At 31.0% G+C, this 72,089-nt stretch overlaps 4 protein-coding genes and 1 pseudogene across 4 annotated transcripts in view; 2 read left to right on the top strand and 3 right to left on the bottom strand.

The window, feature by feature from the left end:
• The window catches only part of LOC114175155 (uncharacterized), a 2,634-nt gene extending 242 nt beyond the window's left edge, over nucleotides 1-2,392 (bottom strand). Inside the window, exons 1-8 of the mRNA XM_085670296.1 lie at nucleotides 2,252-2,392; nucleotides 2,024-2,172; nucleotides 1,522-1,649; nucleotides 1,348-1,447; nucleotides 639-762; nucleotides 326-496; nucleotides 175-234; nucleotides 14-73 (exon numbers count right to left, since the gene is read on the bottom strand). Coding sequence (XP_085526422.1) covers nucleotides 14-73; nucleotides 175-234; nucleotides 326-496; nucleotides 639-762; nucleotides 1,348-1,447; nucleotides 1,522-1,649; nucleotides 2,024-2,172; nucleotides 2,252-2,392 — 933 coding nt within the window. The remainder of the gene's footprint in view (nucleotides 1-13; nucleotides 74-174; nucleotides 235-325; nucleotides 497-638; nucleotides 763-1,347; nucleotides 1,448-1,521; nucleotides 1,650-2,023; nucleotides 2,173-2,251) is intronic.
• Nucleotides 2,393-13,250: 10,858 nt separating this feature from the next.
• Nucleotides 13,251-15,968, top strand: J20 (DNAJ-like 20). The gene is made up of 2 exons (XM_028065056.2): nucleotides 13,251-13,749; nucleotides 15,621-15,968. Exons 1-2 carry the CDS (start codon nucleotides 13,336-13,338, stop codon nucleotides 15,768-15,770), a joined length of 564 nt encoding a protein of 187 aa, XP_027920857.2. The 5' UTR covers nucleotides 13,251-13,335; the 3' UTR covers nucleotides 15,771-15,968.
• An 8,842-nt stretch (nucleotides 15,969-24,810) lies between these two features.
• LOC114179070 (cytochrome P450 71D10-like) lies at nucleotides 24,811-28,866 on the top strand. The gene is made up of 2 exons (XM_085671064.1): nucleotides 24,811-25,719; nucleotides 28,022-28,866. Exons 1-2 carry the CDS (start codon nucleotides 24,829-24,831, stop codon nucleotides 28,649-28,651), a joined length of 1,521 nt encoding a protein of 506 aa, XP_085527190.1. The 5' UTR covers nucleotides 24,811-24,828; the 3' UTR covers nucleotides 28,652-28,866.
• Nucleotides 28,867-34,391: 5,525 nt separating this feature from the next.
• Nucleotides 34,392-35,290, bottom strand: LOC146887596 (secreted RxLR effector protein 161 pseudogene; annotated as a pseudogene).
• A 9,703-nt stretch (nucleotides 35,291-44,993) lies between these two features.
• On the bottom strand, nucleotides 44,994-48,487 carry LOC114176538 (HXXXD-type acyl-transferase family protein). Its single transcript, XM_028061609.2, has 2 exons — nucleotides 47,939-48,487; nucleotides 44,994-46,069 (listed from the first exon to the last, which is right to left on the bottom strand). Exons 1-2 carry the CDS (start codon nucleotides 48,359-48,361, stop codon nucleotides 45,209-45,211), a joined length of 1,284 nt encoding a protein of 427 aa, XP_027917410.1. The 5' UTR covers nucleotides 48,362-48,487; the 3' UTR covers nucleotides 44,994-45,208.
• Nucleotides 48,488-72,089: the final 23,602 nt, after the last annotated feature.

Raw genomic sequence — 72,089 nt, forward strand, 5'->3', positions numbered from 1 at the left:
AATACGAATATACTATATCAGTATCAGTGTCTGCAGCCAAATTACAAATAGCTTTCCCATGTAATTCTGAAATCTACAAAACGAACAAAATCACAGATAAATTTCGGTAATATCTACTTAAAAACTATGATTCGGATTAAGAAAAAATTGAAAACTGCACCTTAATATACTTACCGTAACACTGGAACTCTCAGATACCAAATCCATACTGCATTTATCAGTACTATCACCAATCTACATATACAAATACACATCAAAATATTTTACATTTACATGTAATTCATACAGGAAGAAATATATAAATCATTTCAAAATTAATATTTACTTGAAGTGGAGGGATAAGACTTTTAACATGTGTCACTATTTCTGAAACATTTGAAACTTTAATGACAAATGCACACTTAGTTCTTGGTTGGGTTCGAACTTTAAATGCAAAGGTACAGCCTAGCATTATATCCAATGCATCAGGAAAGCAAAGGGGGTCATCTTCACCAACCTATTGTAATTAACAATAATATAATATAAAACAAATTTCATTTCATAGCAGTAATTGACAACAATATAATATAAAAACCATTTTTTTTCACACCACTAATAGCATATACAAAATAAACAATGCAAAATATAAAAAAGTTGACCTCAATCATTCTTTTCTGCAAATCAGCTGTAGACAACCCAATGATGTTGCTACATTCTTGGTCCCATACAACAAAAATAGCATAATTGTTTGAATCATCACAGACCTGGACTTGGAGCCTATACCTAGAAAGTAAACAAAAATTACAATTAACAACTAAGATAGATCACATAATGTAAAATACAATATAACAATATACCAACTTGAAAACAAGCAGTGCATTATCCTTATCACAATAAGTGCACTTGAAAGAAACTGCTTCATAAGTCCTTTTGTTGCAATTGTTGCAAACCAAATAATACCAGCCCTCATTATCTAAGTTAAACTTAATAGTCGTTGCAACAGTCACGCATACAACTTCCTATATCAAAAGAAAAAATTTAAGTTAAAATCCTTTAAACAACAGAAATGAAATAAAGTTATTCCTCAAAACTTGCTTTCATACCTTCTTCATTGATGGGATTTTAAACAAACTTTTTACTAAACATTTATATACAAAACGTTCAGCATCAGTATATTGGGAAGACTGAGTCAATTGACTTACACATTGACTCAATATCACTTCATCAGGATCAATTTTGCAAATCAAATAAAAAATACAAAATCAACTACACTATTTTTACTATATGAAAAATCATTCGAATACAAGTTCAAATAATTAACATGGTTTAATATTTTCAAGTTTTTGTTTGGGTATTTGAATATCTTACTCTTTCATTCGTTTCTTAAAATCAACTATTTGAGGAAAATCATTTTCCATGATCAACTTTGTACCATTCCATGTATTAGAAACATTAACTGGCCATTCACCTACATATGAAAACCAATGTTACAAAAAAGAAAAATCATAGTGAAGGAAAAAGATGTTTCATAAAGAAATGTACCTGCAGCTGGTTTGATTTTAGCTTGAGTAATGATAACCACAAGCTTCTCCGAATTAGGTAGCTCATTGAACCTCTGTACAAACTTCTTGCAATAATCATCCCACAATGTACAACAAATTGCAGCACCACTGCAACAAAAAAAAATTTTCAGTTCAAATAAATCAAAATATACACAGAATATTATAGTACAATTATATTAGTTTACCTCAGATCCACCAAAGTAAACACCACATTTTTTGAGTGTACATTTTTGAACTAAGGCTTGATTCTCACATTCTTAACGACACCAATCAAATCTCAATGACACAATATATAAAATAGGGTTAGTATGACTATCATACACAAATTTGTTTAAAATAAAACAGTCATCATATTTCTCATACCTATCAGCAAATCAGGAATAAAATTGCCACTAACAATCTCTTTTATACTTTTAAAGGTGTAAGCCTTCATTGGAAGTTTAGCAAGAGCTTGCGACTTCATGGATGTAGCACCAATAAACAGTAACTTGTAAGGATGCTCACATACCCTGTACTGCCCTTCATTTTTCAGTATCTTGAAATTGTGCATGATATATGTTTCTCCCTCAATCAACTTGCTATCCCATAAATGAAACTCCTTAATGCGAACAATGCAATGTATTTTGTCCACCTACAATAAATAATCAACATAACAAATTAAAATATATAAGACATCAAAAAATTAAAAGGTTTACTGATGAAATACTTACATTTTCATCCATCATAATCATCTCCAACTGAAGAGTAGAATCACGGGATTGAACATACCAATGATCAACAACTCTAACTGCTAGCTTTAGAGTTTCCCTCTTACCATCAATATCTTTAATCATATCCAGCTTCTTCGCCATTGCACTTCCTAAAATACACCAAAAAATTGGAAAAAAATAAAACATCAAAATATTTGTTGTAAGAAAAACAAACAACAGAAAATATTCAAATAAACACAACAAAATAAAAACAACAAAGAACTATAGCAACCATTAACTACAGAATAAAAATATCAAACTACTTAAAAGCAAAACGGAAACAATGAACAGTAAAAAAAAATGGATATGCAAGAACAGAAATATAAACTGGAGTACGTATCATGAACAAAAAAAAATCAACAAAAAAAACCTCTGAAACCTTTATAAACAATGCTAAAAAAAACTTTTCATATCATTCTACCATTACCCATAAACATTGCAACAAAGAACATATACAAAAATACCTGGAGTAAGGTTAAAAAACGAAAGGAAGAAACAACTACAGAAAAAAACAACAAAAGCTAATAACAAAACTTCTTCCATATTTATCACGTAAACTTCCTTCCAAATATTCTATCATTACCCATAAACATTGCAACACAGAAAATATACAGAAATACCTGGAGTAAGGTTAAAAAACGAAAGGAAGAAAGAACTGCAAAACAAACAACAAAACTTCTTCCATATTTATCACGTAAACTTCCTTCCAAATATCATTCTATCATTACCCATAAACATTGCAACACAGAAAATATACAGAAATACCTGGAGTAAGGATAAAAAATGGAAGGAAAAAAGAACTGGAAAACAACAAACAAAAACTAATAACACAACTTCTTCCATATTTATCACGTAAACTTCCTTCCAAAGCAAGCTTCTGCATTCAAACCAAGCCTCTGCTTCGAAATGAAAGGTGGTCAAATCAGTTTCAGATGCATTTAAAAGTTGGAGAAATTACCAAATACCCAAACACAAATTCACTACGGAGTAGAAAACAGGGACAAAACAGTAATAACGTTTTCAGTTGGTTAAAGGGTACCAAAATGACGAAAAAACCTAATTATTGGACATGTGTCAGATAATTAGATAGGGGTGTTACGGTAATATCCCTAGTAGTTTGTTTTCTTAGTTTCTAAGTAGATTCTAGTTTTTTTTTTTTGTACTTTGATATTTTAAGTTTGTTTAGATAGTTGCTTAGATTTTCATTTGTTGTTTTAAGTTTCGCTTAGCATTTTTTTTTTCAACATTTTGCTTCAAGTTTTGACAATGAATTTCTCATTCCTTTGTTGTTTTTAGATGTTGACTCATTTCTTGTCTTTCTTTAATGGTTTTAAACTTTCTTAGATAAATGTTTTGAAGTTTTTGGATAAGTTTTTAGGATTTGTATACTTACTTGTTTGTTGTTTTGGTCCATAACTGTTACTGATTTGTGGATTTTTTAGTTTAAGTTAATAAGTTCTTAGTAGGTTGTTTGTATGATTCCTTCACTAGAGTTGAGTAGTTTTTGTATGAAAAGTAAAGCTAAATCCAGTTTGACAGATTCTACCTTTGTGAGACTTGTGCCTGATTTCTTTTATTATCATTCACACATGTAAGTTGGTACTACAAAACTTGTGATGACTCTTTTTTCAGTAATCGTTTGGATTTACACTCTTGAAAGGACATATGCCATGTTTATTGATTAGCCATTAGCCAAATAAAGCTTACCCTGTACAAAAATGCCATTGAACCTGACTTTTGAGCTTGATTTACCTTTTTCTTTGTTGATTTGAGCTCACTACAAGCCTTGAAATAGTAAAAAAAGGAATATACCCTATCCTCGAGGTGTGTGATGTCTTAGGTTATGCTAAGGAGTTTGTGAAATTCAAGTGTGAGGGAGGTTTGAACTAGTATGGTGGCTGATAACAAATAATGAGCTAAAACAGTTTTAATAAAAAGATTGAGCAAAAGCTGAAAATTTTTAAAAAGATGAGTCTGTTCTATTTTGATAAGAAAAGAAAAGAGAATAGAAAAGAAAGAAAAATGGAAAAAGAAAAGAAAGAAAAAAGAAAGTGAGGTTAAATGTACAAAAAAATAATAATGTTATTCTATTTTTCTGAATCTGCATTTGAATTTCCCATTTTCCACCTAATTCCATCCCACCTCTCTTGATTTCAGCCTTTAATTCTCCTTCTTTTTACCTCACATATACCCCTAGCCACATTACAAGCTGAGTCTAAAGTTCTATGGATCTTGATTTTTCATCTAAGCCAATGGGTGTTAATTAGAGGCTTCATAAGCTTATGACAGTGCTAGTTTGCATGTTGTACTGAGAATTATATATTGAACCTAAAACACTTGAGAGCTTGAGTGCATACACTTCTCTTGGAGAGGTTAACCTTGGTTGTGAGCTTATTTTAGATTGCCTACTACTTAATGAAGGTGATTGTAATTATGTTTAGCTAGCTGGAACTTTGAAAACTCATATTGATGACTTTTTGTTGGTTTTAGTTTTGAACTAGAATAGTCACACAAGTCTTGTACAAATCCATGAGTTTAGTATTGCTTAGTTTTGTAGGTTACTTTTTCATTTAGTTTTTTTATTGCCTAGGAGTGCAATGGTTTAAGTGGGGGGTGTGATGACACTCATTTTCATGTGCTTTTTCTAGACCATTTGCATCTCTTTAGAAATGTTTTAGTGTTTAACTATTAGTTTTTAACTCAAATTTGGTTCAGAGTAGTAGGATAGTTCTAGTTTTTCCTAAGTTTCATTAGATTAGCCTTTGTTAGAACATTTTAGTTTAGTTCTTTAATTAGATATACTTTTGTAGTATAGTTTAAGTAGTAATATAGCTTACATTTACATTCAATTTAGTTTTTTTCTTAGTAGCATTAATTGTATATTACCTGTAGATATAGTATGTTAATAAATTTTTGATGTGCAAGATAATGGTATTAATTTGGTGTGATTTTTGAAGATGAGCAGTTCACTTGAGAGAGTAATTGGCCTGAACATGAGTTGGCTAAGATGATTAGTAAAATTGGAAGAAAATGTAGCTTCTGTGAAGACTTGTAAGTCTACTGCCACTCTGGATAAATGAACATGCTTCCACTTTGGTGCTTAGCTAAGCATGTTGCCACGCTGGAATAAATGAATAAGATGTTGTCCAACTAGACTTGGATATCGAACAACTAGCAATTTTACTTGGACAAGTGGTCAATGAAGAGTTGATTGACATGCAGTAGTTAGTGACACTTGGCATAGTTTACATGGGGACTTGCCACCAAGAGAAGTGGGAGCAAAAACACACTATCATGACTGAATGCACCTCAAGCTAACTTGTTTTTGGCACTAGGATGACCTATTATAGGCAATGTCTTAAATAGCTAGCTATATAAGTATGCAAATTTATAGTTTTCATAGAATTAGAGCATTCTCTCTATAGAGTTCTTCAATTTCATCACTACAAAGTGAGCTTGGAGTGGAGTTCTTGAAGAATAGTACATACTCTTTACTTTCCAATAATTACAATTTCGTTTGCCTCTTTTATTTTTAGTTGTTATTACATTACAATGAAATTGTATCGATTAAGCATCTCTTCTTCATTCTTTTTTACTAAACCAATGCAAGAACTTGAGTTTGTGTAATTAAAACCTTTTTTGTCTTTCAACACTAGTTTTTAGTGTTGAATCATACTAGAAAGTAGGGAATGCAAAGTCATCAACTTGAAAGCTAACATCGATTCAAAAATTACTCTTACCTTGCAAAGTCATGCAAAATCATACTAGAATAAATTACTCTTACATTGTGTTTGGATGTCATTTAAATATTTACAAAAGATTTATATATATATATATATATATATATACATATATATATATATATATATATATATATATATACACATATATATATATATATATATATATCATTTGAAATTCTTGCAATTGAATTCTTTTCATTTTCTAAATTTTCTAAATAATCTGTTTTGATAGACTAATTAGAATAGCTTACATTTCAATTTCTTGTTTGGATAAAATAATTGAATTTTTCTTATGAGTAAAAATTTATTTTAACAATACTTATTTTAATATATAAAATTTTGAAATTAAATTTAAAAAATATAAGAGTCAACTTAAAATATTTAAATTCAGTCAAATTTTGGCTGGCGTAAACTCAGTCCAATTTAACCAAATTTAGGTCGGGGTCGACTCAGTCGAATTCCACCAAGGTCGATTTGGTCAAATTTGGTCGAATTTTGGTTAGGCCAACTCCGCCGCATTATGCAAATTTGGACCGGGGACGACTCAGTGGGATTCGAATAGGGTCGACTCGGCTAAATTTACGTTTTTCAAGCTTTAATTTTCAATTTTACTCAATTTTTGTTCATATTTATTGGATTACACTGTTTTTTGTGTTTACAGTTTAATTCTTGTCTTAGATTGCATTTATAAGTGAAAATCCAATAAAACATAAGCTAGGTAGTTATGTTTAGTAATTTCAGTATTTTCGTTATTTTAGGTTGGCTTAATTTATAATTTCATGTTTTGGTTCTTTAGTTGAATTCAGTGTGTTTACTTTCAATTATAGCATTGCATTAATTTTTCATTCGTAACCTTAGATAATCATTCGAGACTAGAGAGTCTAACAGTGGTGTCTTCGACTAATCTCTCAAGTAATGTAGATACAATGTTCGCGTTTACTCCACCCACTCCATTGACAAAAGTTTCTCAAGAGGTATACTTTACATGAGTCTCATTCCTTTATTTGACCCTTTTGTATACTTTCACTTTCCTCACTGCCTATTTTTCTTCGATTCGATTCATTTTTTGATCTCCTAAAATATATATATATATATATATATATATATATATATATATATATATATATATTAAACATTCATTTTATTTAATTAAGATACGGATTTATGAAATTTTAAGAATCATATTACAATATAAAATATTATAAGTGTTAAAAAATTTTAAAAATTATGAAAATATGAGATATATAATATATATAACATATATAAAATATATGTTACAAAAATAAACTTGTTATTTTATTTTATTTATATTATATATATATATATATATATATATATATATATATAACAAAATATAAAATTAAATGATTAAAAAAATTATTGATCTGAAAATTTTTCATTTCCAAGAAAAACGGACTTAGACGAATGTTTAATATATATATATATATATATATATATATATATATATATATATATATATATATATATATAAATTATATTTGTATATTCATAAAATATAAAATAATTATTTAATATACGCAGTTATGTAAATATTTAGTAATATCTTTTAATAGATAAGTAAGTTGTTACGAACAGGACTTTTTAAGAAAAAAATATTCTAATATCATTAATTTATCGACAAAATATTACATAGTAAAATATGTGTGGATTTTCATTTTGAGATTTACGTTTAAGATGTTTTTTCCCTAATGACATTTTGAATTTGGAAGTACTTACGATTAAGATATATACTTGTTTTGGTAGCCAAAGTTTGAATTTGGAGGTAATTAACAGCTTCTGCTGGACCTGTTTTTTCATTTTTTAGCTTTTAGTAAAAATTCACGTGTAGATTATACACATTGTTCCTCATGATATCAATGGCTTGTCTTTTATGTTATTAACTATTTAGCGTACTTATTATTGTATTATGACTTATAAGTCAATGATAGATGTTTTTTCATTTAATAACAATCAAGTCTCCTCTTAACTAACACCTAAAGATTAATTTATTTTAAGACATATTTATTTTTAATCTGACTTTTATTTCCTCTATAAAATAAAATGCCTTCCTATGTGTTTAGAGATCTAATAATATATTTAATATGTGATAATATTTTAAATAGGTTTGGTTTTAAAAAATACATATGCCAAAAAACAAATATCAAAATGCAGTATTTGTGCATAAAAAATAAAAACTTTCTGTATTTATTGAAAAGGATAGAGCTTATGAATTAACAGCACGATGATCACCAAATAACACTGATTTCTTCCAAATGATTTAACTTCATTTTAATTCTCAAATCACAGGCGTGTCCAATAAAAAAAGAAACAAACAATTCATATTCGCGTGATTTCTAACGAGTATTTCTGTACCAAATAGTCACGCTGTTATTTATTTATTTATTCAAGTGATTAAGATAATAATAAAAAGTAGGTAAACTATCTAACAACCATCTAACTTTTTTTTTCTTTTAAAAAGAACAAGTCTGATATGAAATACCTACTTTTAAAATGACCAGTGACCACACATAGATTTATCATTCTTATCTTATACTTAGAGAAACTTTTCAGAAATTCTTTAAGGAAAACAAATTAAATCAATTCAAATTAGTTCGAAAAAAAAAGTTAAAAATCAATTATAGTTTTAATAAAATGTTTATGAAGAAGTTTGCTTTTGACTATTCTCGGCATATCTCGGCCAATCAATGCATCTAATCAATTTAAAGTATCAATCACTCATGATAAAAGAAAATCAGAACAAATACAACTAATATGTGATTAGAATTAAAACTCTATTTCAATAATTTGTATCAGTTAATGCAAGTCTTTTGTTGTTTTTATGTATATATTATTAATATATTCTCTTTTATAATCAATTAAAATAATTTTTAAAGTAATTGTCAGGTATAAGATTGAGTAAGTGCATGGTAGAGAATCGAGTAGTACTCGATCATATTGTATGGTATAAGATTGAGTAAGTGCATGGTAGAGAGTCGAGTAGTACTCGATCATATGATTTATTAAAAGTTTAGAAGACCAAGTGCATGTTAGAGAGTTGAGTAGTACTCGACCATGTTGGTGATTAGGAACCTTGAGAGCCTAAAAGGCTAAGTTATGATATAGTACTTGACCATATGGAAAGACATTAATTAGCAATTAACTCGCTTAACCATATAATGGTTACGAGGACATCTTGATCTCTATGTAATAACCAAAGAACTCATATACTTCGTGATTACTGACTTGAACATAGGAGTACTTGCAGATACCCGCTCCCCCTCTTTCTCTCTTTCTAGATTAGGCAAGGACGTTCATACGAAAGCCGAACACTCTTCAACCGTAATGACAGGGCAGGACCACACCTTGCAGGACAGATCAGTTCCACACACAAGAACAGTCATAAATTTCAATTATTATTGTAATCTCGGCGGTGTGAAAACAAATAATAATTGAATAAAACAAATAAAAAAGCAACAAATTATCCAATACATTGTAACATTCCATTTAATAACAAAATTATTAAAGAAATTTCGTAACTTGATAATCATAAAGCATATAATTACTGACATATAACTACTATCACACTCATCCATATAAGATATACTGAAACAATGATGTACAATAACAAAATTCATTTAATTAGTGTTTTCAAAAGCTTATTACAAAAGATTACATGAATGCAAGCTACTATTGCATCTTTCTCGTTCTTGACTGGTCCAACTGCTACATCCTCATTTACTCACACTAATTAAGTGATCATTATAAATAGAAAACACAAGAAGAATAACAACGCAGAGAAAAGGATAAAAAATTTTATTCATTAAAAAAATATAATTTTAAGATTCAATGCAATATAAAAACATTAGTTGTAAAACTCTTTTTTCTGCCCTAAAAAAAATTAAAGGGCCTAGCCCCAAATCAGTTGGGTCTAGGGCTGGCCCATAGGGAGCCAAAGACCCTAATTTGCCATAACCCCACTCATTCACCTCATTTTAGAAAAAAACAATTTTCCCTTACTCCCTCTTTGAGCAGTTGCGAACCTCTGCTAGGGTTTGATTCCTAACCCTCTCCAAGCAAGCTCAAGCTTTTCCGTTTCATGTAAGTTGCTTTTGAGCTCATAGTAGTTCTCCTCTAACTTTATTTTCATATTTCCTTAGGGGCTCACCTCAATGACCTTGTTCTGTTCCGTTCCGCTATTTTTTCTAGCTCACTAAGTTGTCCACGGAGTTGTGGTGCTCACTGTTGGGTATACGAGTCATTTGGGCTAGCTCTTTCCAGGTAAGGAAAGTTAGGGTTTTCATATCTTGGTTGTATGTTAGTTGTTTTACCTTTGTTTGTGATTAATATGACTGGATAATGCTTGAGTATGGATGAATATGAACTGAATAATATTTGATGTTGGTGTGTTGCCACTATTACGTGAAATAAGAGAGGCGAACTACTACTTTCGCCCAACCGGGCTCATCTTGCCTAGGTGAGAGTAGCAGAAACTCGCCCAGAAATTTTGCTTGAGTACTCGCCCAAGCGAGCAAATTGAGTTTTGAGCAAAAGACCATCTCGCTCAGGTAAGATGGTCTCGCCTAAGCGAGTGTTCACAAAACCTCCTAGGACCTCTATCGCGATCTTGCCTAAGCGAGAGTCTGCAGCTTAAGCGAGGGCACCCCTCTCGCCTGAGCGAGAGCTTCTGGCTTGAGCGATATCTGCTGCAGGCCACACTGTTTTCCTTACATGGTTGTTATTGATTGTTTGATTGATTGGTTGCTCTTTTTAAAGTATGAGGCATGTGAATATGCATGAAATATCTGAGGTAAAGAATTGGATTGATGTGTTACAACGATCTTGGCATGTAAAACAAATGGGATGGTTGGTAATGAAAGTGGTATGGTGTTGGTATGAGATATGATTTTATATTAATGGATGAAACATGATGTTGGTATGTTTAGGGCGTAATTCCACGATAGTTTCGTGGTGCCTCACTTGGTTAGGGCGTAATTCCATGAATCTCTAGGTGAGATCTCATGGTGGTGCCTCAGTTGATCGGGACGTAATTCCATGGCCCTGTTAGTGGGAGTTCATGGTGATGCCCCATCTATATAAATTAGTAAGGATTCAAGGTAAGGATTGCTCTAAAGAGTTAGTTAGTCTCACGTAGAGCGTACTAGCTTGAGTGGTGAGAGTAGCAGGAGGTCTGGAACCTATTAAGGGCTAACCTTGTGTGTGGAGGTTGAGACATTGGGACAATTAGCTCGGTAGAGCAGCTCAGTAGAGCAGTAAAAGCAACCACAAGTGCAAGCATTCACTGAATCCGACTAATTATATGTATCTGAATGAGTCGTGTCTTAAGTCTTAGTGTATTGTTTGCAAGTCATAACATGATTGATTGACATATGCATCTTGGACTGTGAAATGGCATGTAACTGTATGATAAACCATTTTCTGCTCTAGCTTACCCTTTGCTTGTTTGATCGTTGTGTGTGATCTTCTCTCTTGCGATGATCCTCGTGACCAACAAGAGAATCGTGACTTCGCTGCATAGCCCGCCTGGGCTGGATTCCGCTTATTTGGGCTTTTCTTCTAGGGCTACGACCCATGTATTGTCTCGTCTTTGGGCTTTATTATGAAATATTATTAATCTCTTATTATACTTTGTTAATGACATCGTGGTATGCCCTAGTTCACTCTGATTTCTTTTAGAATAACTGTAAGGAGTAGTAGTTATACTCCATGACTAGCTTCTTATATTATTTTGTGAGACGTTACATTTATTTTAGATTAATATTTAAATGGGACGTTACATTAGTAATATAAATAAATTAGTGATATATTTTAAAATATTTTATCCTTTGTTTCAGTCTTACTAGTTTTATAAACTTTTACAGTAGAAAATAGCAAAAAAGTAAATTAAAAAAATATAAAACAAAATTTATAACACTAAGAATTATGATTTTTTTACATACACATTATTAATGTTAATTGTTTATTAAGTAATATCAATTTAATTTTTACATAAAAAATACAATGAATATTCAATAATAAAAATATGTATATTAAAATTTAATATAACAATGATAAATATAATTTTTATTGATATTTGTTTTAAGATAAAACTATTACATCACAGTTTAAATAATTTGTATTATTAATAAAATATACAATTTTTTTTAAAATAAATTGAAATATATTTTTTATATTTAGTTTTATTAATTGATTAAATTATTAGGATTATAAAATAAAAAATAATATAAAAAAGAAATTAATATTTTAAATATAAATTAAGAATAAAAGAATAAGCTAGAACCATGTGAAAGCAAAATAAATAAAAATAAAAATTAATAATATTAAATGACTAAAAAACAAATATTTTGAAGACTTGTCAACACAATAAATGTTGATAAAAAAAGAAATTTTGTAATATCTATTATAATTTATAGTTGACAATGACGTTAATTTTATGTCAATATCACGTAAAATTCACATAAATTATAAATAATATATAAATGAATTAAAGGTTAATAGGATTACATTTTATAAAGTTGACCCAAATATGTGGTTATAAACCTAACACGTTTACTGTTTTTTTCAGTCCTGATTCCTCCGATACTAAAATTTGACAAAAAAAAAAATAAAAAGATAAATCTTGAAATATAGGTTTAATAGCCTTTTCACTTTTATTTTATTGTTAAGATTTTTTAACTTTTCATATTGTTTTTAGTATTTTCAATTTAATCAAATTTTTTATTATAATAAAACTTGACGTAATATTTATTATCCATATCATGTATCGCTTCTACTAAAATGTCAATTTCCATTAATAAAGTGTTATTTATTGTTTGTATTATATATTATTGTCGTAAAATGTGTAGGAACAACATTCAAAATTGTTATTCCTCATTATTATTATTATTGTTAGAGCATGCATTCTCCCATTAGTGATTTTAATCCAATCACGTGGTAGAAGAATTTTACAATTTATACACAGAATTAATAAGCATCGAATTTTTCTGGTTTTATCCCATATTTGTATTATCTTTTGTTGTCCTGTCGTATCAAATATGTGACTCTGTTTAAAAATCAGGATTTGCATAACTGCACACCATTACCTCCCACTAATTTCTCTATTGCTTAAAATGACAGCTAGCTAACCACAAACCAATCACAAAATCCAAAACCAAAAATAAAAGTAAATAAATAATCAGAACCATATAAAACCGATAACTCATGACGAGCAACAGCACCAAAACACAAGTAAGAAGAGCGAGAGAAAAGCAGATAGAAAGATAAATAATAATAATAATAATAATAATGCGGTGTCATGGCTTAACCGTACACGGAAGCAACCACCGTGGCTTCTGCGTCCCCACCGTGTCTCCGGTGTTCTTGAGACCCACCCGACCCGTCACCCGTATCGCGTTTCCCAAGGCTACCCTGAAGAACGAGGGACTAGTGATGGATTTGAGCTTCTACGAGCTTCTGGGTATACCCGAATCCGGTTCCTTGATGGAGATCAAGAACGCGTACAAACAACTCGCCCGAAAGTACCACCCGGACGTGTCTCCTCCGGGTCGGGTCGAGGAGTACACCAAACGGTTTATTCAGGTTCAGGAAGCCTACGAAACTCTCTCCGATCCTTCCCGAAGAGCCATGTACGATCACGACATGGCCAAAGGTATTAACTTCGCTTTCAACGCCCGCAGACGCCGCAATTACCACGATCAGGTACATCTCGTTGCATCTAGGGTTGCATAAACACTTCTCTCCATCGCTTGATTTCCGATTTCAATTCTGTGATTGCCCGGCTTCTGATTCGCATGATTCAATCATCTCTTCTGTTTTCTGTTTTTGGAATCGCTTTTTTCCCCGATCCTCATCAAAGTTGTTGAAAATAATTAAGATAAGTTTAATTAGTGCGCTACTTGTTTGATTGTTTCATTACTGTTATTTTTTATTTTCATTAACAATTTTTTTCATGTCCCAAAACTTTGCCTTGGCCGGTAGGTATGTAAAACCTTACCACAAGGATCTTGAACTGTGGCTAAATGATTTTACCTTCAACACACTAATCACTTGTGCCAAAGTCGTTGCTTTGCAACAAGTACTTAACATATTCATGTTTGCTTGTTCTTTTACTCTTTTTAAATTCTTAAGTTAAGAGGCTTTGCACTTACAGTCCGTGTGAACATGTTTGGTCATGTCGTTGTTTTGATTGTCTTCTTTTTCTGACTTGTGATATATTACATATGGCTTATAATGTTTCTTGTAGATAATTCTCTTGTCAGTTTCTAGTGTATAATTGTAGCATTGAGCACTATCCGTCGTTTATATCTAATTTATTTGGGCTATTTTCACTGTGTGTCTGAAGTTCTGATTTGATACATGTTAGGATTTCCAGATGATTTTTTTACTACCAATTTGTTTACCCTATCTCAGTCTTGAACAAAGAATTTGACACTTGGAGTACCATACAATTTTAACCTGGAATGAGAATATGTTTCATAAATCATCATGTACTTTTGAATTCTGATATTTGATATTTCTGGGTTCTTGTTATAACTTGATAATGGCAAATTCTTCCTCTGTTCTGTGCCTTTTTTTAAGTTGAAAAAATTCACAGTTCTAGGGGTCACTTTGCTTCTTTAAAATTTCTTTTTCATGGTGCTGTTACAGATTCCTCTTGCTAAGAACTCATATTAGTGTTTAATGTCTATTACAAATATGACTTCTGTTCTGCAGTTATCCATAATTTAGATTCTTACAATTTATGAGTACTATGACACACGGTCCTATGAAAGTTTCCTGGCATAAATAGATTATTATTATTATTATTATTTTCATTCTGGATTATTCCTTTTTCCATTTTGAGGATGTCGACTTCAATCCCAGCTCATCACTGCAGAATCTGCACTTGTGTGTTGTAGTGCCATTATGGTATATTAAATGTATAGTTGCCTCTTCAGCTCATGAAAGCTGCACTTGATTTGTCCTTGTTGCGAGTTGGTATTAATGTTTGCAATGTCTATTAACTTCTGCAATGTACCTACACCCAATCAGGCTATTTTCACAAATCATGTATGAGGACTTTTGGCAGAGGCTTTCTTATAACATTTTCCTGGTATTAAATATGAATTGGTTGTTCCTCTTTTCCATTTCTTTATTGTTTTTGAATATGTCAACTTCATTCCCTGCTCACCACCACAAAACCTGAATAATTATGATTTCCCTGTAGAACATCTAATAATTGGCTCTTCAGCACAGTAAAAGTCCATAGAGGTTAACAATGTCCAAGATATAATTAAAAATATCAACAATAATGAGATGGACTGTGATCTTAATTATTTCTTTATTCATGTTTGCCATTTCCTGATGGTGGTAATGAGTAGTAGGACCTACAAGGGGAATTCGTGAATCATGCATTCTAAAGAGATGGGGACCTTTAAATTCATTGTATTTGGGTGGTGGGGTGTCTAATTTTTCTGTGACTTGTTCTCATGAAACTTGTATATTTAAATTTGAGAAAAAGGGGGGCATGGTAGTTTGGGTAGAAGACTAATTTGATTTAGTCACTGATTAAAGTTGTTGGTTTTGAAAAGGTGGTGGAGCAAAAAACTGAATGGAAATCTCGGTGGCAATCTCAACTGTCAGAGCTGAAGAGAAGAAGTAGCAGCAAGGATGGTGGAGGGGACATGTCATGGGCAGCTAGAATGCGCCAGCAGAGGGATGAATCGTCTAATGAATCATGACTAGGATGTAACTAATTGTATATATACATATATATCATAGATATGTAAATCTCCAAACTCTAGATCAAATCAGATATATAATATGAATTATCAGAAAATGTGCCATTGCTGAAACGAAAGTTTGCAACTCTGGGCCATTTTAGTGAGTCTGGAGGAACATTTGCAAAAATAATTTTGAAGTAAGGTTGTTTGCATTTAGATTTTTTTTTATTCTCAAAGTAAATTAGAAGATGAATTCAGTATGATTTTTTTGTTTTTATTTAATGCAAACCAAAACTTTTTTGTAGTTAATTTTGGGCCGTGAGAAGATACTTGGGGTGCCTACCTACTTATGTTGAAGGTGGGAGGGAGATAAATATTGTTTCTTGAAGATGGTAATTATCTTAGTCTTCTTTGCCAGTAAGTGGGATAATAAACTTTGGTTTTCGTTAGTGCATGGTGGAATATCAGGGGTGAATTGATATTGAATTAAAACTTCACAAATTATACGATTTGAAAGGGATTTGGGATTTGGGGAGGTGTAGTAGTGTAACACGTGGTCCGGATAATAGATTCCGGAAGGGGTATGTGGCTCACAAAAAAATAGATTCTGGGAGTGGAAAAACACTTCCTAGAAAATGAACTCCAGAAGGAAGAAAATGTTGTCCGGAAAGGGCGTTACGGAAGAGATAAGTCACTATCCGGAAAATGGATTCCAGAAGTCATTTCCAGAAAATAAAATAAAATAAAATTCTGGAAACATATTTTTGTATCCGGAAACTGGAGCTCATCTACGAAAACAACCACCTGCACCTCACTGAGTCACCTTCTTACGTTACTTTAAAATAAAATTCTCAAGAACAAAAACGGAATTAAATAACATGAAAAGGTGCAGGAAACTACTACTTTTGAAAACCCCTTTAAGTATGATGTTATGTGGAGATGATGGGGATGTTGTTAGATCCATTGAAAAATGGAAAATGCATTAGTTTAATTAATTGTATAGTCGTTAGAAGTATGTTTCACGACCAATCTTTGCTTTGTAATCCGTGACAGATATGCGGAATTGAATTTGCAATAAATTGGATGTTGTAGAATTAATTACAAATTAGTCAGAAGATCAAAAAATTGAAATAAGAAAAAAAGAAAATGTAGTTAGGTAGGAAATGCCCAGAACAATGTCAGATCCCAGGTGAATTGAGAAATATTTGTCATGTTGTAAATTTTAAATATTATAATTAAAAATGATTAAGAGATTTAAAATAAGTTTCTCTATAACAACACACAATTCCTTTCATAAATTAATAAAAATTGCCAAATGAATAAATTATTATTTACTCGTACCATACAATATTAATTACTCAGCATGACTCAGCATGATTGTGTTAAGATAACTACTACTATTAATAAGTGTGATAATCAAGAAAATAATCTAAGAGTTGTGTGGATTTTAAAAGATGGTACTAGAATATTTTAATAATTAAAGGTTAAAAATCTAAATAGATTCTCTTATTAGAGAGAAATTACATACCATTTTTTTTCCTTTTAATTGTTTGGTTTATCATAAAATTCATTCACATCTTCACAATATTTTTCTTTGATTATGTGTTCAATTATGTTCAAATGATTTATGTTAATTAGTTTTTTTTAACATTTAAATTATGTCAATTAATAATTTCATTTATTGTGTTTTTTTTCTTCTCATTAGAACGTTTAAATCTCAATTTAAGTGTTCAATGGCATAAACCTTTCATTTTCTAGGTAATACAAAAAAAAAACTTATCTTCTTTATTATATTATTATTAAATTTTGTTTAATTTAAACAACTCATTATCTCTCAACAGTTCGACTAATTTGATATTTGAAGAGTTTTGTTAAATCTCCCACGTATCTTTCACCTTATATCATACACTTAATTATATATTTATTTTCTTTATTGCGGTTTCATTTAATGCTCTATCAAATTATTTCTAAAGACACACATGTGATGATTTTTATTTATTTTTTTATTTTTTTATTTTTTTATTTACTTTTATCATGTAGAAAATTAATTTTTGTATTTTATATAATTATCTTTTTTTTTTCTAATTCATTATCATAAGAATAGTTTTATCACGACAATTTTATAAAGAAATTTTTACTATAATATAATAATTTAATGTAATCGCGACGAATCTTTTTATCACTATCTAACATATATTGAAGTTCAAAAGATGATAAATATATGTTAAATTTAAATTATTATTAGTTTAATCTTTATTTTTTGTATGATTTTGTTCAAGTGATGTATTTTAATTTTTATTAATGTATAAAAAAAGAAATTTTATTAAAATTTAAATAATGAAAGTAAAAAGACATTTAAATATTTCTTTATAAATATTTAATAATGTATATATTTGATAATATTATGTTTCCTTCAGCATAATTTTTTATTATTTTATAAAAATTAATTAATTAATATGGAAATATCAATAAAGTGGATACGAACACAGGTACGAGTATATACTCGTTACTGGTGGGGATGAAGATGAGAAAAAACTTGATACCCGTTGAGTTTGAGTATGAGAATGTGGGATGAATTTTTCCTTTCGGGACGAGTATGGGATAACAAAACTTGTTCTCGTCCTACCTCTTTTCCATCCGTACTTTAGATCTCTGGCTCCATCATTCATCTGTTTAAAGATTAGAGTATGTCATAGGACTCCTAGCGGCAAGGTCTATCTTTATACACGATCAATTTGTCGAACATAGTAAGTTCATCTTTTGTTCTTTTAGAGTTTTTCGGTTTCATAAAACAAAAAGCTCATGTACCTTGTACCACCTTTGTATCACTTGGTCTCCTTTGTCTTCAACACCTTTTTGGCCTTTTTGAAGACATAAAAGACACATTTGTTGGCCTCCTTTAGAGCTTGGACGAAATTTCCTTTGCACACACCATAGTTAGCTCCTTTGTCTCATTTTGTAACCTAATTTGACCTAGTTTCTATAAGTTAGGGTTAGGATTTTGTAGAGACATCGTTATGCATATTTTATTTGCGTACATGCTCCTAAACTCTTCTATATAAGGGGTGCTCCTATACTTGTAAAAGGGTTTAGCATTTTGAAGGATAAACACTCTTGTGGTTCAACCTTGTGAGAGTTTCCTCCTTTGGGAGTGAAACTTCTAAGCCTTATCTTAAGCTAGACTCAAGTGGCGCCACCACACCACTCATCTCTAAGGATTGATGGCCTTTCGCCCTCCTTGTAGTGGCGTGCTTCAACTCACCATTTCCATCTTCTAGTCTTTTTGTTTTGTGCTTGTTTTCTCCACTTTTCAATTCAGCAATTGTGTTTGTGTTGTTATCTTGTTTTGTTTCTTTGATCAAACCATCATTCCAGTAGAGATCTTCTCTAGATTTTCTTAAGCTATCAAGTAGCATATTTCATAAAAAGATAAAACGAACCTACATCATAGGTGCAAGATGGCTTGAGGTAACTTTGACTTGGCTTGGATAGTAAGTAATCCTTAGTGATTCTATTCTTCTCCTTTTCTTGGAAGTGAACTTGAGATCCTTTTGTCTCCTTAAATCTCTTAAGGAATTTATTTTTGAAATACAAGTTTGTTTGTGGATTGCATATTTCAAAAACTTAAGAATGTCTAAAACACCTTCTTACCTAATTGGTAGTGATTCCAATGAAGAGGCCCAACCAAGTTTAAAATGTTTGACCAAAGAACTAAAGCCACTAAAAATTTAGGAAAAGCAAGAAAACCTTTTGAAAGAAAAATAAAGAGTTGAAAGAGAACAATATCTTACTTCTTTAGAAGAAAAGCTTAGACTTCTTAATGAAAATCAAGAAAAGGTCAAAGAAGAAATATGAAATAGCAACCATTCAGGGAGGAGTTCTAAAACTCCCACACAAATCACACACCTTGAGGAAGATAGTAGGATTGTCAACCAATTCTATCAACCTCCTCCATCTAGAAGGCATAAAAGGGAGTGTGAACAACAACCTACAAATATTAGGACACATTCCTCATTTCCATGGGAAAGATGTTGAGGCATACATAGATTGGTAGATGAAAGTTGATACGATCCTATCTAGAAAAGAGTATGATCGTTTCTAAATTTGAATCCTCCTAAGGAACAACCAAAATAAATCAAAGAAGAACGCAAAATAAGACAGAGATGGAGGACGCCACAATCTAACAAATTGATAAGTCAAGGGAAAATTCGTCATAAAGATGTTAATCTTTGATAAGAACCAGATGCCTAAGCCAAGAACAAAGAGAATCCTCTCTTTAATGAAATCAAATTTAATATATGACTAAAAGTGTCACTATTAGTTTTTGGTACCTCTATATATAGGCATATAAGTTTAAGAAAACCTAAGAACCCTACAAGAAGGCTCAAGCCCAAAAAACATAAAAACATAAACTAATTTATAAAAAAAAGCCCAAAGCCCAAAAACATAGAAACATAACTAATTTCTAAAAAAAAAAAACTCAAAGTCCAAAAACATAAACTAATTTTCCTAAAAAACTATCCTTCAAATGTGCTCCAAGTCATGATCTTCATATCTTTTGAATTTCCTTTTTATTCTTGTAGCATCAGGAGCCTTGAATAGATTTGATCTTCCAATCTCTTACTCCTTGCCCTTGTCATAGGTTCTTTAATTGTAAGGTTTATCTTCAAGTTCTTCTTGTATGGAATCTAGGGATAGTCCTCTATAAAAAGTAGAACAATTTTTTGAGTGCCATCAAATAATAGAAGATAGGAAAGTTTTCCTAGCCACCCTAAGCTTCCAAGGGAATGCTTCCCTAGTGAGAGAAAGAATACTCTCCAATACCCCTCAAGTTCAATATTGGAATGACTTGAAAAGTGCCTTAAGAAGAAGACACATACCTTCCTACTACCATAGAAAGCTTATAGACAAACTCTAAAGGATCTAACAAAGAAATATGAATGTGGAAGAGAATGGAAAAAGATGGAACTCTACATGATATGTGCGGGAATTAGGGATGAAGAAGGAACCACCTTAATCTTGACATTAGAGATAGAGTGGAGTTGTTGCCCTACCAAGATCTTAAAGATTTGGTACAAATTTGCATAAAACCATAGCAACAACATTTGATAAAAGGTTTGAAAATTAACCATTCAAGCTCATATGTTAGAAAGACTACAAGAGGGAGGGGAAATAAGTGAGAGAAGAAGAACCCTCTAGGAACCTAGGAAAGAAAAAAGAGAAACCAATGGAGGGAACATCATCACACACTAGTGAGGGCAAATCCTTTTGAAGAGGGAGGAGATGAGAAACTCCCTAGCCATGACCAAGTGCATTCATGAGGATAGGGCTTCATAGTGGAAGGAGATGGATGGAAAGGAGTGGAAATCAATGCATCAAGCATCAAGGGTTATCAACAGGCATCGTCCAATGCCATTAGATGGTTCCCAATTCCATATTTAACGAGTCAACTAGCACTCAACGGTAGGACTTGTGCTTAGCGCAATGCGAAACTCATTAGCACTAACCTTTGCTCAGTATTTTGGTCCTAAATTGTTCCACAGACCTCCAAATACGTTGATTCTTTTTTTGTTGGAAACTAAACCTAAAAGGGTTTTCATTTGCCTACAAGAATGTCCTTTTTAGACCTTTGAGCTAGGTGTAATTTAATTTGGAAAATCACAAGTTTCCATTTAGGTCATGTAGTGTAGGGTTTTGAGTGAAAGTGGGAGATATATGAGGTGACAATTTCTAAAAAATTTTGGGCCCTTGGTTAGAGTGGTCTCCAAGTTTTCTCTTTTGTGAGACACATGCTTTTGTCATGTGTCCTTCTCCTATTGGATAGGATTAGAGGCCATGTGTCATGCTCTTCTTCAATAAGATGAGATTTTTAGGGTTTAGCGCAAGATAGCATTTTAGGGTTTTGGTCCACTTTTGAGACACCTTCTTCTGTAAATAGAGGTGTTTCCCCTTATATATTTTCACTTTGAGATGTATAGTGTTATGCTACCAAAATTATTTTGTGTTATAAACTTGTTTCTTAGTCATTACTAGAGCATCCCATGAGGTCCCTCTAGCCTCCCTTCTCTAGAGTTGGCCCAACCTCTCTAAGAGCACCATCAACCACCTTCATTCGACCCCATTAACCACCAAACCAAGAGCATTATACCTCCATCACCTAGCTTATGTGAACTCATCACCACCCCTAGCCATCATCTTCTTGCTTTGGCCCAACCTAACTTAAGGAGGATTCTATCAGTTAGACTCATCTATCCATCATTCATTGCTTTAAAAGCTTGGTTATGTTGTCAAGGCTCATGCTCCTGGTCTTCCTTTCATCTTCTTGAAGTACTTGTTCATGTACAATGAGGATGGCCAAAAATTATATTAGGGACATTTTCTCAAGATCCTATGATGCTCTGAAAGCATACCCCTTTACGCCTTCACATATTGTAATGTAACAACTGAGCTTGTATAGTTTTCTACTTTGAAACCTAGATATAAAAAGTTATACTCGTTATAAAACATTTCCTTTGTGGTATGAATCTCCTTAGAACTCCTTGCTTGACATAAAGGAATATACTTGTAAGACTTGGTAGGAATATCCTTGATTGACCTTTAAGCTTGGTTATGTATTTGATCGTAACTTACTTTCAGATCCCTTTTTTTGTTGTGATAGTTTCCTGTTAAACTTCATTGTCATTTAATCTGATTATTAACTCTTTCTTTCTCTTATATGCTACTATGTTAAGAAGAAGATTGTATTAGCTGCTTTTGATGACGTCCAAGTGATATATGAGGTGTATTAAGTAGATCAACATTAATCGATTAAGTCATTAATATAATCGATTAATATTGATAGCTACTTGCTTTTCTTTTAAATCTTGCATCTTCTCTCATTTCATAACAACACTTTGATATCCTAAGATCAACAGAACGTGTGTGAGAGAGCTTTGAGCATTCTATCTTTTCAGAAAACTTTTTACTCAAAAAGATAAAAGATTGAAGGGCTTTTCTCTTGACTATAGGTGAAATTGTAATATGTTCATAAATCAAGTGAATTCTTTCCTTTGTAGTTTCTATATAATCATTCATTTGTATTGTTCTCACCTTGTTGGTCATAGGATAGGGCAACTGTGTATAGCAATTACCTTTGTTTATAAATCTTGGAGTATATTTCAAATTCTTGTACATCTAGAGTGTAAGCTTCATATAGGTGAATCTTGTAATTCTAACTCTTGACACTTTAGTGAAATTCTAGCTAAGGTTGCTAGAAATTGAATGTAGATTCTTAAAGAATATGTGTCTTGTGATTTTCTTTCATATCAAAGTCTATTTCTTGGTGATTGATTAAGTATTTTAATTATGCAACTATTTTAACATTATAATGCAGCAAAGCCATGCCTGTGAAAAAAATCTTTACTATAATTTCAAGCCTAGTTGGAAGAAGGGAACAAAGATCACCTTCCCTTGAAGAGATCTTAACTATGTTGTCACACAGGATTTCTCTTGCAAAGGCCTTAACTGGGTATAGAGTGTACCTCACCACCCTGGATGGTAAAATTTTAACCAAACCATTCAATAATGTTATTCAATAATAATAATAATTCGCTTCAAATAACAATTTAATCAATGTGACTTAAAGCTAAGGACAACACTTATATAGTTTCTCTACAAACAGAAACGAAGGTGGACAAAAATTTAAACAATAATTTTAAAATTCTTGTCACACTGACAATTATTGTCTGTTACCAATGACCGTACATTCTAATCCACGTTTAAAAAACTGCTACCTAAATTTTAAGTGGCGGTTTTTATATTTTAAGTACGATTTCATGTTGTTGTCTAAATGATATTTATTATAATAAAGATAACATTTACTAAAATAATTTTATTTATGTATGTCGAAAAACCCACCTGTGTTTTATAAACTTAAATGTTTACATTCTCAATGTCTCTCTTTTATAAAATAAAAATCAAATGGAAGAAGAAAAAAAATCTAGGAAACAAAAATATGTAACCTGATTAAGAATTTGATTAAATATATATCTTCTTCTCTCAACCCTGACATTCTCAATTATATAATCTGTTTCAGGAATACATAACTTCAAACCTCATAATTCTAAAGAAATTAGGAAAACATAATTCTAAAAGGATATAATTTATAGTACAATAAAAAAAATTGTTTATATCTATTTATACACTTTTCATTTTTTTATCCATTTAAAATTCAGCTCTACGAAACTACAGTCTTCTGTACCATCAAACAAACTATTCAAAACAATTAAAATAGTTAAGTAGTATCCACAATTAAAAATTTAATCTTCCAATTTCATGGTACACCGCATTTTCTTTACAGACTTATATTATATAAGGGCTGAGAAAGTTACATTCATTTAACAAACGATGAATTTCATTTAGTACACGTTTTTCTTTACAGTTATGATGACATATGTTTTCTTTACACTTATGATAGGGGTCAAGAAATTTATATTCATTTAAAAAAAAAAGAAGGAATCTTCGTGCATCACATTTTCTTTGCACTGTATGTGATAGTTTCAAGTCGGTACAATTATTTGATCATGAAGACATTTTTATATTATATGGTGATATTATGATTAGATGAATTTGAGCTTTATATCTAACTTCTATTTTATAATTATAGAAAAAAAATTGTTCTTTGAGTTTGTTGATATATAAATATATATGATCTTTTGTTACACATTTTTTTCTAGTTTTATTTTTAAGTAACTGGCATTTTAAATTAAAATAAATATATTTTTATCTTTATCTTTTAATTGATCATTAATTTAAATTTAATTGTTTTTTAAATTAAAATAATTATTTCAGTGTTTTATCTTTTTAAATCATTATCTATTTAAATTTAATTATTTTTATTAATATTAAATTAATTTGCTACCACTCGATTATGGATAATGGTAGGTTGATGCACCTATACTTTGACATGTTTTTTTATGAGAGAGAGTGAAAAATGATGTGTAAAATGAATCTCCAATGGTGTCTAAAGTAATTTTTTGCTCACTTATTTATAAGCCTACCATTTCACACATGTTTGTGCAACATTTCATTTCTCATCATGGAGCTTCTGAGTCCATTATCTCTCATCTTCATCTTTGCTTGCATATTCCTTGCATTGTTCATTACTCAAAACCTTTCAAATCCCCACAAGTCCCTCAAAAACCTGCCACCAGGACCATGGAAGCTACCTCTTCTTGGCAACATTCACCAATTTGTAGGGGCACTTCCTCATCAAACTCTGAGAAACTTAGCCAACAAATTTGGACCCTTGATGCATCTGCAACTTGGTGAAACTTCACACATAATAGTCTCTTCAGCAGATATTGCCAAAGAGGTTATGAAAACTCATGATGCCATCTTTGCCAACAGGCCTCATCTTATTGCTTCCAAATTCTTTGTTTATGATAGCAGCGACATAGTTTTTTCTTCTTATGGAAAAACTTGGAGACAACTCAAAAAGATTTGCGTTTCAGAGTTGCTACATGCAAAACATGCTCAATCACTAAGGTGCATAAGAGAAGAAGAGGTGGCTAAACTAGTTAGAAACGTGTGTGCCCATGAAGGATCAATTGTGAACCTCACCAAGGAAATTGAGTCAGTGATGAATGCGATAATTGCGAGAACATCAAATGGCAAAAGGTGCAAAGACCAAGAAGCGTTCATATCAACCATGGAGCAAATGTTGCAGCTGTTGGGAGGCTTTTCCATTGCTGATTTCTACCCTTCGATCAAAGTGCTTCCTTTTCTTACAGGAATGAAAAGTAAACTTGAAAAAGCGCAGAGAGAGAACGACAACATCTTAGAAAATATGGTGAAGGATCACAAGGAAAAAAATATGAACAACCACAAGGAGATGCAAGAAGATTTCATTGACGTTCTTCTCAAAACACAAAAAAGAAAGGACCTAGAAATTCCCTTTACTCACAACAACATCAAGGCTCTAATCTGGGTCAGTATGCTATTTTTTCTTAATATTATTTCTAAAGAAAAACAAACGCATATGATTTATGTTTCTAACAAAATTAGGTATTTTATAATGCTTTCAACCAAGTTTTTGCTTAATTTTTATTTTATGTGTTGATTTTTATTGTTAGTTATTATCATGATGATATTAAAGAATTTGACATAAAAAAAATAGAAACATAAATCATTCTAAAAATCAATTAAAGTACATTCAATATATATCAATTTATAAACTAAAAATTATTATAATTAAAATAATTTCTGTTATAAATAAAAAGTTATAACTAATTTTTAAATAAGTAATTTAAATAATTTTTATTATAAATTAATTTTTAAATTAATCACTAATATTAGTTATTAAATTTTTACTTATCAAACAAATTAATTCTTAATTAGAAAATTAATTTTTAAACCTATTTTTATCACTAAAATTGATTATTAATTAAAACATTTCTACGTAACACTAAAAAATTAAATAACGCTGAAAAGTTATTCTATGGAACGATAAAATTCTCCATGGATATAGTTTAATGTATAAAAATTTGAAGTAACAACTTATCAAAATATTATTTCTAAACAATTCTTTCTCCATACGTTTCTCTTTATCTTCATTCACACTCTTCTCCTCAACTATATTTGTATTTTTCATCAAAATTTATCTCCTTCATCTATCACAAATTTTTTCTATATTTGTTGTTTGTATTTTTATTTTTTTAACATATGAATTTTTTCTTCTTAAATTACTATAATTAACATCATTAAACTGATGCTAAATTAAATAAATTTTAAAATAAAAATACATTAGTCTCGACTTTATTGAAATTAAACTGATTTAATTAAAAATAATTTAAGAATTAATGATAAAAAAGAGTATCAACTTAATTAATTAGTTTTCGGTATTTGATGCAAACAAATTAATCTCTATAATTTTAGAATCACGCACACAACAACGCAAATCTGACAAAAAATTACTAAATAATTAACTAACGTTAACTTTTATTTATTTACATCAATTTTTAGTAAACAATAATTTCTTTTAGTATTATAACACAATGACTTACTCAACCACATATATAAAGAATTAGAGTTTATGAAAAAAAAAAAAATTTTACCAATCGGGACAAAAATAGTGGTCCCTAAACGTTTTTGGATTGCCTTAGAAAAAGACTTAAGTTAGGTCTACTACTGCCTAATGTCCCTTTTTTTTTTTGGCTTTTTTCCCTTCCCAGACAAACAAGTCAGGTCTACTTGAATTAGTATCATAAAACAAAAAAGAAAATGTTTCATTTTTTATAACATCAACCTAATTTGTAAAGATGGAATCGATTTGTTTTTAATGAAAAAATAGGATATTGTTTACAATGTCGTATAAACTACTACTACAAATGTTTCTAGCATCATTTAACCACTCACATTAGAGATTTTCTAACACTTTTCCGTATATTTATTGACTTCTCTAATAGAATTTGGAGTTTAATTGCTTTTCTTATTTTCTTTTTTATGCTTAAGATTTTGGTCTAAACATGGTCGTTTAGCTTTTGTATTTATTGGAATTCTTCACTAGTATTCTTTTAAAAAGAAAATTGAACTGTATCAATTTATTACTTTGAGGTTAGTTTGTTATTGTTACTAAATATTTTCATATTATATAGGATTTTTTTATAAATTTGTTAAAGAAATTTGTAAAAAAATAAATCTATTATTTTTTCTAAAAATCTTAATTGACAGGTGATTCTTTCGTAAGTAATTATTTTTTACAAAATTATAAAATTTATAAATAATTTTTATAAAATTTGTTGTAAAAAGTGTTTTATACAAAATATTTTACAAAATCAAAATAAAATTGACAAAAAAATACGAGTTTTTTTTTGCACTTTTATTTTAGTTAAATCTCCAATAGAATAACGACATATTAAAAGAAAAGAAAACGAACATCCTCTCTTATTACAATTTTTTAAATCGGTTCGTTTTATATATATATTATGAGGAACTATTCTTCAAAAGAAAAAAAATTAAGAGATAAAGTAAAGTATATAAAAAGTTGTTAATGCATAAATCTTATATGAACTGTTTTTTTATATGAAAAAGTTAATAGTTACAACTAAATTTGTCGGAATGAGTTAGGCGTACGTGGAGTTTTTTCTCAGAAAAACTAATGCTCGAACATCCAATATCTTGTGCTGAAATAAACACAAAATCACAAAGTTAAAAGAGAGAAAATTGAGTTATTATAAGCAATAGGAGAATTTGAGAAGAAAAAAAATAAGAAAATGGTTAATGAATTTCAGGACATGTTTGTGGGTGGGACAGCAGCACCAGCAGCAGTAGTAGAATGGGCAATGTCAGAAGTGATGAGAAATGCTGAGGTAATGGAGAAGGCACAGAGTGAGGTAAGAAAGGTGTTCAATGAAAAAGGGTTTGTGGATGAAGCAGAAGTTGGAGAGTGTGAATACCTAAATTCAGTGATAAAAGAAACAATGAGGTTGCATCCCCCAGAGGCATTGTTAGTTCCAAGAGAAAACAGTGAGGCATGTGTGATGAATGGGTATGAAATCCCTGCAAAGAGCAAGGTGATTATCAATGCTTGGGCCATTGGAAGAGACCCAACATATTGGAATGAAGCAGAGAGATTTGTGCCTGAGAGATTTGTTGAGAGTTGTTATGATTTCAGTGGCACACACTTTGAATACATTCCTTTTGGGGCTGGAAGGAGAATTTGTCCTGGTGCTGCATTCTCCGTTCCTAACATGACGCTGTTATTGGCCAATTTGCTTTACCATTTTTCTTGGAAGCTGCCAAATGGAACAACACACCAAGCATTCGACATGGCTGAGTCCTTTGGCCTTACTGTTAGAAGAGCGAATGATCTTTGCTTGATTCCCATGGCCTATCACCCTTCCACAATTGCCAATCACTAAAAACTTTAACAAATATATTTTCTTTTTCTTTTGGATTTTAGGTGAATTTAAACCGACATGTTTATTTATAATAAAATGTTTATATTTGAAAAAGTTTCATCCTTTAACTGTAAACAAAATTTCATAATGAATTTAGGGATCAGATGTCCTTGTGATTGGTGTTTTCACAAATCATTTTATTTGGATATGTTTTAAGAATGTAAAAAAAATTCGTAGATAAAATCTGTAACGAGTAAGAAATAAATATTATAAATGGATATTTGTAAGTAACGAGTATTTTTTATACATGCATACTAACAAAACGAGTACTGATATCATAATATATATAATCGTAGATATTTGTACCCACTATACTCTAATTTAAATTAAAAAAATTAAAAAAAACATAATTAAAACATTAACACATTGATTTTGAATGTCAAAAAATCTTTATTTTTTTATAAATTGTCATTCAACACTATTTAAATGAATTATTTGCACACATTATTTAAAATTTATAAATATTATACATTATACTTTTATTTAAATTTATAATTAATATATTATAAAATATTAATTTATTTTTTTATAAATATTCGCTTATACTCGTGTATACTCGTGTATATCGTAGGTATATGATATCCATTATTGTCGATTAGCAATGACCACATTTTCTAATCCACATTTGAAAAACTGCTGCCTATACTTTAAGTGGGCGGCTTTTATATTTTAAGCTAGGATTCTATGTTATTGTCTAAAAATATTTATTATAATAAAGATAACATTTACAAGAATAATTTTATTTATGTATCTCGAAAACCAACCTACCTGTATTTTATATTTATAAACTTAAATCTTTACATTTGCAATGTCTCTCTTTCATAAAAATAAAAAAAAAAATCAAATGGAAGAAGAAAAAAACATCTAGGAAACAAATATATGTAACCTGATTAAGAATTTGATTAAATATATATCTTCATCTCTCAACCATGACATTCTCAATTATATAATCTGTTTCAGGAATACTTCAAACTTCATAATTCTAAAAAAATTAGGAAAAAATAATTCTAAAAAGATATAATTTATAGTATAATAAAAAAATTGTTTATATCTATTTATACACTTTTCATTTTTTTTTATCCATTTAAAATTAAGCTCTACGAAATTACAGTCTTCCGTGCCATCAAACAAACTATTCTAAAAAATTAAAATAGTTAAGTAGTGTAAGGCCCCTTTCAAATTAATTTTTTTCTGCCTGTCTTAAATTAAAGGGGTTGCCCCTTGTAAGTGGGCCTAAGGGTTGGCCCAGTATATAAAATCTTACTACGTTGTCCTAAGTCTCACTTTCCACTCTTTTCACAGAACCTTGAGTTGCAACCGTCAACCCCTCTGCTAGGGTTCTGCCTCCGCTGTTACGTTGAGCCAGGAAGTTCCGTTACTCCCTGTAAGTGACCTTCGAGTTCATGCTAGTTCCCTTTTTGTAACCTTTTCGTAATCTGTTGTAAGAGCCTTGGTTAACCCCATTTGTCTGGTTCTGTTCCACTCTCACCTCAGGCCTGTAGTTCATCCTTGGAGATGTCGTACTCGTGGTCGTACAGTCGAGGTCTTCGCTAGACTTTTCCAGGTACGGGAAAGTTAGAGTTTGAGTCCTGATTGTTTTATGGCTGGGTTGGAGTTTATTAGATGTTGTATGCACTATATGATTGTGTTGAATGTGTGAACTGTCGTGTACTGTCCTTTTGAGTGCGAACAGGTGACTGTTACAGGAGAATAGTGGCGAGACCTGTTAATCTCGCCCAAGCGAGCCAGTCTTGCCTAGGCGAGATGAACAGGGAGCTCGCCCAGGACTTTTGCGCGAAAGGTCGCCTAGGCGACCAGCTCGGCTTTTTGAGCGAGCGAGCATCTCGCCCAGGCGAGAGGGGTCTCGCCTAAGCGAGATCCCACGGGTGCTCCTGCTGTCTTTTTCGAGCCCTCGCCTAGGCGAAGGGGGCTCGCCTGGGCGAGAACTTCTCGCTTGAGCGAGACCCTCCAGCCTAAGCGAGGTGCTGGGCGAGACAGTGTAATATGAGATTGTTTTCTTGGCTTTGTATGGATAATGCTTGCTTGGTTTTGAGTATTGTGATAAAGGTTTGATATGAATGAGCATGATTGAGTGATGCAAGTCATGAGTTATGAATAATGGGTTGGCATGAGTTTCACATGAGATTGTAATGAAATGGTTGGTATGAAAGAGGCATGATAACGATATGATTTGGAAATCCTTGGCACATGGATGGTTTATGATGAGATGAAATAAGTTGGGTCTGAAACATGAAAGGCGTTGGCTTTAAAGGTTGGTACAAATAACGTATACATGCACGGTGAATATTATTTGGCTGTGTGATTATGTTTGTATGTGTCAGTGCATAATTCCTTAGGGGTCTCTAGGTGAGACTTTCGGGGTCGCGCTTCAGTGGTCGGGACGTAATTCCATGGCCCTTGTTAGTGGGTGTCCATGGTGGTGCCCCATCTGTATAACTCGGTAAGGATTCAAGATAAGGTTGCATCCTGACGCTCTAAGGAGTCAGTTAGTCTCACCTAGAGCGGACTGACTCCCGTGGTGAGAGTAGCAGGAGGCCTGAAACTCATTAAGGGCTAACCTTGTGGTGAGGGAAATTGATTCATTGTAACACTTGTGACATATAGCTCAGGGGTGAGCAGAGGTATTCACCACAACTGCGAGCATCCGCTGAATCCGATCAAGTTATACGTATCCGGATGAGTCGAGTGGAGTTGTAATGTATCGATTGGAAGTCATAACATGCTTGGTTGTTGTATGGACATTGAATGATGGAAATATATTTGACTGTAATGTGAGATTGTTGGTTGTTTGTTGTATGGTTGTGTGGTATGTGGTTGTTCTTTCCTGCGATCATCATCAATTGGATTGATGGGAGCAGATGGACGGGGTTCTCGTGGTCAGCAAGGAAATGGAGATTTCGCTGCTTAGCCATTTGGGCTGGATTTATCTTCTTCATGATTTCTTTAGGGCTATGGCCCATGTATCGCTTTATGCATTGCTACTCTACTCTTTTTGTTAGACTTGTATCTGATTTCCCGTTGGCATCGTGGTATGCTCAGGTTGTAGGGGTTGTGTTAAGGACCCCGGACTACTCCATATTACTATTTTGTGTGACGCATCTTTTAATTTCGTTTAATAATTAAATGGAACGTTACAAGTAGTATCCATAATTTAAAATTTAATCTTACAATTTCATGGTGCACCGCGTTTTCTTTACAGACTTATAATATAAGGCTGAGAAAGTTACATTCATTTAAAAAACGATGAATTTCATTTATTACACGTTTTTCTTTACGGTTACGATGACGTGTTTCTTTTTTTTTACACTTATCTTATGATAGGGAGGGGTCAAGAAACTTATTTTCATTTAAAAAAAAAAAAAACCTTCGTGCATCACATTTTCTTGCACAATCATGGATAGTGGTAGGTGGATTTGACATGTATTTTAATAAAAGAATGAAAAATGATAGGTTGACGTAGCTACATTTTGACATACTTTTTATAAAGAGAGAGTAATATTTTCTCACTTATTTACTGAAGAATGATATTTTTGACATTTTTTTTTTCGTAAAGTTTGGTGAGAGTGACTTTTTTAATTTTTATTTTTTTAATTTTTTTATTTTCAAAATTATTTAGAAAATATCAGAAAAAAAAATTGTCAAAATTTAGTTATAAAAATATTATTTCCTTTCTTTATAAGCCTACTATTTGACACATGTTTGTGTAACATTTCATTTCTCGTCATGGAGCTTCAGAGTCCATTCTCTCTCCTCTTCATCTTTGCTTGCATACTCCTTGCATTGTTCATCATTAACAACATTTCAAATCCTTACAAGTCCCTCAAAAACTTGCCACCAGGACCATAGAAGTTACCTCTTCTTGGCACATTGATCAATTTGTAGGGGCACTTCCTCATCAAACTCTGAGAAACCTAACCAACAAATTTGGACCCTTGATGCATGTGAGAATTGGTAAAACTTCACAGATAATAGTCTCTTCAGCAGATATTGTCAGAGATACATGGCTGAAGAGGCTTTAACTTTTCTAGATATTTAGATGGAATTGAGACTGTATTTAATCGACTGTGTCCTGTTAATGATGACCTCATATTGTTCCATCTAATGTAAGTACATTATTCCCACAAGTTGGAAAACCAGTTGGGTCTTTTACTTATTTCACTCTATCGACAAAGGAAAAGTTGCAAGCACGTTGTCATGTGTTAACTAACTGCACCATAGTTGACCCGTTTCTGCAGTAAGTATTTATGTATTTTTGTATAATTGATTTTTCCTTGAACATTACATTATATATTTTATATATTTGATATAGGGAATTTAGAGACACTTTACGAAGACAACTAAGAAGCCGCACACAATCATTTTCTATGATAGACAAAAGAGTTCATATGGAATTTGTAGAGTAATTTTCACTATGTGTATGTATATTTTCTCCAATAATATTTAATTTATATATATTATTAAAATATTATATATGTTTCTGAATATTAAGTATTTGATGCAAACAAATTAATCTCTATAATTTTAGAATCACGCACACAACATCGCAAATCTGACAAAAAAATACTAAATAATTAACTAACGTTAACTTTTATTTATTTACATAAATTTTTAATTAAAAATAATTTCGTTTAGTATTATAACACAATGACTTACTCAACCACATATAAAGAATTAGAGTTTATGAAAATAAAAAATATTCTTACCTGGACAAAAATAGTGGTCCCTAAACGTTTTTGGATTCCCTTCTAGAAAAAGACTTAAGTTAGGTCTACTTCTGCCTGATGTCCTTTTTTTTTTCTTTTTCCTTCCCAGACAAACAAGTCAGGTCTACATGAATTAGTTTCATAAAACAAAAAAGAAAATGTTTCATTTTTTATAACATCAACCTAATTTGTAAAGATGGAATCGATTTGTTTTTAATGAAAAAATAGGATATTGTTTACAATGTCGTATAAACCACTACTACAAATGTTTCTAGCATCATTTAACCACTCACATTAGCAATTTTGTAACACTTTCATCCGTATATTCATTGGAATTCTTCGCTAGTATTTAAAAAATAAATAGAAAATGGATCTGTATAAACTTTTTACGTTGAGGTTGGTTTCGTACTGAATATTATATTGAATGTCTGATTCAGTTGAGTTTTGATACGATTTCTATTCGGCTAGACATTTATCTTTATGAACAATTATTCCCAATATTTTTACTTATATTGATTTCTAAGCAACAAAACCCAATTGAGTGACCTAAAGAAAAAAGATTTGAATAAATAAAAGTTCTATGCATTAAGATTTTTAGACTTAATATTCATAGTTTAATCCGAAACTATTATCACTCTACGAATAACATTCCTGTTTTATCACAAAAACTTTTCAATTTTGGTACCTTTTATTTTAGTTAAATCCTCAATAGAATAACACATATTAAAAGAAAAGAAAAAGAACATCCTCTCTTGTTACAATTTTTTAAAACGGTTCGTTTTATATATATTATGAGAATTATTCTTCAAAAAAAAAATTAAGAGATAAAGTAAAGTATATAAAAAGTTGTTAATGCATAAAATATATTAGTGACCAAATCTTATATGAACTGTTTTTTATATGAAAAAGTTAATAGTTACAACTAAATTTCTTGGAATGAGTTAGGCGTAAGTGGAGTTCTTTTTTTTTCAGAAAAACTAATGCTCGAACTGTAACAGAAAAAAGATGTTAAGATGTTCATATTGAATGAAATGACTATCGTACTTTATTCACGTATTATACAAATATATATATATATATAGCTAACTTTAAAAGGATAACTGACTCAATATTAATTATCCTGCTGATATTTAGCAACTATCCACGGAAACAGACTAGAAAACTTATTTAAAGCTAACAACCTCCCCACTATTCTAGCAATGGTTAGAGTTTTCTTCAAAAATATCTAATATTTCCGCCCTTAAACTGAATCATCACACATATTCAGTTTACATTTGCAATAACTCCTAACTTACTCTGCATTCGAACAAAGTCTTCCAACTTAATTGGTTTGGTCATGATATCGGCTATTTGTTCTTGCGAATTACAATGTTGCAGCTCAACAGTTTCATTTTTTGTAAGATCCCTCAGAAAATGAAAACGTACGTTCGATATGTTTACTCCTCCCATGCATAATTGGATTCTTTGACAACTTTATGGTAGAACTATTATCACAGTAGATAACAGTAGGGCTTGTTTGACTTCTCCTCACTACCTCAAGTATTCTTCGGAGCCACACAGCTTGGCAAGAACTAGTAGTTGCTGCTCTAAATTCAGCTTCGGTTGTCGATAGACTCACCACAGGTTGCTTCTTCGAACTCCATGAGATAGCAGCCTCACTCATCATGAATACATAGCCTGATATGCTTTTTCTGTCTTCAATGTCATTGGCATAATTACTATCCGTATAACCGATCAAACCTTTGCTTCCATTTCGTTGATAAAACAAGCCAAGTTCAAAAGTTACTTTGAGATATCGGATGATTCGCTTTGTGGCATGAAGATGAACCTCTTTTGGTTGTCCCATAAATCGACTAACTTGACTTACACTATACATGATATCGGGTCGTGTGGCGGCTGCGTACATTAACTACCGACCATCTGTTGGTAGAGAGTTTTATCAACTCCTTTTCCTTCTTCATCCTTGCCTAACTTGCTTCCAGAAACCATTGGATTATGCGCACAGTTTGAATTGCTCATTCCAAATCTCCGTAGAAGATCTATCACATACTTCTTTTGACACAAAAAAATACCATCATCTTTTTGTATTGCTTCAAGGCCGAGAAAGAATTTCATTTTTCCCATGTCTGTCATAGCAAATTCTGATTGCATTGATTTCTTGAACTTCATCATCAACTCGACGTCATTCCTTGTGTAAATCAAATCATCCACATACAAACTTACCACTATAATATTGTTCTCCTCCACCTTAGTGAATAAAGTGGGTTCATGCTCACATTTTTTAAATCCACAACTTTGAAAATAGCTTTTAATGCGATTGTACCAAGTCAGAGGGGCCTGTTTTAAGCCATATAAAGCACGATTCAGCTTATAGACTTTTTCTTCTTCCCCCACGTTTTCGAATCCTTGTGGTTGGTCAACAAAAACATCTTTTGTTAATTCTCCATGCAAGAAGGCAGATTTAATATCCATCTAGTACATGGGCCATCCATGGTGGGCAGCTATAGCAATGACCAATCAGATGGTTTCCATCCGAGCCATAGGAGCAAATACCTCCTTGTAATCAACTCCATATTCTTGAGTATATCTACCCACCAAACGTTTAACCCCAATCTTTTTAGCACCTGCGGGAAGTTCAGTTAAATACCACGTATCATTTCTTTCTATAGCATCAATTTCTTCTTGCATGGCTTTTCTCCAAATTGGATTCTTTGCGGCTTCATCATAGTGGACAGGATCATTGTCATTGCTAAGAGTCAAATGTGATTCATAATCATCATCAGACAACCCTTCACCAGTGACATAATCTTGCATCCAAAAAGGTTGAGTGTGTTGCCTACTTGGAACTTGGTGTTGTTCACGAGCATCATCTTGTTGGGTCACTTCATCTTCTATTTCTTCCTCTGGATCTTTATCCCTTTCAACATCACTTTTGTTGTCATTCCAATCTAATTCTGATCGAATTGAATTTGTGAATTCATCGTCCCAATTCTAGCATTCATCCTCGTCAAAGACAACATCTCGACTTATAATTATTTTTCTATCAGTGGGATTATAGAGTCGATATGCCTTTATTCTTCACTGACTCCAAATAAAACACATGCGACACTACGTGAATCCAATTTAGTTCGCAAATTATGTCCCACATGGATGTGAGCTACACATCCAAAGACTTTAAAGTACGCTACAGAAGGCTTTTTGCCACTCCAAGCTTCCTCTGGTGTCTTGTTCTGAATTGGTAGTGTTGGACTTCTATTAAGAACATGAAACCGCTTATGGCAAAAATCTCTTTGAAATACATTTTGCGATCATCATGCTTCGAACCATATTCATAATGGTACGATTCTTTCACTCAGCAGCACCATTTTGCTGAGGTGAATACGGAGTCGTAAGTTGTCTTCTTATCCCATTTTCAACACAAAAACTTGACAATTCTGATGAGGTGAATTCACCTCCACGATATGTTCGAAGACCTTTAATTTGCAAACTCACTTCGCGTTCAAATGTGGCTTTAAATTCTTTAAAGAACTTGAATGCTTCTGATTTTTCATGTAACAAATAGATTCAGGTCTTTCTAGTACAATCATCAATGAAAGAAATAAAGTACCTCTTATTGTTGTTGGAAATTATGTTAATAGGACCACATAGATCAGAGTGAACCGGTTGTAATGGCAATTCAGCTTTCCAAGCACTCCTCTTGGGAAATGGATCTCGTTGTTGCTTCCCATTCAAACACTCCTTGCACACTCTTGAAGGTTTTTTCAAGTGCGGCAAACCCACTACCATTTCTTTCTGTTGTAGAGTATTAAGCCCATTGAAACCCAAATGACCATAACGGTAATGCCATAATTGACCGACATCTTAAATTATTGTATTAAAGCAAGTCATACCAAATGCTAGAGATAATGCTGCAATTTTAAACATTCGATTGGAAGACATTGTAGATTTCATGATAATGCCCTTTTCGGGATGATAAACCTTACAACTATATTATGTTGAATAAGCACAACTAAACCCTTCTCTTGAAGTTGTCCAACACTTAGCAAATTATTTTTCAAATCAGGCACATAAAACACTTCAGTAAGTACCTGTATTTGATTATTAATCTGTAGTTGCACATTTCCTTTTCCTTTTCCTTTTACCACCAGGATTGCGTTGTTGCCTAACTTTACATTGTCTGCAAACTTTTCATTGAGATCTACAAAATATTCTTTTTTATTGCACATATGATTGCTGCAACTAGAGTCAAGAAACCAATCATCAATCTGGAATGATTCAGTTTCAACCTGAGCCATGACCAACCTTTCTTCGGAAGTCTTGGTATAATTGCTTTCTTTACTTTGACATTCCCATTAGAAGTGCCCTAGTTTGTGACAATTGAAGCACTCAACAGTGGATTTGTCGAAATTTGACCTTCTGCGTCCTCGATCGCATCCTTGGTAGCCACTACGACCTCTTCCTAGATTAGAAGTTTCCCCATATGTCACCTTCAAAGCTTGTTCCTCTTCTGGGCTACTCGTCCTTTGCTCGTGTACTAGCAAACTGCTTTGCAATTCGTCTATAGACAGTTTGTTAGTGTCTTGTGCTTCCTCAATTGAGCATACCACATAGTTGAATTTTGGAGTCATAGATCGTAATATTTTTTCAACGATTTCTGTGTCACCTTTGTTTTCACCATTAGCCTTCATTCTGTTCGCAATTGTTAGTGTCCGTGCGAAGTAGTCATTTACCATTTCTCCATCCTTCATATGGAGCGTTTCAAAATCCTTCCTTAATGCCTGCAATTGAGCTCGCTTAACTCACGTTGAACCTTGGTATTTTGTCTTCATAGAATCCCATATATCCTTGGCGCTATCTTTCTTGAGGATTGTCTCGAGAATAGAACGATCCAATGCCTGAAAAAGATAATTCTTCTCTTTCAAATCCTTAAGCTTCTGGTCATCATGTTGACGTTGTTGCACCTTAGTTAGTGTCATTCCAACGGCTGCAACTGATATTCCAGTTTTCACCAAACCCCAATATTCTTTTGAACGTAGAAAATTCTCCATTAACATTGCCCGATGATCATAGTGATCATCGAACTTAGGAATTGTAGGTTGCACAAAAGTATTTTCAGTTGTCATCACTCTAAATTTCTTTCAAAGTTAGTTGCTGCTATGCTGTATTAGGCCTTCCTGGCTCTGATACCAGAATGTTATAAAGAAAAAAGATGTTGATATTGAATGAAATGACTACTGTACTTTATTCACGTACTATACAAATATATATATATATAGCTAACTTTAAAAAGGATAACTGAATCAATATTAATTACCGTACTGATATTCAACAACTACCCATACATTACGGAAACTGACTATAAAACTTATTTAAAGCTAACGACTAAGGATGTCAATGGGGTTGGTAGGGTATGAGTAGTAAGTCCCCGTACCCTATCCGCTGGATAAATATTTGCCTCGTACCCGTACCCATATCCGTCGGGTATTCGTTATGTGCTATTTTTTTTATATCCGTGGGTATCCACGGATACCCGCAGGTATTTGCAAAATTATTTAAAAAGAAAATATTTAATCATAAATTCAAATAAAATAAAATAAAATACATCACTGTCTTAAATTTTAAATAAAGTTCAAATAAACTCAAGTTGATACAAGTCCAAATAATTGTAAAAGTAAATATAAAATGACGTTCAACACAATTAAAATTCTTTAATTAGTGCTTTGATCAACAAACTCACTTTCTCCGATTCATGAAAAATAAACAAAATAAACAAATAATAAACCTCAATTGTCACGTGTCAAGTATTCTTATTTTGATTTTATCATTTGACAACAAGTATACCATAAATGTCATTGTCTATATAAGGTTTGATGTATATGTCCAATTTCAAAGAAAGGAGAGAGAAGAATGTCAATGGGGTAAGTTTAGCAGGTACGAATATCCACGGGTACGGATACTATGATACCCGTACCCGCCCCGTTAACATGCGGGTATAAAAAATACTCGTATCTGCGGGTAACAAGTATCCATTTTTAATATCCGTTTTCTACCTGTTGCGGGTTTTATCCGCGGGTACGGATGTTTTTGACATGCTTACTAACAACCTCCCCACTATTTTAGCAACAACTAGAGTTTTATTCAAAATATCTAATACGAACATCCAATATCTTATGCCGAAATAAACACAAAATCACAAAGTTAAAAGAGAGAAAATTTAGTTATTATAAGCAATAAGAGAATTTGAGAAAAAAAATAAAAAGTAGGGTAAAAAAAAGAATTGATTTGTAAAGTTATTAATGGTTAATCAAATTCATGACATGTTTATGGGTGGGACAACAACACCAACAACAGTAGTAGAATGGGCAATGTCAAAACTGATGAGAAATCCTGAGGTAATGGAGAAGGCACAGAGTGAGGTAAGAAAGGTGTTCAATGAAAAAGGGTTTGTGGATGAAGAAAAAGTTGGAGTGTGAATACCTAAATTCAGTGATAAAAGAAACAATGAGGTGTCATTCCCCATAGACATCCCCCAGAGGCATTGTTAAACCGACATGTTTATTTTGTAATAAAATGTTTATATTTAAAAAAGTTTCATCCTTTAACTATAAACAAAATTTCATAATGAATTTAGGGATGAGATGTCCTTGATCTTTTATGATCAGTGCTTCCACAAATTATTTTATTTCAAAATGTTGCTTTCTTGATTGAGATCTTTTGGATCCACAAGAGTCGGAATGTCTCAAAAGATACTTCAATACGTAAGACATAATAAATATAATGACATTAATAAATAACACGTAATATGTGTTCAATGTAGAGTGCATAATGCATTCTCCATACCTGGTCCTACTTCATCAAGATCATGTATTATCTGAACTCGACCATAACCTTCTATATAGTCGTTTACAAGGTTCTGATGTATCCAATTGTAAGTGGTTTACCCCATACATATCAACCCTCGAATTAACACCTTGGTCAGGAATTCGACAATTGAGAACCGAAGATCAACAAGGACTTTTAGATAAATTCGCTTACTTTGAATGGACTTAGGAGTGATTAAAAAGGTATTTTGGGCCAAAAAGTCCATCTTAGTGGGATCCACGAGTGAAACAATATAAATAGCACATTATTCAATGCATTCTTTACACATTGATTATTCTATGAAATTACATAACATCACTAGTGTTAACTTAAGTATCAGAGTGCCTTTCGTAGGTATCCTTCCCCCACATTTTGGACAAGATCTGTTGGAGTCGAAGGACGATTTTCCTGAAGATTGGGTACTAGAAAAGTTTTGAGGACTTGTCAAATTACAACTTGGTCTTGTAAGAACAATTGGCGCCCACCGTATGGCTGACAATCATTCTATGAAGTCGAATGTTGCAATCGCAGAGAGACAAGGTGAAGATGGTGCTAACCAAGAGCAAAGTTGCTGAAGTAGGGGATGTCAGACCTTCCTTCGATATATACTTTTTAGATCACTTATCACCTTTAATTTTATGTTTGTTGTTGAGTTATTTAGTGGTACTCAACCACTGGTAGAATGTTATTGTTTCTTCTCTAAAAAGATGTATTATTTCTTGACAAGTCAACAAAAAATGTGAAAAATTGTAGTCATAATGAAGCTAACTTTTACATCAAAGAGGTATTGTTAGACTTTATAATAGTAATTTGATCTAAATCTTATTTATAGTCCATACATATTTATTTCAATCATTTAATTCTCATATGAAACCAACAATTGAAGGACAAACTATGCTACCATAATAATAATAATAATAGATTTGACATTTTTAGCATTTAGTTTTGCTAAAATAAACGAAATTAAGTAAGATTTTATCTTTTGTTTCTATACAAACTTTTCTTAGCTTAAAAATGCAATAATTAATATTATTTGCTAGAAACATATGAGGATTCTGTCGAGGAAGGCCATTATTTGAAGATGAAGGTGCTTCTGTTGTTGAATTTCCAAGAGTTGTTTTACTCTGCTTTTTTTTTTTTTCTTCTGTTTCTCTGTTCAATGAGTTGATAATTTGTAGAATGTAGACGTTGTTAGAAGTTGTAACCAGAAATTAATTTGAGTTATTTAACAAATTATTTCTAACATGTTTTCATAGTAAATTCTAGGTGCTAATTGCTTGCAGTTGTATTGTTGAAATTTTTGCTTTTGTAGATTACCAAGTTAAATGATATTAAATCAATTGGAGGCTACCTGATGTTGGTAACCGGTGAAGGTTTGTGTTGAAAATTAGTAAGTATGTCGGGGTTCAGACCTTTGTTGTCAAGGTAATAACCAATAAATCATAAACTTATCACGATTAAGAATTAAAGTGCAAACACGTTCTTAACTTCTTTTATGCGTATTTTATAAAATGTTGGTGGCTAGCTAAGGAGCTTTAGTTATTTTTTCCTTGCAGTTCTTGATGCAGGGTAAAGTGTTGGCCATCATTAGCAGTCTTCCAGATATATCAGCAGAAGGCATGTTTATCACAAGTTTTGTTGGAAGGCTGTTAGGTTTGAGTCATTATAAATCACAAGTTTTATTAGAGTTGTTAATCGTGCTTTTATTATTTAGTTTGATTTGAACTGATTCTAATCAATTATTAACTTCATCGACAATGCCATTGTGATACAATTTTCTTTGTCTCAAATTTTCTCTTGATGGTTTATGTTCACCATGTTTCTGTAATAGGGCTTCAAAATTCTACTACTCGAATTCACCGTGTCACTGATGATCAATAGTTAGCTGATAATAATGAGTTTTTGGAGTAATTTTTTCTAAACTTTTCATGAAGTAAAAAAATATGACAATGTGGTATCCTAAATTGGAAAAAAACAATTGATCACTTACTAAAGCAGATCACAATAAAAGTTTTTTTTTTTAATTTTTTAGTTTTCATTCATGTAATTAAATACATATTATTATATTGACATATTTATTAGCAATCATAACTATTTTATTATAACAATTCTAATAATTTAATATCCATAACTTTTATAATAAAATTAATTTTGTTAAAAATTTCTTGAATATTTTTTACAAGTTTTATACTAATGATATCACAACAAATCTTTATAAACAGTTACACATGTTTGAAGACTTGAATAAAACAAGATTATAAAACTAATTTATAAAATATAATAACAACCAAGATAGTCAAATTGAGATTTAAATCATAAAATCGTATGATTTTACGATTTATATAGTATTTACAAGTCCAATCTTACGCATAACTGTAATACAACAAAATCGATAGGATCGTCGAACAAAATCGTAAAATAATGTAAATTGTAATTTTTTTTTTTAATTTTTTGTTGCACTACTTGTATCTTTGGTGAATAATTCAAATTTTATATTGTTATATGTGTTCTCAATCATACAATCACCTTTCATCTAATTAAATTAAGGTTAAATTACCCTTTTGGTCCCTCTATTTGTCATGAAATTTCATTTTGGTCCTCACGTTTTTCGTTGTCTCAATTTGGTCCTCATTTTCTTAAAAATGACTCAATTTGGTCATCACCGTTAACTTTGACCAGACGGTGTTAAAGTCAACGCCACGTGTCAATTTCTGGTTTTTTTTATTGTTTTAATATTTTTTTTATTTTTTTTATTTTTTTTTATTTTTTTTCTTTTTGATACGTGTCACTTGACAATTGTGCCACGTGTCAAAGTGACTCAATTTGGTCCATATATTTGTTTTTAGTTTTAATTTAGTCCCAATTTTTGTAAAAATGAAGCAATATTGTCCTTTCTCAAATTGAAACTAAATTTATTTTTTTATAAATTTTATGGTGATATTCTTACTAAAATTAACATTTTTATTAAATATTTCTATAAATATTTTAAATTAACTTTAAATTCTACACAAAACATTAGACTTTGATTTTGTTTTGAACTTGAAATTTAGTTCCTAAATTTATGTGTGACAAGTTATTTGATTTTTAATCTTTACCAAATTTGTATAATATGATACACTTGACGCCTTTATATATGATGACAAAATTGTTAATTTTTGAAATTAAGTTTGGGGTTTAACTTTCTTTAATAATAAAACTAAAAAAATGTATTTAAAAATATTTCTATAAATATTTAATAAAAATGTCAATTTTATTAAGAATATCATCATAAGTTGTATACAAAGATTAAATTGAGTCTCAATATAAGGAGGGACAATATTGCTTCATTTTTACAAAAATTGGGACTAAATTGAAACTAAAAACAAATATAGGGACCAAATTGAGTCACTTTGACACGTGGCACAACGGTGAAATGACACATGTCAAAAATAAAAAAAATTCAAAAAAAAATCAAAAAATATTAAAAAAATTCAAAAAAACCAGAAATTGACACGTGGCATTGACTTTAACACCGTCTGGTCAAAGTTAACGGTGAGGACCAAATTGAGTCATTTTTAAGAAAATAAGGACCAAATTGAGACAACGAAAAACATGAGAACCAAAATGAAATTTCATGACAAACAGAGTGACCAAAAAGGTAATTTAACCTTAAATTTTAAATATTAATCTAATTAAAATTTATTTCTCAATAAAAAATTAATACAATTAAAATTCAGCTGTAACACACTGCAACACTTCTCAATTGAAATTTAATACAATTATAATTTCCAAATTTTTCGGCCACAACTTTGTACACACCCAAAGCACAATAATATTTAGTATTTATTAACTATAACATTAGTATTTATTACTTTTCGTATTTATTAATTATAAAATTACTATATTTATCATTTCTTGCATAAAAAATTTATAATAACATTATTTATGAAAACAAGTAACAAATTGATTTTTTTATTTATTTTGTCTTCGTTATTTTTCTTAAATTTTTGTCATATTTCCGTATTTTATTATATTAATTATTTTCATATATATATATATATATATAATTATAATTATAATACTTGAAAATAATGATATAAATTAATTGTTTATTTAAATATTATAAAATAATAATTATTTGTATTATTAAAGTATTGTTATTATTATTATTTATAATATTGATATTATTATTATTATCGATATAATATTATTGTATGTATTGATTTAGTATTGATATTATTATTATTATTATTATTATTATTATTTTTATAATAATAATAATAATTATTATTATTATAATTAAAAATTATTATAATTAGAATTATCATCATTATTATTATTATTATTATCAGTATTAGCTTTATTTATATTATTATTAAACAAATGCTTCTTGGATGGTTTTCTGTGGTTTAAACTGTTTATAGATTTATATCTACATATGCTTATACCGAAAAATTTAAACATCAATATGTTTTATTTATTTTATACGGAATCATAATATATAATATTTGTACATCTTAATTTAAAAAAACATTATATATACAAATTTTATTCTAATATAATATATAATTTAGAAGTTTATTTACAAATTTTAATTTTATTTAATTTATTATATAAAAAGTATTCATAATTAATTATTTATATTTTTCTCATATCATTAAATTTTTTATATAAAAGTTACTCATAATTATTTATATTAATAGTTTAATATAAATTAAAATAAAAAATAAAAAATACACTTTTTCTTCAAATACAATAAAAATAAATTATTTCTCTTTACTAAAAAAGCATTATTTTAACAACAAAGCAAGAAGAACGATCACCCCATACACATATGCGTTTAACGTTAGGCACAACATCAAACCAATGAATTAAGATACCGCAAACTAAACATACCCTACAAAATAAACAAAAAGAAATTTATTCTCTGACAAACACTTAATATCATTAAAACTTAATTATCCTCAAGCAGAAGACCATTGATCTTGAGTTCAGATTTAAGCTTGGGCATTTCATCCTCTGGCAAAATCATGGTCACAAACTTCCCATCATGTGGCCCCGGATACACCAAAATAGCTCCTTCATCTCCAACACCTTGAATCGTGTAGTAAACAAATCTTGGCGTCTGTCCCTTCAATTGCAAATCATACAAATTGATTTTTTCTAAGTCCACAAATGTCAAATTCGCACCATACACGAACAAATCACTCACACCTTCGTCTCGCTCAATTGCTTCTTCAATTTCTTTCCTCTCATCAACACCTTCATCCTCAAGCATTCTTGCCAAAACACTCAAATCACTCTCAACAATGCAACATTCACTTCCAGCCTCAACCTTGCATATAACTTGGTTGTTACCAATGTTATCGTTGTCCTTCCTATACGGGTCGGTTCGACACACGGTTACGGTTTTCGGTTCGGATTTTGTCCGGACCCGGGCTACACAATGCCAAATCATGGCACATACGGATTCAAAACCAGGGGTTTGGTGGAGACTCGGACCCCAGATTTGTGCTTGCAAGTAGTTCAATTGTGTGCTTGTTATGTGGAAGGAGAATGTGTCCATTTTCTTGTTGTTGGCTGGGATCCAGTGATCACCAACCGGGTCAATCCGTTTTGCTGAAATTGGATCCTTTTGGGGTCCGGGTTGTCCGGGTGCTGGGACGCATCTTGGGATGTTGGAATGCAATTTAAGGCCCAAGTCATTCATTACTCGGCCCAATGAGTTTATAAATTCTGAAGCTGAAAGTGGGTCCCCCAATATATGGGCCCAACTTAGACCCAATGAAATTCCACCGCACTTAAATCTAGTTACCTGCATATTCACCAAAGAGACACCGGCTCATTTGCATAAGCAAAGTTCTATTTCTTTTTTTTTTTTCTTTCATAGAAAATTAATTAGTGTTCTTTTTCACTGCATTTGTTTTTAAAATTTCTAAGACTTTTTCGCAAAGTCCAGTTGTTATTACAAACATTCAGCTAATTTTTAATTTTACAGAATAGAGAAAACGATTGGAAATGTCTGGAAAAAAGATCTATCAAAATTTCTCTTAAGATATGTTCTCACTTTTTTGTACAAGTTTTGACTTTTATGTTCATAAGCATTTATAATAATAGCGAAAATAACAACACATCAATCAATGTATCATAATAATAATAATAATAATAATAGCGAAAATAACACACATTAAAGAGATGAAGAGCGTAAGAAAGTAACAGAAACCACGGGGCATGATAATCCGACCTAATAATCCCTTTTCAAGAAAACAATTAGAAGCATTAAATTTATGAAATTGAAAATATTTTAGAATTACTTTTTTTATCTTTAAAATTGATCTGTTTTAGAATTTATATTTTCAATTTCATTTTAAAATACTCAACTTTTAATAAATATGCTACTTTAATTCTAGCAGTTACTTTATTACTTTTCAACTAAGGTTTAATGTAAATTTATATCATATTCACTAAATATGTTAATTTCATTATAAAAATAATTTTATTATTCTTAATTAAAGATGTTGACATAATACATTAAAATCAATACTTTATCAAGTCGAGAGGGGGAAACTAATACAAGAAATAATTACAAAAATTAATAGAGTTTTTATTATGTTATTTTTAATTCATTTTTATTTTTCTCTTTTTAACTAAATGTTTAATTTTTGTCCACTTTATATTCATCATTTTAATTTCATATACATCTCATTGCTCTTGCGTATATCAATCCCAGCATAAATAAGAAATATCTAAATCGTCTCATTGAATTTTGTTTTTCACTGCAGGCCAATCTAATAGGTAATGTTAAAACATGTATCATATATCAAATCTCGTCTTAATAAAAATTAAATAACGTCAACTTGATTTATTAACTGTATATTGATATAGAAAAAGGGAAACTGATTGATATAAAAATGAGTATACTAATGTACTTTTCATCTAGTTGAATTTATAAAGACAACAAATAATTTTTGGAAATGAAAACTTGAAACTTTTTGGCAAATAAATTTCAAGAAATTTCCCTCTCCTATTTTTGGTTTAAGAAAGAAAAGTAAAAGAAAGATAAGAAGAAAAATGAATTGTATTTTTTAAGACATTTGATTGGTTAAAAGGTAAGAAAAAAAAGGTAGATATAAAATTATTAAAATCTCATAAAATTATAAAGTGTTACTGTATTCAAATCCCATACACACACGTCATGTACATGTACATGTACAGGTACATGTACAGTTGATATTTTCTAATTGTATGTGGGTGTGTTGATAATTGATGATGTCACTTTCAAGATATTAATGTATGCATAGTAGATAATTGATGAAATCAGTTTATTATTTAGTGAAGGCGAGAGATTTTACTTGAATCATATAATTTTCTTTCCTAATCTAAAATCCAAAATTGTTAACAATCGACATCATTGGAAAAGTATAGTATTTAACTTTAAAACAAATTTATGATCAAAATTAGGCAAACATTAATAACAACAAAAACCGGACATGAAATAACATAATTAGAATATCCTACGGTATTTTATTTCTTGTCTTGGGATTTTAAAGAATGTTTTTTTTTTTTTTCTCAGTTGGTAATCTAATCCAAGTCCATTAAATAAAAAGTAAATAAAGTTAATATTTGAAAACATTACTGAGTAAATAATATTGAAAAGACATAAAATGAGAGGGAAAAGAAGGACCTGAAACAGAACAGGAGGAGAAAAAGAGAGTTCAGGACCAATGACTTGGTGAGAAACAAGGAACTTGTAGAGGGAGCAGTCCTTGATGGCTAGCCACTCCTCAAGTGTTTTAGAACAGTTTCCTTCGATGAACCTTGCGCCACAGTCATTACACTTGATGAAGGGCCTACCACACTCTGATCTCCGGAACCTGCCACAGGTGATGAAATAATGGTTGAACCAGCTGAACATCGCATCCTTTATTTTCATTATGGTTACATCTTTCGAAGCCTCACTATCAAACAAGTACACAACTCTGAGATAGTGCAGTTTCATGGCCAAGTCCAACCCACCCGGGTGGTGAAACACATCCGACCCGGTCATCTGACCCGGCCCAACCGAGGATAGCCTCACGTCATGCACTATGCTCTCTTCCCAGACCATTGCGCTGCTTTCAAATTGGAGGGATCACACAGTGGTGTTATTGTTATTGTTGCAGCGTGAGTGTTTGTATGAGAGCATAAATAGAACCATGGAGTGGTGTCATCGACCAGGGACCATCCAATCCAACCACTAGTTGAAGCTTTAATGGGAATTTATTGCGTGCTGGGACTCGTCTTCAGATGTTGGAATGCATTTTAAAGCCCAACTCATTCATTAGACGGCCCAATCAGATTATAAATTCTCAAGCTAAAAGAGGGTCCCCCAATATACAGGCCCAACTTAGACCCACTTAAATCTAATTACATGCATATTCACCAAAGAGACAACGGGGTCATTTGCATAAGCAAAGTTCTATTTCTTTTTTTTTTTTCTTTCATAGAAAATTAATTAGTCTGCATTTGTTTTTTAAATTCTAAGACTTTTTCGCCAAGTCCGGTTGTTGTTACAAACACTCAGATAATTTTTAATTTTACAGAAAAGAGAAAACGATTGGAAATGTCTGAAAAAAGGGGTCTATCGAAATTTCTCTTAAAATATGTTCCCACTTTTTTGTACAAGTTTTGACTTTTATGTTCATAAGCCATCATTAGATGAATTTAGATACAACGTGGGAGTGTATAAAAGGTTTAGGATCATTTATAATAATAGCGAAAATAACAACACATCAATTTTGTAATAATAGCGAAAATAACACATTAAAAAGATGAAGAGCGTAATAAAGTAAAAGAAACCACGCGGCATGATAATCCGACCTTATCCCTTTTCAAGAAAACGATGCTCCACCGTATCATTATAGAAACAACTGTTATAACAAATAATTCTTACAAGCATTAAATTCATGAAATTGAAAATATTTTAGAATTATTTTTTTTATCTTAAAAATTGATCTGTTTTAAAATTTATATTTTCAATTTCATTTAAACTACTCAACTTTTAATAAATATGTTACTTTAATTCAAATAGTTACTTTATTACTTTTAAACTAAGGTTTAATGTAAATTTATATCATATCCACTGAGTATGTTAATTTCATTATGAAAATAATTTTATTATTCTTAATTAAAGATGTTGACATAATACATTAAAATTAATACTCTATCGGTTCGAGAGGGGGAAATTAATATAAGAAAATAATTACAAAAGTTAATAGAGTTTTTATTATATCATTTTCATTTTTCGCTTTTTAACTAAATAATTAATTTTTATCCACTTTAATTTTATGATTTTAATTTCATATACATCTCATTGCTCTTGCGTATATCAATCGCAGCATAAATAAGAAATATCTAAATCGTCTCAATGATTTTTTTTTTTACTGTAGACCAATCTAATAGGTACTGTTAACATGTATCATATATCAAATCTCATCTTAATAAAAATTAAATAACGTTAACTTAATTTTGATTTATTGACTGTATATTAGTATAGAAAAATGGAAACTGATAATATGAAAATGTGTATACTAATGTACTTTTCATCTAGTTGAATTTAAAAAGACAAAATAATTTTTGGAAATGAAAACTTGAAACTTTTTGTCAAATAAATTTCAAGATATTTCCCTCTCCTAGTTTTGGTTTAAGAAAGAAAAGTAAAAGATAGATAAGTAGAAAAATGAATTGTATTTTTTTAAGACATTTGATCGGTTAAAGTAAGAAAAAAAAAGTAGATATAAAATTATTCAAATCTCAAATAAAATTATAAAGTGTTACTCCATGAAGGACTCATACAGACACGTCATGTACATCTACAGCTCATATTTTCCAATTTTATGTGGGTGTGTTGATAATTGATAATGTCACTTTCAAGATATTTATGTATACATTGTAGATAATTCATGAAATCACTTTTAAGCTATTTATAATTGATTTTTTTTGTGTGTCAAAAGTCAGTTTGTTATTTATTCAAGGCGAAAGATTTTACCTGAATCATATAATTTTCTTTCCTAATCTAAAATCCAAAATCGTTAACAATTGACATCATTGGAAAAATAGTATTTAACTTTAAAACTAATTTATGATCAAAATTATGCAAACATTTAACACCAAAATCGGACATGAAATAACATAATTAGAGTATATATATATATATATATATATATATATATATATATATATATATATATATATATATATATACACTACTGTATTTTTCTTCTTGTCTTCTGGTTTTAAAGAATGTTTTCTATTGGGAGGTTGTCTTAGAGCACCCTTCATTTTATTATTTTATAAAAGTATGAAATAAAAATAAATATAGTTAATATTTGAAAATATTGAGTAGATATTATTGAAAAGAAATAGAAGGTTTATATTGAACGGATAGTGATAGCTTGACACTGTTTTCTCTTACTCATTTTTATACTGTTCACGTATCACCAATTATAAGCAATTTCTTTTTATTCACATACGTGTGGCAGTTTACGGTGAGAAATTTGAGAATTAACATTTTGTTGGTTAATTGTTTGCAGCGGAATGAAAAGGTGAAACTTTTGTTGGTTCATTTTGACATCGGAGTGAAAAGATGAAACTTTTGGCATGGAAATTTGATATCAACCAACGAAAAATAAGGACTTGTGGTGGTCGATTGTGAGGGTTTGGTCTGGAAATGTTTGGTCTTTGTTACTTGTTGATTTAGAAAAATCCATTTTGAAGAAAAACGAAGTTTCATGAAGAACAAAATCTTTGATTTCAGAAATAATCATCGACGTTGTAATAACCAATATTTTTTAGTTTTTAAATTTGATATCTAAATTAGTTACTATAGTAATTATACTTTTATCTCTAAAATTGATCATTGATTGAATATTTTCTTGTAATACTTCTATTGCTTAACTATGTATTTAATTTCTTTAAAATTACTATAATTTTAATTTAGTTGATTAAAAAAATTAGTTTTTATTTAAAAAATGTTGGGAAAAAGGTTCGGTGTCTACTATTAATTATTTATCATTATCGTCTTATATGTTTTGTCTATGTTCGGTTGAACATACCAAGTAACATTTCGTATTTATGATACATAAAAGAAATTAATTTTTTAAAATGAATATTATTTGCTCAATTTAGAATGAATTTTATGAAAAAGAAACATTTAAAATTTTGAGGCACTTAAAATTATATATATATATATATATATATATATATATATATATATATATATATTTATATATATATTATATATATTACGTATATCCTAACAAACATGTACTTGTTTTACATAAGCTATATCAAAAATTCAAAATTTTAGGAGAAGGAAACAAAAAATATATAAGAATTAAAATTTATAAAAAACAAATTAGATAATATCTGTTACAATTCTATTTGACAATTAACTGTTTCATCTTCGTAACTGCACACATTTAATGAGAATCTTAAATTTCAGTCAAATCTGACGTGAAATTCACGATGAAACATATTGATATAATATGTTGAGATCGAACTGTTGCATTAAATTCTGATCTTACTTATAAAAATAAATTTAAATATAATAATTAGATTAATTCGTAAAATATAAAAATACAAACAAATTATAAAATTGTAATTGTTTAACATTTTATCATTGAAATTTGCAAGAGGAATTTAAAAATAATTTTACAGGACGAGATCAACTTAAAGTAAAAGTGCTTTAAATGGGTTTTGTTCACATATTTAATTAGTTACCCACTTCCATATCTATACCAATAATTTAGTGGGTTAGATAAAATATCATCGTAAAAATTGATATAAAAAAAATATCAATTTATTTTGTATGTGTGGACGACTACTCATATTGTAGGGTATATGCAGTTTTTAAAAATTAAAATATGTGTAAGACAGAAACTACATAAATTATTTTAGAAATTAAACCTAAACAAGTTGTCCGTTGCCCAATAAATTTATTATAAAATTTTAGTAAAAAAGCTAAGTTCAATTAAGATAAATTTGGCTATATTTAATAAAGCTTTTAATAAATTTTTGTGATAAGTACTAAAAAATCTTGAACTTTTTTAATTAACCCTTCATTGTTTAATTTTCCTTTCAAGGAAACGCGACTGTTACCTTCTTAATTTTGTTGCCAAATTTAATTTTATAATTTTAGTTTTATAATTTTATAGTTTTATAATCTTAATTTTATAAGTTTATAAATTTATAATTCTATTATTTATAAATTTATAGATTTTATAATTATATAATTATATAATTTCGTAATTTGTTATTTTGTAATTTTTATAAGTTCATAACCTCATAATTTGATAATTTATGGACCCATTTAGCGAATGTATTGTGTGATGGGTATATTTTTTATCCGGTACTTAGTTCACTCAACGTCCAACTCTCTTTAAGTTGTTTAGATTTTTACAACTCTGTTTTCGCTTAGTGAGAGAATTATGATACCACTAACCCAAAATCTCAAATCCCTAGAAGCTAAATTCACTAAGCTTGTCCAACAAGTCTGATTCGCCTAATAAATGTACTTTCTAAAGCTTTCTCTTAAATTTTAATTTTTCACTCTTGTTCAATCTGTGAATCTCCAACGAATACATCATCTACTCTACTTAGCAAAAATAAGTATATTAATTTGGTTTATTGGTTTCTATTTGGGTTTTTCTTACTTTCAAAAAGAATTCCTTCTAGTCCTTAAAATAAATTAGCTTAAGCCAAATAATTCCAAACTCGTAGGTTCATCTTATTGTTTGGAACTTTCTGTGCACAATTATAGAACACTATTTAATTATATCAATTGACTCCTTTGGTGTATTTAGGTGTTCCCACTCATTAAGATTACTTAGTTTTTAAAATTTTATCTACAATACATCCAGTTAACTCAACTGATATAATTCAAGAACCTAATATTTCTCACATTCTAAAAAATCTCATAAACAACATATCTTTGACAAAAGAACCATCAAACCACACACATAATCATTTTCATCAAATCATCCAAAACATCACATACAACATCATAAATACCAAATAACAATTAGCTTCCTTTACCTAGTCTTAAGATCTTAACAAGCACTCTAATGATTATTCTACTTTACACATAAATTCTAAATTAATGATTTGAACATTCCCTAGACATTATTGACATGCAGTGACTCATCTTGAATCCAAAAGATACACATTCAAGTAAGTTTCACCCACTAGCAAGCATGCCATCAAATGAATCATAAGAAAGGGTAGAAGATGATCTTGCACTGATGCAATCTATAATTGTTTTCGATGATAGCTTTCTTCACCAAGATTCTTAGGATGCTCTTGGATCTTCAAACGAATGAGCAACTTGGTCTAAACTCTAGAGAGAAGTTATAACATCTCAATCGAATATTAATAATTTAAATAAAATAAAATAGAAATAAATACAAACTTGCATTTATTATTATTGTCTTTCCTAAAACCATGAGAAATTTTAAACATTTATTAAAATAATCCAATTAAACCACAATGTTCCAATAATCCATACTAGTTCATATTCTATTAAAAATACAATTTACAAAAATCTGAAAATAAAATGATAGCAAAACTTCCATAAAAATCTTTCCCACGTTATCCCCTCTCCGACTCTATGCCTCACCAGCACCACTTGGAACATCATCTGCTCTCGTGTGACAAGTCACACGATCATCGCCAAACACACATAGAAAGGGTGAGCTCATAACAATACAAATATACAATTAATAAAAATAGAGATTCACCCTAAACTACTTTATTTCATTTAAATTGCTTAATATTAACAATCAATACTCAAAGATTTTAGATCATCGTCTCATTATACAAATGAAACTAATAATCCATTTACCTATACAATTACTTGGCCATGGACCCAGGATATATCATGCTTCCACGAACCTGCCCGCTCGTGGTCCAACCTTTACGAACCTCCCTACTTGTAGTCCAACTTTACGGACCTCCTCGTATGTAGTCCAACACACATGATCCAACAACTACGAACCTCCCCGCTCGCAGCAGCCCTCAAGTGTGAGCACAGTACATGGGAGCAAATGATGTTGCAGGTGGATCTAGTGAGGCATAGAGCCGGAGCAGGGCTAGTCTTGGGAGAAGAATTTTTACTAGATTTTTATTATATTTTGAATCAGATGTAAACCTTTAAATTATCAGACTTGGACAATGTAATTGAGTTTAAAATTTTGGATTTTTGAAATAAATTCTGAGGTAATACATGTTTAAAATTTCCCGCGTTTTTGGGAAATGAGATTTCAATAAATGAAGTTTATTTATTATTTCTTTATTTTATTATTTGAATCCATAATATCCGGTCCGGATGTTACAACTAGCTTGGCTAAAGAAGTATTTGAGATTGATTGAGAGTTTGGGTAGCATTGGAGTAGAGTTGATACTATGAAATTGGGATGCAATGAACCTGAAAGGATTAAGCCATTGTGTACCTTGACTTGGACTTAAGCAAAATATGCCAACTGGACTGGTGACTTGGAGTAGCCAATTAAGAATTCCATTAGACAAGGATGAAAGTTGAAGTACATTTGCCTAGGTTAGCTAATTGGTTCGCTGGTGACTTGAAGAGCTTGTAAACATATTTAAACTTATTAAGATAGCTTGTACAATAGAATGACATGTGATAAAGGGACTAGTCCATTTGGAATTACTTGTTCCTTTAGTTTATAGGATACTTAGTAGGTATAAGACTATATAAGATAAATTCTTAGACTTAGAGACAAAGATAAACATTTTTCCAATATTTTAGAACTTGAATAGATAATTTTCTCTTTACTAGAGTGTAGTGGTTCGAAGAGCTTGTTGCCTAAGACTCCAAAGTGAGCTAGATAAAAATATTCTTTGAGTTATTGTATTTTCCACCGATTAATCTTCAATGCTTTTTAGTTTCATGTTAATTCATCTTGTTTTTAATTTTCTACCGATTGAACTTTACATTTGTGATGTTCTAATTGCTTGTTCAAGAATTTACATCCTTCTACTCAATGTTCTTCAATTGTCCTTCTTATCTAAATAAGAAACATTTGTTTCTATTGATGAACATTTGATTTTATCATTTGTACCCTATTATTCACAATATTAGATTCAAACTGAATTATACTGAATCCAAAGTGACCTCTACATATCAAGGAATCAAAAATGAACCTTGATTATCAAAGGCAAATTTTGTTAAAGTATACAAGCCCAACAGCTAATAAGGTTTTTGATGATAACAAAATACTCTACCAAATGAGTAAGTCTCTAGTCAAAAGTGAAAATGTGATTAGATGACTAATAGAGTCTAATGGAAATAGTGAGAACATTGAGGATCAAAATATATGATTTTTTCTATTGCTTGCATGTGCTAAATGATATTTTTTTTTTGCTTTGTGTGTGTCAACGAAAGAAATAAGTCTGGTTAATGCTAAGGTCAAATATGAGCCTTAAATGAGTCAAGCTGTTAGACGAGTTTAATAGTAGAAATCATGAAGTGAATGCGTTAGCTGACTCAAGTCTCTAAACAACCTAAGTCACTCTGTTAGATGACTAAGGCATTAGACGACCCAAAGCAGTTTAAATCATTAAGTGTCAGATGACCTTTAATGCTGAAACATTTGTAGTGTGCCTTGATGGTCGAAAATACGTTTTTGTTCTATAATTATTCATGCAAATTAACATTTGATACAAGTGTTTTAAAATAGTGATTCAATGATATGAATTACAATGAAGATTATCATTTTGGAAAAAAAAATTTGAATCAAACGTTTGAATGAAATTTATATTTACAAATACTTTATGAATTAACTATTTGATTGAATGAAATATATTATTTCTCTAATGATTCAAATGTAAAATCAAGTTGCACAAAGGTCATCTAATTATTATGCAAAATCAAGTTGCTCCATACAAATAATGCCTCTCTCTAATTATTTGTATGGACGCAAGAATCCTTTTTACAAAATCAAGTTGCACAAAGATCACAAGACCCTTCACAATTTCAAGAATAAATTTGTATCTTTTGGAGAGTAGTTTACACCTTTTACGTGCCTCTTATGAGAGTCATCGTGAGTTCTTCGTTGATTTATGAAACTATCAATGTGCTTTTTCCTATTTTCAAGAAAATAGCATGTGTTAATCTAGTTTAGGGGTTAGGTAAGCGTTAATGGTAAGAATAGGAAATTTAGCTCTAGATTAGTGTTTCATTTCTGTCAAACTTATTTTCTTTCTTCTTAGGCTAAGTTTCATACCTATATAAAGAGGTCTATTCTAATTGTAAATTTAGTTTTGAAGATTGAATACAATTTTCCTTTTGTGAGTTCAACCTTTAGAGTCTTAAAATTTCTCAATTTTTGTCACCATTCTTATCTTGAGAAGTTTTCCAAGTGGTGAATTTTCTTGTACTTATCTTTCAAATTCATCACAAAGATGATATTTTCTTCTCCATTTCTAAGTTTCAATACGTTTTCTATTTCCTTTCACAACTTGTTCTTATTTCTCTTTTGATTTGTGAATTTACACCAACCATCACACACTCTTTTCTTGCTTCTACAACCTTTATGGGTCTCCATGATGTCTAGAGTTCCTTACATCTCCTTCAGTTGATCAAGATCCTACCATCTTCTTAAGAACCACATCACTTATAAATGCTTACTTATGCTTGTACGTAATGTTCATTTCTTTCAAAAAGATCTCACGACATGATGCTAACATTAAGATACTTTAAAGAACATCTTTAAAGCTACTCTAGACAAACAACTATTAGTATTATGGTGCTTGATTTAGTCTCACATCGCTTAGAATTGTGAGATGTAGTTCTTTATTTTTCTATATAAGAGACCCTTTGTAAAACTTGAGATACACAAAAAATAAAAATACTTGCTAGTGTAGTTGTGGACGTAGACATACACATTATACGTCGAACCACATTAAATTCTTCGTGTCGTTTATTTTTCTCTCCTTTATTCTTTTCTTTATTGCCTTGTTCCTAACAACAACTTTTACCAAAATGTTAGAATGTAGCTGTAAACTCAACCAATTGTTTCAAGGCCCTTGCTTTTTGGTAAAGAGGAAAGGAGTTACGTATACATGTCAACCATATTCCAAAGGTGGTACGTAAGTAGCCATGTGTATTTATTCATGTACATTTACTACTATTTTAAGAGCATTTAATGTGTCTCCAAGCTCTAAGCATGGTTAAAGGTTGGTTGAGGAATAAGAACTTCATTTTGTCTCATAATGGCTTCAAAGGATTTGCAATGATTATTTTCTTCTCAGCTGTATATAAAGAAGATCTTTATGAAGAAGAAAAGTTGACAAAACCTTTGCAACGAGAACAATTTTTTAATCTCAAGTAATCCTAAGCCTTGTACTTTTGTGAGCAAGAACATTGTTTGTATCCTTCGTAAGAAGTTACCTTCCTTCTATTGAGCAACCTCTACTATTGTTTATGGATTTATAAGGTTTATTTTCTTTGTGTTTGTGTGTTTATTGGATCTACTCCTTGCTCTCCAAGGGTGATTCACATAGAATTGGCCCTTTTACATGCTCAATCAAGATCTCCTCCAAGCATCCACGCGTGATTCCAAGGTTGGGGCAAGCCTTAACTCCTCCTCTCCTCCAACCAAGGGTGCTTTCTTTAAACTAAGTAGTGTTAAGAGCATTACAACCTTTGGGCCATATGCCTTGTCTTCTACCCTCCAAAAGAAACCCTATAAGAACTCAAACAAAAGCATAAGTCTAAACACAAAGAGAAATGCTAAGTATAGAAAAAGAAACAAATTAGGATGAGGCCCCATTCTAATCATGCTTCTAGTTATCCTCCCTGAAAGAGCCTTTTCATCCTCACGAAGAGTCATGGACTCACCATCCCCACTTGTACACTACCTATACTTGAATGAGAATTGATATGCATATTTTTTTAATATTTTTGTTCTTTTAAGGTTGACTTAAATGAGAGTAATCTTCTTTTAGAAGGGAAATTACCTTTGTCATTTAAAACTTGACCAAACTCTCTTAGAATTCCCTTGGATCTAAAATATTTACCTGTCTTTTTATCTTTTTCTTCCATGACCACGAGTCTCTCTCATAAAACTTCTTTGGAATCTTCTTTTAATTTTTTTTATTCTTTTTTCTCATGATTCTTGTTTTCATTCTTTTGAGTTCATCTTTCCTATCTTCAATAAGTTTCTTTATCATCCTTATTTACATAAATAAGTTTGACGTATACCGTGAATGTTTAAGACTTGTATCTCTTATATGAAGTTGTATTTGTCTAAATACAAACTTATCAGACGACAATTAAATAAGCAAAACATGTACATTATCATACAAAACACACAACAAATTACATTTGCATCTATCAGACTAAATTGAACACTTATATCATATAGGTGTTATGAATTAATTCTATTAGTGACTCATTTGAAATATTATGATGAGCCCAATTGTGATTTAATAAAAATATAAAGACTTATTGGTTATTATTATGGGAAGTGATAATAAAATAAAGATAAAGATAAAATAAAAACCAACTTGATGGACGTTGGTTTTATAAAAGGAATTGGGGTTCTGTCTCTGGCCATAAGGTTCTTTTCACAGTAACTCATCAAGAACGTGTGAGAAGAGAAAGAAAGGCAAAGAGATAGATTGGAAAACGGTGGTTGAAGAGCACACAAGATTATAAATTGAAGAACGCATATTCACAGGATCTCTCATGGATCAAGGTTAGTGCTCTATTATGATTTATCGTGTGAGAATTATAAATCTTAAAGATCCTTAATTAGTTTTACATGTGGTATCAGAGCCTATGTTGTAGGATTTATGATTCTCCTTTTATGATGTTTGTTTCCAATTTTTTATGAACCCTAATTAAAGTTTTAAGAGTTCTTTAAGTTTTTCGCTGCTTTAAAAGTTGAATGCGAATGCCATGGTTGAAAATGAGAATTGTTTTTCGCTGCTGCTAAAACTCAATCCCATTGTGCTGCCATTAATCGGAAACTGAATCCCATTATGCTGTAACGTGTCTTTATTTTTGGCATTGAAAGAAAAGAAAAAACCTATTACGTATGAAAGTGGTTGTTACGTGTGAAAGTGTTATCTTTCATTGATTGAAATGAAGTGTAATGGTATAATGAAGTGTGAACGTGGCAATGAAAAACTGACAAAAAAAATTGTCGTTGTATGAACGTGTACTGTGCTTAAGTTAAGATGAGTAATTTTCTTTTATTGGTTTACGTCACAATAAATTATTATTAATTATTTTATTTATATAAATAATTAATAATTTTATTTTAATTTGCAATAATTTATGTTTGTTATTGTTAAATTAAAATTAATGAAGATGCTATATAAAGTTTATAGCAATTAAATGTGTATTTATTTATTTGAAATTAAGTATGATAAATTTTGTTAGTCATCAAAGTGGCCAAAATTTTAAAGTTTATATGATTTCAAATTATTAATGTTTTTTATTTTAATTACCCATAGTATGGATGCTAAATTATGAATAATTAAATTATGGGTTAATTAAAATTCATTAATTATAAGACATTTAAGGATCGCCCAAAGGTAGATTAATTGTTCTCATAATTAATGAACATGATTGTAGATAATTTTATATGCGTCACTAGTTTTATTTATATACCCAAAGGTAGTAGGTGATTCTAGTTGATGCATATTTTAATTATCAATAACGTTATAATATGATTAGCATCATTATGTTTATGTTTGTATATTATTGGATCTCCCAAAGGAGAACATTAGTATGCATATAATGATTGTTTATATCTGAATCTGTGTTTACGTTTAGTTTTATGACTCAAAGCATTGATGTTAGACATGTGTTAATTGCAGTCTCTATTCCGATATCTTTACACTCGCATGCTTCGTCTGTTCCAGTCTTTAATGGGTTGAATTTCCCTAACTAGAGTGAGCAAGTCCAATTTCACTTAGGTGTGTTGGATCTTGATCTAGCTCTTCAAGTTGAAAAGCCGGCTGCTATCACGGATGCTAGTAGCAATGAAGAGAAAGCTCATTATAAAGCTTGGGCAAGATCAAACAGACTTAGCTTAATATTTATGAGAATGAGTATAGCAATCAATATAAAGTCAGCTCTTCCCAAAACTGATGACGCAAAAGAATTTATGAAATTTGTGGAAGAGCGCTCCCAAACTGCTGATAAGTCTCTCGTTGGGACATTGATGAGTACGTTGACCACTATGAAGTTTGACGGTTCGCGTACCATGCATGAGCATGTGATCGAGATGACAAATGTCGCAGCAAGACTTAAGTCTTTAGTAATGGCAGTGGATGAAGGTTTTCTCATGCAGTTCATTCTGAACTCATTACCGTCTGAGTATGGTCCATTCTAGATGAACTATAACACCATGAAAGACAAATGGAATGTGCATGAATTGCACAGTATGCTAGTTCAGGAGGAGACCCGACTGAAGAACTTAGGAAGCCACTCTATTCAATATGTGAAGAATCAAGGAGCTGTTGGAAAGAAAGTTGCTAAGAAACATGGAAAGGGTAAAGGACCACTAAAGATTGACGAGTCCTCAACCAAAATCTAGAAGAAAAATGACAAATGTCATTTCTGCGGGAAGTCTGGACATTTCCAGAAGGACTGCATAAAGTGTAAGGCTTGGTTTGAAAAAAAAGGTGAGCATAATGCTTACGTATATTTTGAATCAAACTTAACTGAAGTTCCCCATAATACGTGGTGGATTGATTCTGGATGTACGACTCATGTTTCTAATGTGATGCAGGAATTTCTTACAACCCGAACCATAAACCCAAATAAGAAGTTTGTCTTCATGGGCAATAAAGAGAAAGTTCCAGTGGAAGCGGTCGGGACTTATCGTCTAATCCTCAACACTGGATATCACTCAGACCTTATGGATACTTTTTATGTACCTAGTATCACTAGGAATTTAATTTCTTTGTCTAAGCTTGATGTTGCTGGATACTTTTAAGTTTGGGAATGGTTGTTTCAGTTTGTTTAAGCGTACTTTTATGATTGGATCTGGTACACTTTATGATGGTTTATATAAATTGAATTTGGATAATTTATATGCTGAAATTCTTATGACTTTGCATCACAATGTTGGCAGTAAACGTAGTTTAGTGGATGAACGATCTGCTTATTTGTGGCATAAACGTTTGGGACATATTTCCCAAGAAAGGATGCAAAGATTAGTAAAGAATGAAATCCTTCCGGATTTAGATTTTACTGATCTGAATGTGTGTGTGGATTGTATTAAAGGCAAACAAACTAAACACACAAAGAAATGAGCCACGAGAAGCACTCAGCTTCTTGAAATCATACACACCGATATATGTGGTCCGTTTGATGTAAATTCTTTCAATAAAGAGAAGTACTTCATCACCTTTATTGATGATTTTTCGCGTTATGGACATGTTTATCTACTGCATGAGAAATCTCAGTCAGTAAATGCCTTGGAAGTTTATATAAATGAAGTGGAAAGGCAATTAGACAGAAAGGTGAAAATCGTAAGGTTTGATAGAGGTGGTGAGTATTATGGAAGATATGATGAAAGTGGACAACATTCTGGTCCATTCGCTAAGTTCCTTGAGAAATGTGGTATTTGTGCTCAATACACAATGCCAAGCACACCACAACAAAATGGTGTATCAAAAAGGCGTAATCGAACCTTAATGGATATGGTTAGGAGTATGTTAAGTAATTCATGTATACCTGTATCATTGTGGATGTATGCTTTAAAAACTGTCATGTATTTGTTGAACAGGGTTCCTAGTAAAGCTGTTCAAAAGACTCCTTTTGAGTTATGGACGAATAGGAAACTCAATTTGAGACACCTGCATGTTTGGGGTTGTCAGGCAGAAGTAAGAATATACAATCCGCAAGAAAAGAAACTGGATAAAAGAATAATCAATGGATTTTTCATTGGTTATCCAGAAAAATAAAAAGGGTATATGTTTTACTGTCCTACCCATAGTACAAGAATCGTTGAAACTAAAAATGCTCGATTCATTGAAAATGGTGAAACCAGTGGGAGTGAAGCTTCACGAAATGTGGAGATTAAGGAAGTTAGAGTACAAGTTCCTATAACTAGTACTTCTTTATCAAGAGTTTTTGTTCCACATGTTGTAGAAACTCACAATGATCAAGAAGAACAACAAATTAATGATCCCGAGGTTAATAATGAACCGATAGTAGAACAACCACAAGAAATAGTACTAAGAAGATCTCACAGAGATAGAAAGTCTGCTATTTCGAATGACTATGTGGTTTATCTACAAGAGTCAAAAAATGACTTAAGTATTGATAATGATCCAATTTCTTTTTCAAAAGCCATTAATGGTGATAATTATGATAAGTGGTTAGATGCCATGAAAGATGAGCTTAAATCAATGGCACATAATGACGTATGGGACCTTGTGGAATTGCCAGAAGGATGCAAGAGAGTTGGGTGTAAATGGGTCTTTAAGACTAAGCATGACTCTCAAGGCAATATTGAACATTACAAGGCCCGTCTTGTTGCCAAAGGTTTTACTCAGAAGGATGACATTGACTATAAGGAAACATTTTCGCCTGTTTCTAAGAAAGATTCTTTTAGAATTATCATGGCATTAGTAGCTTATTATGATCTTGAGTTACATCAAATGGATGTTAAAACTGCTTTTCTGAATGGGGATTTAGAAGAGGATGTCTATATAGACCAACCGGTGGGGTTCACTGAAGAAGGAAAGGAGCACATGGTGTGTAAACTTAAGAGATCGATATATGGACTTAAACAAGCTTCTTGGCAATGGTATCTTAAGTTCAATGATACTATTGTGTCCTTTGGATTTAAGGAAAACACCGTTGATCGATGTATATATCTGAAGGTCAGTGGGAGTAAGTTTATATTTCTGATTCTGTATGTTGATGATATCTTGCTTGCGACTAATGATCTTGGTCTATTAATTGAGACTAAGAGGTTTCTCTCTAATAACTTTGAAATGAAAGATATGGGTGAGGCATACTATGTGATAGGAATAGAAATATTTCATGACAGATCACAAGGATTGTTAGGTTTATCTCAAAATGCATATATTAATAAAGTTTTAGAGAGATTCATAATGGATAAATGTTCAGCATCTCCTGTTCCAATACAGAAAGGAGACAAGTTTAGTCTCATGCAATGTCCAAAGAATGATTTGGAACGGAAACAGATGGAAAATATCCCTTATGCATCTGTTGTTGGGAGTTTGATGTATGCTCAAACCTGTACGAGGCCAGATATTAGCTTTGCAATTGGTATGCTTGGTAGATACCAAAGTAATCCAGGTCTGGAGCATTGGAAAGCTGCAAAGAAAGTTTTAAGATACCTACAAGGAACAAAGAATCACATGCTTACTTATAGAAAATCTGATCACCTTGAGGTGATAGGTTATACAGATTCAGACTTTGCCGGCTGTGTGGATACAAGAAAGTCTACATTTGGTTATGTGTATCTTTTAGTCGGAGGAGCGATTTCATGGAAAAGTGCGAAGCAGACTGTCATTACTGCATCCACCATGGAAGCTGAATTTGTGGCATGCTTTGAGGCCACAGTTCAGGCTAATTGGTTGTAGAACTTTATTTCAGGACTTGGAGTAGTCGACAGTTTTTCCAAGCCGCTGAAAATTTATTGTGATAATTCTGCAGCAGTCTTCTTTTCTAAAAATGACAAGTATTCTAAAGGTGCTAAACATATGGAGTTGAAATACTTTGCCGTTAAAGAAGTTCAGAAACGTAAAGTGTCAATAGAACATATTAGCACAGATCTTATGATTGTTGACCCTTTAACAAAAGGGTTATCGCCCAAATTGTATGCTGGTCATGTAAAGAATATGGGCATTATGTCTACTAGTGAATGTTGAATGTTAATGTTTTTAATGTTTATGTGACACTCTGAGCTCCCTAATGTATAAATTTCTGAAATCTGTGTTTTCTTCTTTATGTTTATGCATGCAAATTATGATGAAGAAAACAAATTATGTTATGTTATTGCTTTGTAAAATGACATTATGTTTGAACCCATTATGGACTTCTCGTTTTTAAGGTCATATTAAAGAGAAATGGGTGATATAGTAGTACATGGAAGGGATCATGTCGATCAAATGATGTGTGACCGCCATGACTCTTATTATTTCTGTATCTTTAATTGTAAATAATGATGGAACCAATTTATGCAAGGTCTTTTAATGCGCATTATGTTTATGTATTAAATCACATAATGTTATGACATCATATGAGTCAAGTGGGAGAATGTTAGAATTAACTGACGAATTAATTCTATTAGTGACTCATTTGAAATATTATGATGGACCCAATTGTGATTTAATAAAAATATAAAGACTTATTGGTTATTATTATGGGAAGTAATAATAAAATAAAGATAAAGATAAAATAAAAACCAACTTAACGTACGTTGGTTTTATAAAAGGAATTGGGGTTTTGTCTCTGGCCATAAGGTTCTTTTCACAGTAACTCATCAAGAACGTGTGAGAAGAGAAAGAAAGGCAAAGAGATAGATTGGGAAACGGTGGTTGAAGAGCACACAAGATTATAATTGAAGAACGCATATTCACAGGATCTCCCATGGATCAATATTAGTACTCTATTATGCACATAAGACTATGTTTTACACTTCGTTCTTTAAATACAAAAACAAAATCGTGCATTGAACTTTAATATGATACATTTAACATTTAAAAGAAAGTTATAATAGAAATTGAAATGTTGAATTAAAAATATTGAAAGTTAATAAATTTAAATTATTTTATATGCTACAAACATTTTAAAAATAAAATAATTTAACTTTAATGTATTTAAGTATATTAAATATTGTGATACACGAAAGACATAACCCATCTAATCTTTTCACGCGAGAAAAGAAGTCCACAAAAGTTACGACTTTGCTTTCAATTTGATGAAGTGAAGGCATACTGAATTGCGCCAACATCATTAGGCAATGATTCATTTTCACTTCAACTACTTTTACGGACATTATTCACCTCCATCAATGGGTTGTTGACACGTGTTTAAGCCACATGAAAGCGATATCTTTCTGTTGGAAACTTTTATCCGTAACACAAATGACAAAAATAGGTGTTGAATTGGGGGACAAAAGAAAATACCTTTTAGGCTCCACAGTCTTATCTTTTTTAATTAAAGAAAGATGTTTATTGACAAAAAGAGGGGATTCTTGAATTAGTAAGTTTGGCAATATGGCCAATAAAACATTATTATAGTTTATAAATGAAAGTGTTCTTTAACCATTTCTTTTATCACAAAATGGAACCATTCTATTTTTCACAGCGCTATATTTATTATACGTTAACGTTAGTATAACTCAAGATAGATTGATATAGGAATAGAAAATTCATAATATTTCTTGTCAGGGTCATAATCGGCTCATGGTAAACTCTCTAAGGAAAGAATGTCTAAAAAAAATTTTATAACTAATATTTTTTACTAAATCAATTATAATATTATATTTAATGTTTTTAGTACTAATATATCTCTATTAAATTAATTAAAAAAATTTGTTTAAGAAAAAAAATGTCAGAATAAAATTTAATTAAATTATTATTAGTGTTTTTTAATTTTTATTGGTATTAAAAATAATATTTAATGATTTAATTTTTTTTTAAATTATGATTTTGTTTACAGAAAAGATAATGATTATTTATTTTTATTTTGTTATAATTAATCTTGATTTTATTTTATTTCTTTATCTCTATGTAGCTTCTATTGTATGTCCTTACTTTCTTATCTTCTAGAGTCCTTTGTTAGGATTAGAGTTTTGGCAAATAATATTTTCTAAATCTCTTAAATCTCATGTTGCCAGTGACGAATCTTGACCAAAGAGTTTTGGAGGGACCAGAGTAATATAATTCTTTGATCATTTGATTGGATCATTAGTATAACTCTTTAAAGAATGACTCTTCTATAAAACAATTGGATGTTAGATTGCATCATTAGTAGAATGTTTAAATGTTTTAAAAGATGTGAATAAGTATAATTTATCTTGTTTTAATCTTCACATACAACTTTCCTTTTATCACTTTTACATAATGAATCTATTATTTTATTATTCATCGATATACTTTTTTTAAATATATTAAAAAATAAATTATCATAATCTAATAAAAGATTGAGAGACATAATTATTAGAAGAAAAATATATTATAATAAGTCACAATTAAAAATCAGATATAAAAAATATTAGAAGAAAAATTAGATATAAAAATCAGATATAAAAAATATTAGAAGAAAAATATATTATAATAAGTCACAATTAAAAATCAAATATAAAAAATACATAATACATCATTTTTTTTCTTTTATAATCATAAAAGATGAGTATACAAAAGGCTCATGAGTTAAAAAATAATTTTAATAACTATTAAACTAATATTTCATCATCAAGTGAGATAAGAGAGGGTTACATCTTTTTTCTTCGAGAAATTAAGGAAACATATAAGAGTGAGAGATGAGTACAATTTTGTGAAAAAATTAAAAAGGAAATGACGGAAGAAAATACAAAATATATTAATAAATATTTGGTTTAATTACTCTTTTGGTTACTCTTTCCAAAAATGTCAAGTTGGTCCTCCATTTTTTTTAGTCTCAATTTAGTCCAAATTTTTTAGTCATAATTTGATATTTTTAGACGAAAACAGAGACCAAAAGAGTAATTAAACCTAAATATTTTTATTTTTTATTATATTTGATTTTATGTTTTATTATTTATTAACGTTAAATGTTGTATTTTATAAAAGAAAGAAAAAGACACAATTTAATTTCTATCAATTTCTAAAATATACTATCTATAATTTTCAAAATTTCAAAATTTTTAAAATTAATATACATATATATATATATATATATATATACATATATACATATATATATATATATATATATATATATATATTTTGAAAAAAATTAAAAATATTTGGGTGGGGGGCATGGCCTCTCCCTCCTCCTATAAAAGATTGATCAAGTCATTCCATATAAAGAAGATTGTAATGAAGAGTTGCAATTCAAACTCTCAATAGCTAGCTAAAGCAACATCTATATAATGAAGATTGAGCCACACGAAAACAATACAAATAAGAAAAAAGAGAAAGACCAAAGTGTTATAAATTTGTCATATCAATAGTGTCTTAGAGAAATTGGGTTGAAAGCTTGATTGTTGTAATATCCTTCACTGAGCGAAGTTGTAACATGTGACCTTTGTTGTACAACCCTGTTGAGAGAGTGACATTTGTTTATAATTATAATTAAGATTCATTGATCTCATTAGGATATTGAGAATGATATTTGAAGAGGTTGATTCTCGGTGTAGGCTGGAAATGTTGAAACTCTTGTAGCCTAGAGAGGGTGATACTCATTATTTATCAAAGTCGTTGATTAGTGGAACTTCTTATGCAGGTTGCTTAAGAGACTGGACGTAACCTAGATGGAGGTGAACCAATACAAATATGGTGTATGCATTCTCTGTATCCCTACACTTTTATTTTCAAGTAGTTAATTCGTTTGTAATTGTACACTTATGCGTGTAGTTTCTAAATTTGACTCTTAGGCTCTATTCATCCCTCTTTCTAGAGCCACATCACACCAACAAATTCAAGTGCAAGTCAATATGAGTGATGTTTTCTTGTTTAGATTTCTAGTTTGTTGTATAATGCAACTCAACCTATGATTTTCATTTTGCACCTTACACTAGTTCAAAAATTATGTTTTTAATTCATTCCAAAGTTTTTAAACATGTTAAATTAGATAGATTGTAGTTAGATCTTGATTTTAGAAAATCTCAAAAGTTAGGTAAGTTCAATATTTGTCTCGCCTTGTGTTATATCTTGATTTTGAGTTTTGATTTCTACTATTTTTAGCCAATGTTAGTAGATGTTTTGTATTCATATGATGCTTAGAAATATATTTGCATGTTCATTTCATAGTTTCTATAGTTTGACAATTAATTTTTGTTAATGTTCCTAGACTAGGTTAGAATTGGGGATTTCTTTATTGTAGTTGTGTTTTGATGAAATTCTTTGTTCCAAGTTAATTAGGATCATATAAAATATGTATGGATCTATATTGCATCATTCCATTCCATTCTCCATCATAAAATAGTAATTTGAAGGTGTTGTGAACGTTGATAAGCACATATGCAATACAAGTTCTGCCAAAATTGGTATTAACTTGTAATATTGTGTAAATCAAGTCATTTTCTAGTCTTGCATGCATAATAGAATTATTATAGGTAGATATGCCCCATGCATTTCAACCGTAAAAACCATAGTTTAGTTAGTTATGCATTTTATCCAAACAATTGGTGAAAACTAGGGTTTTGTTACTGAATTTTTACAAACACTTTGCATTTTCATATCTATGCGTTTTTTAGGTGAAATTCAAAGTTCAAAAGATGATCATTGCCACTTATTACAGAATTCATAAATTCATATCTCATTTAGATTCATTTAAATTCATTTTAGGAGATCAAATCATGACATTCATATTAAAGTTCGTGCCTTTTACTTATATACTCGATTTCTAGGTTCATGCATCATATCATTTTTCATTTTAATAGAATTTTAGGATTGTTTTTAGTGAATTATGTAAGACCCACTAATTTAAATAAATAAATAAATATTAATTTAATTAAATGAGGGTAGTAAAAGCTTTTATGACATTAAATGCTAACCATTATAATGTGGAAAAATACTAGCTCAAGTGGTTGAGAGTATTTTAATTGTGTGAAAGGACTTGAGTTCAAGTCTTATGTAGGCCATTTATGTGTTATTTAATTTTATTATTTTGATGATATATGTGGAGCGTGTTGAGCAAGTAAATAGTTTTAGATGCATAAATATTGGCATGAAAAATGACTCGGTTGAATTGGTTGTTCCATATGCAGTTGATAAAAACTTAGCCTTGGTGAGACTGGTAAAAAACAAAAGTTCTTTTTTTTTCTTTGAATTTTTTTTTTGTTTTCATTACATCGTATTTTAGATTTATGCCAAGGTTTTAGACGAGAAGGAAATAATATTTTTATCTGAATCCCATCTGTTAGCCATTTTTGCGGAAACTCTCTTTCGGATAATTGAATGCCGTTATACGTGCATTTAATATATATTTCTCTCTTCCAATCCATATAATCTTCAGACCATTCTGGAATTTGAAAAAATAGTATACGAATTGTATTTTTAATTATTATAAATGAAGGTAATAGAATATATTTCCTAATAAAGCATTGGGTTATTAATAAAACACCTCTTATTACTTGAGCAAATATAATGCTAAGAGAGCACGAGTTTGTAAGTTTTAGTGAGGTTTAAGGGGTTATCTTGAGAGAAAGGAAAAGCAGAAACAGAAGGCCTGGCGGCAGGGAGGGTTCTGCCAGGCGATAGGATGAAACAGAAGGCTTGGAAGGGGCTGGCGCCTGGCGGTGCGAGATGGGGGTGCCTGGCGGTAGGGTGGTGTCCGCCAGGCGGTGACGGTGCAGTGATGACTCTGCAGGCGCTTGGCGCCTGGCAGTGTGTGATGCTCGCCAAGCGGTCTGGGCTAGATTCCGCCTAGCGACGTGAGATACGCGCCAGGCGGATTTGGTCTAGTGATGGTGCGCGAGGAAAGTTTTCTACACCGCTTTAAGGGATGTTCATGATACGATGCTTTGGCTGGGGGCCCAGTTACGAGTGTATCTTGTATTGGGGTAACACGTGACCATTCTAGGTTGTAGCCTAGTGGTTTAGGAAGTCCAGTGGAGTGTGCGAGTTGTGGCTCGTACGGCGAGGTTCGGGTGATTGCCCTCTTCAGTGCATTCTGGTAGAGTTTTGGTAGTCTAGAACAACTACAAACTTATGTTTGTTTTGGGGAGCTCCACTTGGTGTCACGGTGAGATGCTATGGCAAAGTTATTCCCACGTGTGGACTATCAGGTGGTGGCCTTTAGTCGGAGGCGCGAGTAGACACTCGTACAGCAAAGATCGATCATTGATGTCACCTAAAGGGTATAGAAATGATAGACGTCGAAAGGCAAGTGCTGGGAATGGAGAAGTAAGGGTAAAATGGAGAAATGTACTAACCCAGGTTTAAATGCTTAGATGTTGTATTTGATGTTAATTATGTTTGGTTTATTTAAATGAACTCACCCTATCTGTGTGTGTGGCGATGATCATGTAACTTGTTACATGGGAGTAGATGTTGATGCAGGTGGGCAGGCTGATGCATAGAGACAGAGTGGGGACCTCTTGGGAGTTTTACTGATTTTTATTTTGTCAGAATACGGATTTTATGTAATAATTTTCTAGACGAATATATTTGCATTACGGTTTTGTCGCGCATTATGATAATTGATTTGGCGCGTTGGACTTAAAGTTTAAATTTCTTCCCGCGTTTTGGGAATTTGTTTCTAATAAATGAGGTGTTCATTTAAGATTTTGTTTTGTTTTATTTTAATAAGTAATTTCCGGCTAGGACGTTACAAATTACATTCCTTCCACTCTCTTGCATTAGTTCATATTCTCATACATTCAATTCACTCTACTTTTATCTATTTCCTGGGATTGATTCCCTGGTTGACCACTCCACTACATTAGAGAGGGGAAATTAGAATTGTGTTACTTTCTATGCGACTAAGGAGTCTAACACAAGCTGAAAAATCAAATTAATGAATTAATCAAGTCATTTCATATCAATAAGATTGTGATAAGGAGCTACAATTTGAATTCTCAACGACTAGCAAATGCAACAACTATATAAAGGATGCAAAGCCATACGAGAAGATCAACGAAGCTATTTAATAAAGTTCAAAGTGTTGAGAAAGTGTCATATCAATAATGATTAATGAATTAGGTTGAGAGCTTAATTATTTTATATCCTTCTGTAAGTGAAGTTATAATCGAGAGTTCTTAATCTCAAAGGGAGATTGAGAAGGATACATGGAAAGGTTGATACTCGTTGTAACTTGGAGAGGTTGATACTCAGTGTAATCTGGAGAGGTTGATACTCGGTGTAGCCTGGAAAGGTTTGTACTTATGTACCTATAGAGGTTGAAACTCATATAACCTGGAGAGGGTGATACTCATTGCTAGTCAAATAGTGGAATTTCTTAAGTAGGTTGCTTTAGAGACTAGACGTAGACACGGGTGGAGGTGAACCAATATAAATCTCTTATGTGTACTTTCTCTATCCCTACTCTTCTGGTTTGAATAATTAATTTGCTTGTACCAATTTATTTGTGCACATAGTTTTTGAATTTGTTTTCAAGCTTTATTCATCCCCTTCTAGAGCCACATTAGACCGACATATTTGATAGTATTTTAACACTTTTGTATTACAATATTTATCAGTTAACCTAATATCACTCTATAAAAAAATCAATATGACTCTAATGCTCACAAAGTATTCTCTCTTTTCTTTTCTCTTCAAAAATTGATTTGACATTATTTAAACACTTATGTGTTTTCTCTTGTTCTTCTTCTTGTCCTGTTCATTTGGTTGTTGGTACTTATAGTTGTGTTTTGGCATTTGACTATTGATTCATATTCAATTGAGCATATCTTCAATATCGTCTTGTTTCTTCATTTGGAAATTCTTGATATTGCATCAAGAGTATATTGCTTCTTATGAATTATCACTTACATTATTTTTAGCGATTTCAATAATTTGAATTTCAAATATAATGCATCATGGCTTCAATCATTTAGATGTTCTGTTATGGTCTTTGATCTACTAAGTATTTCTCTTTCTTATGATTGGTTTATTCTTGTTACAATATTTCT

Source organism: Vigna unguiculata, chromosome 3 (genome assembly GCF_037176805.1).
Source record: "Vigna unguiculata cultivar grain cowpea cultivar isolate G323 ecotype 2 chromosome 3, ASM3717680v1, whole genome shotgun sequence".
Taxonomy (NCBI): domain Eukaryota; kingdom Viridiplantae; phylum Streptophyta; class Magnoliopsida; order Fabales; family Fabaceae; genus Vigna; species Vigna unguiculata.

Coding starts and splice junctions, on each gene's coding strand:
- J20 (XM_028065056.2), top strand. CDS start 13,336: ATGCGGTGTCATGGCTTAACCGTACACGGAAGCAACCACCGTGGCTTC. Junction 13,750..15,620: donor GCCGCAATTACCACGATCAG/GTACATCTCGTT, acceptor GGTTTTGAAAAG/GTGGTGGAGCAAAAAACTGA.
- LOC114179070 (XM_085671064.1), top strand. CDS start 24,829: ATGGAGCTTCTGAGTCCATTATCTCTCATCTTCATCTTTGCTTGCATA. Junction 25,720..28,021: donor ACATCAAGGCTCTAATCTGG/GTCAGTATGCTA, acceptor AATGAATTTCAG/GACATGTTTGTGGGTGGGAC.
- LOC114176538 (XM_028061609.2), bottom strand. CDS start 48,361: ATGGTCTGGGAAGAGAGCATAGTGCATGACGTGAGGCTATCCTCGGTT. Junction 46,070..47,938: donor CTCCTCCTGTTCTGTTTCAG/GTCCTTCTTTTC, acceptor GTGAATATGCAG/GTAACTAGATTTAAGTGCGG.